General features: G+C 42.8%; 3 protein-coding genes across 10 annotated transcripts in view; 2 read left to right on the forward strand and 1 right to left on the reverse strand.

The window, feature by feature from the left end:
* The first annotated feature begins 1,848 nt into the window (after window positions 1–1,848).
* Window positions 1,849–3,902, forward strand: kcnj1a.1 (potassium inwardly rectifying channel subfamily J member 1a, tandem duplicate 1). The gene has a single exon (XM_022199658.2). The coding sequence runs from the start codon at window positions 1,917–1,919 to the stop codon at window positions 3,036–3,038; it is 1,122 nt and encodes a 373-aa protein (XP_022055350.1). The 5' UTR covers window positions 1,849–1,916; the 3' UTR covers window positions 3,039–3,902.
* Window positions 3,903–5,858: 1,956 nt separating this feature from the next.
* fli1 (Fli-1 proto-oncogene, ETS transcription factor) lies at window positions 5,859–37,451 on the reverse strand. Of its 5 annotated transcripts, none has more exons than XM_022199655.2 (10): window positions 37,293–37,451; window positions 35,448–35,532; window positions 25,894–26,105; window positions 25,403–25,554; window positions 24,193–24,396; window positions 17,717–17,785; window positions 10,465–10,524; window positions 9,978–10,037; window positions 9,295–9,342; window positions 5,859–9,152 (listed from the first exon to the last, which is right to left on the reverse strand). In XM_022199655.2, exons 2-10 carry the CDS (start codon window positions 35,484–35,486, stop codon window positions 8,623–8,625), a joined length of 1,374 nt encoding a protein of 457 aa, XP_022055347.1. In that variant the 5' UTR covers window positions 35,487–35,532; window positions 37,293–37,451; the 3' UTR covers window positions 5,859–8,622. The 5 variants fall into 5 exon arrangements, with proteins under 5 accessions (XP_022055347.1, XP_022055346.1, XP_022055349.1 ...); XM_022199654.2 differs by having other exon boundaries at window positions 25,403–25,557; window positions 37,293–37,448; XM_022199657.2 differs by lacking the exons at window positions 35,448–35,532; window positions 37,293–37,451 and adding an exon at window positions 30,833–30,983.
* A 12,696-nt stretch (window positions 37,452–50,147) lies between these two features.
* The window catches only part of ets1 (v-ets avian erythroblastosis virus E26 oncogene homolog 1), a 39,073-nt gene continuing 17,131 nt past the window's right edge, over window positions 50,148–72,089 (forward strand). For 2 of the 4 annotated variants that reach the window (XM_022199650.2, XM_022199652.2), the window contains exons 1-3: window positions 50,154–50,245; window positions 51,524–51,692; window positions 58,005–58,152. In XM_022199650.2, the coding sequence (XP_022055342.2) occupies window positions 51,624–51,692; window positions 58,005–58,152 (217 nt within the window). In that variant the 5' untranslated portion in view covers window positions 50,154–50,245; window positions 51,524–51,623. Of the gene's footprint in view, window positions 50,246–51,523; window positions 51,693–58,004; window positions 58,153–65,860; window positions 66,228–72,089 lie in introns of those variants that run through there. The other 2 variants (XM_022199651.2, XM_022199653.2) reach the window with 2 other exon arrangements.

The raw sequence follows: 72,089 nt of genomic DNA on the forward strand, positions 1-72,089 counted from the left end.
GCAATTAAAGTGTCTAAATAACTGGAATTACTTCAGCACATACCTTGTTACAGCAGAAAAACACGCTGACCTAATGATTAGGTGTGGAATGACTAGGTCCACTTCCAAAAGGATTAAACCTTGCCAACAAGCAGCACAGTGTGATTATCAGATTTCTTTTGGCTAAATGACTGAATGTGAGCTTCGAGGGTTGCAAACAAAAACATAAACTCTCTGCACTGATTGTTTTGTACAACTTCACACTCGGTAACAAGCGCGCCGTGATCCAAATGGCTATTTGCATGACTTGGCAGGAACAGAGGCCATACTTATTTGGAAACCTCCACACAGCCAATACTGCCAGTTACCATCCATCAAGCAGCAGACTTATGAGAACCCAAAACCTGACTAAAGTCAGAGATTGTTATGTCTGCAAGCTGCTGCTGCCCTCCTGGCCTGGATTCGCTCAAATTATTTTAATGCCACGTTTAGTTTTGCTGCATTGAAACGTAGCAAACAAAGATCATCGTTGGGTTGAGACACTTGCACGAGACCAAAATTCCCAAATTATTTGGCATATTTGGAGCACTTATGTGTGACGCTTCACTGGAAACTTTAGTTTCTCATTAACTTCAAGTTTTTTACTGCAATACTGCATCTTCCCAGGATTATAGGTTTTTCGGTGATGATTAAAACTGCAGTGGGGCAGAGAAGCTTGGAACATGCGAGACTGTTCACACGCAGGCCACAGTGAGACTCAGCTATGTAGTGAAAAGGAGAGGAGTCAAGTATTTGAAGAAGGAACAGCATTTGCAGAAGTAGGACAGGTTCTCACTGGAAACATATTTCCAGTGAGAACCTGTCCTATTTTTTTTTATTATATTCTATAAATACTTATACTTTTATATACTTTTTTATATTCTAAATTGCCACACAAATTCGAATAATAGAGAAATGTTTTGCCATGGTTAAATATTACATATGTAATACATTATACTTAGCACACCATCTTCTTGAATCTTCTTCCTTAGGCTCATTTTTCCTTTTTTAAATAAAATGTTTTCTAATTAGACATTTCTATAAGAGATTCTTTGTTATTATTTTGGAAACCAAAGTGAAGAGGGGCCACAGATGTAATGTCTGTCAGCTTTGAGCAGATTGCTATTGTTTTAGAAGTAGTATAAAGTTTTCATTTGTTTTATTTAAATTTGTTAATTTACGTTATTTTAAGAAAGTAATTTGTCATTACCTTTTTGTTCTGTCATCTGCCTAATTACTGGTTGTCTGTTGGGTAATTGCATACTGTGAATATACAACCCGGTCTCACGGGGATTCGTGAAACTGTCACGTAAATTTTTGTTTCGGTTTCGTGCGCACCAACACGATTTCATCATGTTTTTCGTGCCGCTCACCACGGAATGTTTTTCGTGTTGCTCACAACGAAACCCGCTGTGGTAATCACATCTGAAAGTGGTTTATACCGGCGGATTCATGGCGATCTAAGCTGTCCATCGGCGTATACTGCTTGTGTGATCGCGTTTGCGGCCATCGGACATTCTTTAAATTCCTATGCAAATTGGTAAGTGTACCACCGGGTTATGGTTAGGTTATGGTTAGGGTTATGGTTAGGGTTTTGGTTAGGGACGATGTCATGCAAAATATAGCGTTGGATTCGCCACGGTTTTACATTAAAAATATAATATACCCATTCGTTTGAAATACGTTCTGAGTGGCACGAAAAGTCCGCCGTTTAAAATACATTGGTGCGCATTTCGTGGTGAGCGGCACGAAAAACATGACGAAATCGTGTTGGTGCGCACGAAACCGAAACAAAAATTTACGTGACAGTTTCACGAATCCTCGTGAGATCGGGCTGGAATATACGTAACATATAATTTGCTGTCTTCTTGTCTTATAGGTTGTTGACTTGCAGAAAAATGTTTGGATCCTTGAACAAACGCATCCAGGACTGTATGGCGGAACGAAAAAGTCGCAGGACCAGACTAGTGACCAAAGATGGCCGCTGCAACATTGAATATGGCAACATCAAGTACAGCAAACACTTTGCCTTCCTGGCCGACTTCTGGACCACATTTGTGGAGATCCGGTGGCGGTTTGTCCTCTTCTTTTTCATCGCCTCTTTCACCCTCAGTTGGTTCATCTTTGGCCTGCTGTGGTACTGGATTGCCCGCAGTAATGGAGATCTGACGTGGCAGAATCCCCCTCCAGATCACACTGCATGTATCGACAATGTAGTAGGACTTACCACAGCATTCCTCTACTCCCTGGAAACCCAGACCACTATTGGATATGGTGGGCGAGCACTCACCCCTCTCTGCCCAGGTGCTGTTGCCCTTCTCATCATCCAGTCCCTCGTCGGTGCAATTATCAACTGTTTCATGTGTGGAGTCATCCTATCCAAAATCTCCTTACCCAAGAAAAGGGCAAAAACCATCACATTTAGTGACATGGCTGTTATCAGCCCCAAAAATGGCTCTCTGTGCCTGTCGATCAGAGTGGCCAATTTGCGCAAGACCTTGATGATTGGAAGCCAGATCTATGGTAAGCTGTTGAGAACGACGAACACACCAGATGGGGAGACAATCATCATGGATCAAGTGAACATTGAGTTCATGGTGGACGCTGGAAAGGACAACCTCTTCTTCGTGTGTCCTCTCACTTTGTACCATGTCATTGAAAAGAACAGTCCGTTTTTTGAGATGGCAGTGGACACGCTCCATAAGCAAGAGTTTGAGCTGGTCGTCTTTCTAGACGGCACAGCAGAATCCACGAGCTCCTCCTGCCAAGTGCGGACATCGTTTATTCCTCAGGAGATTATGTGGGGCTACAACTTCTTGCCAATCATCTCCAGAAGCAAGGAGGGCAAGTACAGAGTAGATTTCTCCAATTTCTCTAAAGTGGTGCCAGTGGCCACTGCACACTGTTCCTACTGTTTCCACAACATCAAGGGTCACCACCACCACTCCAGAAATGGAAATGACAACCAGGGATTTGAGGTGATTGATATCAATGATCCTCAGAATGTCACAAAAATGTGAGATGGTGGAGACATTGACTTGCAGAAACTGAGACGGGTGGAGGTTTGTACTTCTCACTGATGAACTCCTCAAGGACAAACAGTTGCCAAAGGCAGGTTGGGAAACATGATGTAATGCAGGGCACTGTGTAGCATTTAAATATGAATTAAAGAAACCTACTTTTTTTGTTATTCTTTTGTGTTTCACACAGATAAGAAATACGTCTGTGGGGTCAGGACAGTCATTGTGAACTATTTGTATGTAAAACCACACCTTCCATTGTCTGCTGACCAAAAACCTGTTTTCAAACGGCAGGCCAGGTCATGCAAAATGATGAAGCTTAAATGCAAGAAGAGAAAGTTTTCTCAATGACTCTCAGTAGGAAGATACATATATGCTCTCGCTTTTAATGAAGATAAGTAGTACTAATTTACCGCTGGCCTTTTATCAGGTTTATACCACATGTAAAGGCAGAAAAACCAAAGCCAATATATTATCCTCTCTACAAATCTTGCCATTACTTGAAGAACTAGTGTTGGGGGGAAAAAGCTAGTTTCATGAGTGACAAAAAGATGAAATGGTTGTTCAATAATTCATGCAACTGTATGCTGTTGTGCACAAGTAAAAACTTGGACTTGAACCATTAAAATGTGCTTAACAATTCAAATACTGACGCATTAGCAAAGGGCTGGGCTCTAGAGCCTGTCATTTAAAACAGTGGTTGATGTAGTTGTGGTTTTCTTCTTGAGTGAAGACACTGTGAGAGAACAAAGCTCTCAGGAAACACTTAAAATATGGCTGCATGCAGCACTGACTATAGAATGATACTCAGTTATGTTTGTAAAGTTGTTTTTGTATCTGATCTCAGGAGGAAATTACATTGTAATAAAGGCTATTTTTGCATTCAAAAAAGATGTCCGTGTCACATTATTATGCTCCGTCTCACCGAACCGAAACGTCACATTAGCACTGTGATCAAAAAGGTCAAAGCAACATAATGACAGGTGCCAACCCCCATTGTGGCTTTTTATCTGTAAACAAAGTGAAGTTGTGACAGCAAACAGGGATCCAAACACAGCAGAGTAGAAGTGTTTGGGAGATGAAAGCTGAAAGCTTACTGCCCATTATTTAGCCCGCAGAATCTGAACATGAAACCGGAATTCTCCATTTGCAGAAATAACAGCACATACTGTATGCTAGCATGAAGCTTTAACAGGTTTCCTTAAGGCGGACCTCCCGCCATGACCTCTCTAATGAACTGCATATGATGAAGTGTTTTGTATGAGTCTGCAGGGATGCTGCTGTAGCAAGTGATAGAATAATGAACAAGGCTAGGGAGTAAAGGATTATCAATATTACTGACAAGTGTGCAAAGTTACTGAAATAACTGTCTCTTGATAGCTGTTTACTGTGTCTGTGATACATATGTTTGTCTACATGCAGGCTAATAGGTCTGTAGCTATCATTTACCGTAGACAGCATGCATACATGCTGACTGTTACATTGCTAACACCTTTCATTTCAGGCTGTATCCAGGAGGAGAATTACAGAACACCAAGGAAAATACTGTACAAACCTATAAACTGATGCATGATATCAAGACACGGTGATTTTACACCTCCTTCTTTAGGTGTCTTTTTCTTCTGAATGAGGCACATCTAATCTGCATGTGCAGGTTTAAGTGACAGTCAGCTGGGATATAACATTTGCATTGCACCATAAGGATGTGAAGGTCAGAGAAGTAGATGGGCGTATAGACAGCACTGAGTTTATGATGTGTTCAACCTGTGCTATTGCACTGACATTTATACCATGTAGAAATGACACAGTGACTCCTCAGATTCATTCAAACTATGGAAATAGCCAAACCATCACACAAAACCATCCAAAATCTGAGTGGAGTGCATGTTGCCAACCTTGTTAAGTCAACATTAAAATGTGATAGAGGTAAAAATGAGTCATTATTTAAAAATCAGGACTGACAGAATGTGCATATCTGTCTCATTACTGTCAGTGTCTACAAACAAGAGCGAACACAGTTCCTTTGCTCACAGCTTGTGGCCTCGCTTGTTGATTTAAAACCCGACAGAACTGAAAAGGGTGTAAACACAGTTTACTGTTGTTTCTGCTGTGACAGAATATAATTTGTGATCTTCAAGGCATCAAGAAAAGAAAGCCAGTTAGCTTTCCTACCATCTAACATAAACTCATTGGCTAATTTCCAAATACAGACACAATTTTACCCTATCTTATAATCTTATATAGGGTAGACAAAAAGCTAGAAACATCTACAAGTATTACACAAGTATTGAGCTGTACAGTTCAACAGCATCATAAATTAAAGCCTCGGAAATGACCATAATGTTGAGTCCAGGCTTTGCTGAAAACAGAACATTATAACCTTCATGAAGATGGGATTTATTGCAGGCCTGTTCTATTACCTTGTATGTTAGGTGAGGGTATATTCTCTTAATGGGACACTACATTTCAGTAGTGTCTGAATTTATCATAGTCATTTATCATCTTCTCAACTAATGCAGAAAACTAGTTATCTTTCTACAGGTGTGAATATTTCCATATGTAATAAACAAATGTAACCCATTACTGCTGTCCTTAAGGAACAACAAATAGTCTAATGATTAACAGCCATAAGAATTTGTACTGAGTTGTCATCAGCTCGAGGCAAATTAATTTTCGACCTTGGCACAACAAAGACAAATGTTGTGCAAATGTACACATCACTATCTCGACTGTCGTACTGTGCTGTTCTGGTGTCTTTGTTCCTTGTTGTCATCTGTCCTGACATCCTAGTGAAGCCAAAAGCAGGCAATAGAGGATCACTTGAGAGGTAAAAACATTTATTTTGTCACATTTTTCTATACAAAAGCCCTTTTTCAAAAGGTATTACTTCATACATTGCAGGAATGACAATAATAATAATACACTGGTTAATTGTAAAATTATACACACACATATATTTATATATATATTTATATATATATATATATTTGATATCCAAAATACATTGCATATATGAAGTAGCACTGATCCCTTTTCTTCGATAACAGTTGTGAAACATGACGGTAAAGGGTACATTAGAATAATTTCTTTATGCTACAAATTAAATGTTCCCTTTTTAATTTGTTCTTTGAAAGCTATAAATCTTCAAGAGAAGCTGGTTGTGGATATTAATACTGTTGGTACTATTTGGCATAAAATACCTGAAAATCATTCATGTACAGAAAAAGCTACCAATGCCAGGGCTATTTGGCATGAAAAATGATGAATGATCCAACACCATCACATGTTGCATATACAGGAAAGGTATCCCTGGCTATTGGATTATGATTCAAGCAGGCATTCGTGACTTTGGGGATACAAGAAAATATCTTTTACACTTAAAAGGCACTTAGGATGTTAAAAACCGAATTCCAGAAATAATAACAATAACAAGAAAACAAAAATGTTAAAATGTATTGCCCAAATGTACAGATATATAAACGCTTAAAATGCTTAACAAACTACTTAGCAGAAATGGACTTAAAAGGTTTGCATTTTTGACCGAGGTCAACTCGTATTAATTCTCTTGACTTTTTATACTGTGTCACATATGAAAATAACTCTGCATAATTTATACAGTAAGTTGCTTTAATGCCTAGTTGACTGATGCTTATAAAATAATAAAAAATAGGTCTGACAAACGCACAGCGTTTGCGAATCTGAGGATTTCTTTGTTTCATCTCGTCATACTTTACTGGTTTTGTTCTTTGATAAACTACTTTGTCCCAAGTAATTTATTTTCAAGTGTTCATTTTCAGTTACACTAAAGGCATACGTTTGATATAAACAGCTTTGAACACCTGAAGATGGATATGTTTTGACACACTGATGATGATGAAATCCTGACTTGAGATTCATGTGCATTTTGCTGGGCTTTAAGATCAGTGAGAAACTAACATTCAAACACACATGCTGCTCTCAAACTAGGATCCAGCCCTGGTAAAAATGCAACTTGACTCAAACATGACTTACTGCTAAGCCACTTCTTTGTGCTGACCTACGCGGTCCTGACTGGCCTACAAAGAGGAAAGAGATGGCACCATGGTAGCCGTTATTGTCAGAGTGCACTTCAAAATCAAAAATTGTCAGATTTTTGGAGTGATCATTTATTCTATGCACTCTTAAGATGTAGTGCTGTCTTGTCTGGAATTTATAGACAAGATGTGGTTTAAATCAGCAGTTAAAGCATGGCACTAACTCTGTGAGGGTTAGAGCTTTGAATCTCATTACAGCACATATTAAAGCTGGATGGACACTCAAAGCACTGTGAGTCACTTTGGACAGAAAAAAAAACATCCACTACATGACAGTAGATTATCTACACGTCTGTAATCCCATCTGCAAAAAGGCACTTTCAACTTTTAGATTCATGAGCCGAAGTGTGAAGGAGTTAATTTCTCCATTAAAAGTTGTCTTTTTGTTACTACTAAATACATACATCTGACAAATTTTGATTTTGCTGAAGGGTATCCCTTTTACGTGGTTTACAAACCAGAAGACATTCACATTAATACTGACATGGTCGAGCAACAACACATCTGGAAATGGCATGGCTGAAAGGCAACAACATGGCAAACATTTAATAGCCTAGTGTGTGGCCCACTGAAAACATCTGACCTGGGTTGAATTATTGTTGCAAATTACTGCAATTATATCCTTACTCAGCTTCCTCAACACAATTGAGCCAACTGTACAACATTGCCCCTCTTGAACTCCACACACGGCACACAGAAAACGATTTAAGCAACTGAGTTCACCCAGGTCAGCAAAACATACAGCGCTTCCTTCTACGGCATTTAACTCTTCTCTAGCCTTCCAGTTTGGAGGATAAATTAAACGGCATATTGAATGGCATATTCCAGTTGCCAGATTTCATTCAGTGCTGAGAAAAGTCCATCTCATTGAGAGCTTCTTCTTGTCCAGCGAATTCCAGAAGACTCTCCACACACACATAAAAAAGATGCAGATGAATAGACAAGCAGACAGATACAGTGGAAACAGAAGGCTAGATGTGGTGGGGATAAGAAACCCCAACAAGGCAGTTGGCGAGTGGAAAAGGCAGATGTTTTAAAGCACAATGCACATAATGTACTGCGAAGGATGTAGATTGAGACCCATAAGTAATAGGCCCATGTCTGGTTTTGTAGCGGGGGGAGGAGACAGACAGACTTGTCTCCTGTTTTCAGGCTTGGGGAGGTTCAAAAAGGGACACCTACTGGCTTGTGGGTGCAGCTTTGAGGGGATTGGAAAAGAAAGGCACAGGAAACTCAGACGCACGTTCATAAAACATAACCACATAGTTGCTAGTCTTGTAAAAGGTAAGTAGTATTCCATTTTGGACCGTAACATCCAGTTGTTTATAGAATTTTACAAAAAGAAAAACTCCTTCAATTTAAACATCCTTCATTCAGGAGCAAAATTTCTTCAGAGGACAAATCGCCTCGATCATTAAGTCTTCATTGGTTTGGCATCATTGGGAGTGCAGGTCAGCATTTGTGGAAAGGGGGGGGTTTCAAGGATGGTGGATGGTAAGAAAGGCTTGTTTTTAATAGTAACTGCCCAAGTGGGATGGCACATGAGTGTTAGGATGGCGAGGAACATTTGGGTTGGGGTAGATACCTGCAGTGGGCGAGCTCCAGTACTGAGCAGTGGGTCCAAAGAAATTGGAGGAGGTGACTGGCATGGATGGAGGGTGCGGAGATACAAAGTTGACCTTCTGCTGGTGGGCGTGGTAGGAAGGCACATAGGCTAGGTCCGAGGGGTACTTATACATAGAGGACTCGGTGGGGTGCGGCTGCAGTGCCTGAGCAATGCCATGGAAGTCGAACTTGTAGGCGTAGCGCTTGCCATGCACCTTGGTCATGATATTTTTGTCATAGTAGTAGCGCAGCGCGCGGCTCAGCTTGTCATAGTTCATGTTGGGCTTGCTCTTCCGCTCGCCCCAGCGCCGCGCCACTTCATCCGGATCTGTCATCTTAAATTCACCATTGGTGCCCTCCCATGTGATGCAGCCAGCGTTGGCGCTGTCAGACAAGAGCTCCAGGAGGAACTGCCACAGCTGGATCTGACCTGAACCTGATGGTGAACACAAATCCAGACCTTGGTCAAGCACAGATACAAAATTCTGTGTTTACTGGAGCTTTTTTTAAAAAAAAAAAAAAAAAAAAACCTTCCACAACCACTGCATGATTCATTATAAAGACTTAGAGAATCCTACCTGGGTTGGCAAGACGACTACTGGTGGGACCCAGAATCTGGTATGGATCTGTGCGAAAAAAGGAGAGCTGTGTTAGTCTACATGTTGCTGATTGCTGTAGTAATATAGAACTTTATTTGGCCCATGAAAGTTAGTGTGGAACACTGTAAACCTGTCAGTGAGCAACAGGTCATTGTCCAATTTAAAACCTAACAATATGACACAGATCTAATTACATTTCCATTTAGGTTAATTAAACTAAATATTCAAAACAGACAATATTATGCAGCGAAGTTGATTTAGAAGTTGGTCCGGATCCCTGCGCTCTTTACAATCTCTAAGGATTGAAGTGACCAGAAAAAAGCAATTACATATGTTCATAGATATGTGGTTGGGAGGCAGTAAACTAAAAAAAAAAACAACTCAAACACTCTTTGGTAAGCATTATCAAAATGTTCTATAAGAATCTTCCCTGAAATCAATCTGGCAACCAAACATAAAGAGAACAAATTTCAGGATCAGGCAGTAGAATACAATTCTCTTATCAATGCAGAGCAATTATGGTGTTGACTATCAACACACAAAGGAAAAAGCCTCTGTCAAGACAGCTGGTACAAAAGGAAGCTGATATTCATGCTAACGAATATCTTTCGATTCTGTGCTTGTATCAAATGCACCAAGAAAGAGACCAAGTAATGTGTTACCTGGCTGAGGTCTGGGCTGCTCAGTGGTCTTGGTCACATTCTGAGTAACCACTGGTGATCCTGCAGAGAGAGAGATGCAATCAGTGGAAGACAAGTTGGAAGGAGAGAGGGACTTAAAAAAAAAAGGTTCAGAGAAAACATCAGTGAGATGACTACAGATAACCAAGCTACACATCTTGAGGGCATGTCAGCAGAAGTCCAAAGTAAACAAGGCAGTAGCTGGTGGCTGGATTGACTTCTTTTGCCTTTGTAATCTTTGGGAGTCCATCCCACATGTCTAGACTGTGGATGTTGGAACTGGAACTGTCCCCAGTTGCGATGCAGACTCAGTTTAAATAGTATTTGCAAATTATTTGGTGGTTTTAACTTCTACAGGGTGCCAAATGAAAAGATTCAGCTGAAATGTAAAATCATACTCCCTTTCAGTAGCTTACATCTGCTCACCCTGGCCAGTTATTACTGAAAATGAGTCATTTTGTGTCCTCACCTTTGCCACTGTGCATGTTGTTAGACCATCCTGTCCGCCGTACAGCATCATAGGAAGGGTCTAACAAAGAGAGAGGAAATACCAAGTTAATTAACAGTTGACAGTTGCTTTTTTTTTACAACAAGGGTAAAAAAAAATGAGGATAGTTGATGCCCTTCAGTTCTGGAGAATTAAAAATGGCTCATAATTTCCTAAAGTACAATCACAGAATTGGCTTGTGTACAGAAAATGTTACATTTCATTGTGTGCTAGCCAATCGCAGGAACGCAACGGTTACAGAACGCCAACAGGAAGACCAGTGCCAAACAGCATTAATAAATCCATCAAAACATGCCAAAAGATATTCTTCACAGGATATCTGGACATGGTAATGTGGTTTTGTTTGGCACCATGAGGTGGTTTAAACGTAGATGGCACAATCTTTGACAGAGCGTACAGTTGGTTGAGCAGCTTGCAACACCCTGACCACAAATAAAAGGAGTGATGCAAATTTACGGACAACGGAGATACAGACATTGGAAGACAATACATGCACATAATACCCCCCCTCATCCCATCTCCCCTCACAAGGGGCTTTCATGAAACCTTGACAGAGAGCCAAACTGGCCCGGTTTGCATGAGTTCTACCTGCTGTGTGTCTGTGGTTCAAACCTGGCTGAGTGTGAAGCTGGACAGCTTCCAGTAACAATCAATCCCTCTGACACAAGCAGATAAAACAGAGGCTGTATCGTTCCCTTGGCAATGTCTCAAAAACGCCCCGATATTCTCACCGCGCACCTGGCCAGCACCCTTGATGGTTTGTATTATTAAAGGCTAAAACAGTTCAAACAGTTGCAAGCACACAGGGAAATATGATGCGCATTGTGACCAGAGATTCTTCACACTGTGTTGTGCCCAACATGCTATTCACAGCGTTATCATCATCTGCAAATCTTTTTGTCAGCAGCGTTTTGCCCAGAGGGCAGCAGATAGAGACAGTGTAATGGTGATGACAGAGGTTATTGATGGGATCAGCAAGCTGTTAGAAGGTCAAGAGGCAATTCCCTTTCCCATCAGTGCAGCTGAACTTTTGAGAAGCAAGCTAATTGACAGTCAAAGTTGGAGGTTACAATTCCTTGTTTTATGAATCAGGGACTGTATTCTTAATTCCTATTCTGCAAAAAGGGACGTAATAAAGCCCCTTGTTATATCACAGATGGATTGTTTCATCAACTTATTTACTATGACTACAGCAAATGGTAAACAGTTAACCATCCATACAAGTGAATTCATGTCCAACAATACACATAACCTAAGATAGGTACACACCTAATACATTAATTAAGGGTAATTCCACATACGGCACCAGTTTTACCAGAAAATTCATAACTGAGACATCTGCAGAGTAGTTTGCCTAACCTGAAGCATAATTATGAGAATGCTGACAACTGATAATGGCCATTTAATTAACTGATAGCATTCACAGCCGGTGACCTAAGAATCCTCTAGACTACATCTATCTTCTCTCAGATATGGGAGCCACTTTTAGTGCTATAATACTTTGTGAAGCAGGACACAAACTAAAGTCCTGAAGTGACACACTCCTTATTTTTAGGAGTTTCTCCTGTCTCAGTCAGTTGGAAGCTACTTTCAACCTTAGGATGTTTTGTGAAGACAGACCCCAGGCAACTTGGCAGTCAAGGTGAAGGGTACTTTGGTTAATAAAGACAAACAGGTCCTCGTCTCAAAGACATGTTGTTTTTACACAGGATGCAATTTTGTCAATTTGTGTTTAATGGTCATGAGAATGGCAAGTTTTGACACTTCATAGGTGAATGAACATGCTGATTCCAGACACTCCTGTTCTGTTTTATGTGAAAACTTATTTCCATCTATTCATTTTATGTTACTGCATTAGAGTAGTTAAGATCCTGTGGAGATATTCTACAAATCAGCTATTCAGTTTTCTTTCACGTAATTCCACTTATTCATCTAAACTTTATAAATCTTTCTGTTCATGCATGTGAGAGTAGAGCTTTATACAAGGCACACATTGTTACTTTTTGTAAATGTGCCATTTTTTAATTTTTAACTTGTGTGGGGAAAAAAAACTTCACTTCAAAACTACGTTTAGTCTTTGGGTGTAACCTTGACCCATAGGACCTGATATGGACACACCAGGGGAACATCCAGTGACAACAAACTCGTCACCAGCTTTCACTGCATGTTCAGATGTTTCGAAACACCGTACAACACTGCCCTCCTGTGGATTAGAGCCTGCTGACATCTTGGTTTCCTTAAAATAAATGACAAATATTAAAATATTCTAAATCTAACTCCTTATTTCTCCCTATAACATTTAACTCTAGAGTCAAACCCCAGTGCAACCAGGAAAACAGCATTATTCTGGTAAACGGCCACACAAGTATTTTTTTTTACTCATTTATAATACACCATTGAAAATGCAATAATTAACTCACTTCAAATTCAATTATGCGTCTTGTGCTACTTTCAAAGGATGTTTTGTTGTCTGATTTTCCCTTTCCTCACTAGCAGAATATCCTCACATGGGAACATTTCCTGTTGCTCAGGGACCTTTTGGTCTCCTCGCTAATTTCTACCTTTTCAACTTTTAACCCTCCCTCCACGCTTCATCAAGGGAGTCATTCCTATCTGCAGAGAATAAATGTCTTTGTGACTCAATAAAATGTATCAAGTGAAAGAAAAAGAAGCGGGGAACGGTGCAAGTGGCACCACGAGTACAGAATAAAATGAAGGATAGGCGCTTGCAACGAAAACGGATTGAATTAGAATATGATCAAATGACTGAAAGAAAGGCGAGGGTAATAGAAATAAAGACAAAAAGAGGGAGAGGAGGGACAAACAACAAGCGGGCTGCCGTGGCTCAGTGGGGCTGTCAGGTTCAATCTGGTGTGGGCCGGCAGGATAGCCAAGGAGCAGTGACTGGGGGAGAGTCCTGGGAGACTTGCGTTTCCTGCCTGGTTTGCCTGCAGACAACCTCTCTTTGTTTTACTGGCCCTTTTTTCCCCTCTGCTCACCGCCAGTCTCCCCCCCCACTCTTTACCTCCACACCCCTCACCCCCATCCACTCTCAACCACCCCGAAAAAAAACACAACGGGGCTACCTCCACCTACGTGCATGGAGGGTTTAGATTAGACGATGGGAGAGAAGCGGAGACGAATGAAGGGGAGATGAGAGAGAAGGTGAAGGAATCGAAAAAAAGACTGAAAAGCAGACGGATGAAGATATGCAGACAGTGAGTAAGTGCATGAAAAGGCATGAAGGAGAAAAGAAGAGAAGAGAGTAAAGAGAGAAAAATAATGAAAAAAGAAAAGCACTGAGTCAGACAAAACACAACTTTGGAATTCGAAAGGAAAACAATGGCAGCAAACCCGGCTACTGTCTGGTATGGGTGGGTGGGGGGTGGGGGGTGTTTAGTGATAATAAGAAACCCTGAGTGGTTGGCAGCATTTAACCTCCAAAATCGATTTTTACCTTCATCCATTTGCAAGCAAGAATGAAGCCCTAAGAACGCCAAAAATCTCACTTTGCACGCAGCAGTTCAACCTTTTCTCTGGATAATCGGGCTTAGTGGAAGGTAGGGGGAAGTAGAAGTGAAAGCGCAGAAGAAGGAAGAAGCAGCACAGATGTACAATGTACAAAAGCCCAAGTGGTTGGGGGTACGCGGCACAAGCCAACCACGCAAACACAAAACCGAGTATGCACACACAGGGCCTCCTCATCCCCAACCTCTCCTCCTCCTCCTCCCCCCCAGCCCCACCACCCCGCCCTCCCGCCTTCATTTTTCCAGGCCTCGCTCTGACTGCGACTTGAGCCAGTTTCCACTCTGGTCTGGGGTGTGGTGCACGCTCCTGGGAGACTTCAACTGCAGGACCAGTTAGTCAAAACAAGGCCCGAGTGCTAGACAGAGAGGGAGAGAGAGAGAGACGGCAGAGAGACGTAGAGGGTGAGGAAGAAAAGACAGAGGGAGACAGAGTGGGAGAGAGAGGGAGAGAAAAGACAAATCGACTGACAGAGAAAGAGAGACAGACAGACAGAAAAAGAGTGGAGAAGGAGAGACTCGAGCCGTGGACTGCTTTTAACCCAGAGTCTGAGCCAAAGAGAGAGACCCAGACAGGGTAAACTTTTTTTTTAATACCCATAATACAGGTGCTTTAAAAGCCATCTGTGTGAGGAAGGAGCCATAAGAGGAGGAGAATGATGGCAGAGTACAGGAGTTAGACACAGCGGGGAGACAGTAGGTGCACCAGAACAGAAAGAAAATTTACAACTACTATAAAGCTATGTTAGCTGACCGTTTGAAGTATGGATTTCATTTTTGCACTTATTTTTGCGACTAAAAATTAAACGGTAAGACAGGTTGTTCACATAATAGCACATCTCAAGCTGTTTTGGCCATGACTTGACAGGAAATAAATACATTCACAGAGGTGAATCATCATCTTTACTCATTCACTGAGAAACGGCAGAGAATGTCGAGTGTTTTTGCTGCAAATTACAGCATTACAAAATTCCATACCAGCAAGACGAGAAGGAAAAGGTGCAGAAAAGAAGCAAGAAATCTACCCTGAACATATACACTATATATGATATACATGTACTTCCCTACATACTGTCGAGGAAATCTGCCTATAAGCCTTAAACTCATGAATAACACAATACACACTCAAGAGAAATGTAAATGCATACTGTAATACATGCTGCACGAAGACATGCAGAAACCCACACACACACACACACACACACACACACACGCCTATCCACAGGCAAATAGCAGACAGACTTTAGATACACACAGAGAGCCACACACACACACATCCGCACGCACACCCTTTCATAGCGGCTGCATTCCGTGTTTTATATGCTCTCTTTTATTCATAACATTGCATTTTACACCACAGAGTCTGGAGGAGATTAAGGGTTGTCTCCTGCTGTATGCTCGTGCTTACTCTACCCCAAAGAGCCTGTATGGTATTTGACTGTTCTCAAAAGGCAATATGAACTTGAACATCTGGCAGCGCTGATCTGAGCATGTGCTGATAAAGGCTTCTCCAGAAGCAAGACACCTTTTATTGTCGAGTCACAAAGCCCCAGCTCCGATTTTGATGTTTTTCTTTCATCTTGCCTCACCTTTTCACTCAATTTTGCTTGAAAGTGACATTTTGTAATATTCAAAAGTGATTGAAAATGTAAGTTTTTCTGGTTGTATTGCCTCAATCTGGAAAAGTGAGGATTTTGGTGATAAAAGACTCTCATTTAGCTACAGAGGCAAAACTGACGCTGGGATCTTGGGACACAACTATAGAGAGGCAGAGTCAGTGTTACAGAAGCCCATAATAGAGATCACCTCTTGTGAAAGGGAAATGCTGTTGAAGGGAGTGACCCTCTATCCCTGCCAGTCCAAATACCTGGTGCTGAGAACCAGGAAGGCCGGGGTCGGGGGTGACTGAGCAGAATCTTATCTGGCCTGCCCATTGGTCTATTAGTATGGAGCTGGGCGAGAACAAGTACATGGCCTGGTAGCTCTCACCATTGGAGCAGATAGAGAGAAGCCGAGGGCATTCTCTGACACTTATCAGAGCTAGTATTTCCTTTGCCGCTGCCTTGATAGGGCCCCTCATCCTGTGAGCAAGGCTATCACTGTTATTGCAGTCCTTTCTCCCGTCTCTGGTGGTGACACCGTATGGCCGATGTAAAGGATGTGTATCTTTCTTTTACAGATACACAGCCTTCGCCTATTCAAGTCGTGTCAGCACAAAACCGTGTTTGCGGAGTGAAAAGGCATCGAGGGGAATTGAACAGTCATCTTGAGCTGCCGTGGGCATTTTTCTTAGACACTAAGCAAACTTTTTTGCAAGGGTTTTCAAAAGTGAAACATTAAAAGCTACTACAACAGGTCACATCTGATGTCCTCTTTTTCTAAATTATGGAGATTTATTGTTAATGTAAGCTAGTTTAAACTTAATGTAAGTGTGTGTAAGTTTCAGTGAATCGTTTGGATCTTGTAAGTATTGCTCGGCCGAGATGCTTGTTAAAACAATTACAAAACAGTTCACATGATAACAAGTCATGGAAAAAGCTCATCTTAATAGTTTTTTAATTCATTATTTACCAATAAACAGACCTACGGCAAGTATCACAGCAAGATGAGCTGATATCTATTGTTTGTATTGGTTCCAGGCTATGTACATTTTAAGATACTTGAAAATGAAGAATTAATCAAACTAAATGACTTCTAAATAACTAAAAGCTGAGTTCAGATGATCTGTATCCAAAAAAGAGAAACGGCCTCAAACAACAATCAGATTTGTCTTCTGGTTTTATAAGCAATAGTACAACTGGCACATGAAATTGGACATTATAAAAGATATTTCACTGTGCCCCATGTTTGACTGTTTGACTGGCACACATAGTGACAGTATGGTGGCACTAGTAACATAGTGACTAACAGCTCAACAACAAGAGGTGGAATTTTGCTGTCCAAAATGACAACCAGTGGCACTGCCAGTCTCTACGGCACATATTTTACGGTTAGTCCCCCTTCAGCTGCCTGGCATCCTCTGTGCCATGAATTCACTCAGACTCACACACATACACTCCTTTCCGCTCCTGTCTGGTCTGACGCGGCCAATCAGCCTCTTCTGCCATGTTTACCGTACACATTGTTGCTTCAGCACCTGTCTGTGATGCCTGCCTTTCCAGTAAACAGCCTCATTCACATATCATCTTTCCTTGAATCATCGCATTTGCAGTCTGTTCATGCCCTCGCTGCTATGGAAAGAACTCATCAACACTCTGCTTTTGTCCTGCTGTTAATATGCCTCTGGTCTGTTACCGCATGCACCTCTGAGCCACTACACGTCACAGCGTTCAGATAAGCAGTTCTGAATAGCGCAGTCTGCAGTTGCGGCTTGGCTCATACTGTTTTAACAACACAAAAGGTGCACCTGCCCAGAGCTTTGTCACTGGCAATCAGTGACTGCATATGCTTTGGTTTTGTGAGTGGGCTGTATTCTCAAGTGAGTGCAGGCTTTGTGTGTATGCATAGCAGGTATAGTGATCCTAGGTTTCAACAAGGACTACCTATATCTCTTTCATTCTATGCTTTTGTCTTCCATGTTTTTCTTTATCCTTAGAAGCAACCCTGTCATCTTACTCTCTTGGTATACAGACGCCAAACAGATATTAGAATAAAAGACAGAGAATTTGACAAAAAAAAGGTGTTCCTACCCTCTTTGGCAGCCAGGCGTGGGGATGGATCCGTGTGAGATGGTGTATTGTAGGATAATGATGAACTACCTGCAAAAAAGAGCATAGAAAGATTTAATGAATACAATCCAATGAGTGACTTTTAGTGTATGCAGTCTTTCAGAATATTTACAGGTGTGAATTTGTGTGTTAGGCATGATAAAATTGCTTTTAAGGTATCTGCAATTTAGAGCAACTCAAGTAAAAACTCGCTAAGGTTTGTGTGACAAACAGATCAAATAGTTTAACGATAGCCAGCAGGTGGCAGTAGAAAGTTCAGCTCAATTATACTGTCAAACAGCAGCAGATAGACCTTTCTATGTCTTGACTTAAGCTCCTGTTTTGTCTTTAAAAAGTAGTCTCAAGTGGGAAATAGTTTATGACAAATAAATCTAGTTCCAAATACAGCAAATTCAGCACATAAGCAGTTCTTTAAATGTAGGAAAACCCCTGCAGCTTGTCAGCACTTTAAGTGCAACTGCTACTCCTGAATAAGTCGAGACAGGGAGGTGAGAGTCCTCATATGGCTGCCTATTCATTTCACCTTATGGAGCAGAACTCTGCACTGCATTCCTCCACTTACACAGGCACCCTGGGCGGCACCAAAATGCTCTCTTAATTTTAGCTGCCCCCAGGCATAAATCAGCGAGTGGAAAAACAGACCCAAAAATGCACAGAGAAAACACAAGAGCAGTTACTACAAGGAGAGTGTGGAGAAGATTTAGCACTGGGACGGCTACGGGGAGTTACTGTGCAGGGAGGATACCTTTTCTGAATGGAGCAGTCTGAGAGACAGCCTAAAATACAAGTGGAAAGGAAAAAAATCCAGCAAGTTTGTGATGCTTTCTTGGGAGTCGATGCAGAATCGTTAGCTAACATGCTGCGCTTCTGACTAGGGGCCTGTTTTTTTAGGGGCTGGCTTGGGGTGGGGGGGAGTGTGGAGTGCCGCACAAATGTATTCTAACCTCCCAACACCCCACCCCTCCTACTACTACCTACTCTGTGGCACCCCCAAGGCTCTGGGTCTAGTTTAGAAAGCTGGGGGCCTCAGAACAGGGGAGCCATTGTATGAGGAAGGGTCCCTGCACAGCAATCAAATGCAGCTCCCCGTACAAAAATAATTCCACACGCGGAGTGTAAGCGCAGAGGGGCAAACGAGCCACCAAAGCACCATCTCTGGAATGAGGGAGAAAGCGTAAGAGAAATATGAACAGACATGGAACCAAGTGAGGAGGAGGAGGAGGAAGGATGAAGGAGGAAAGGGCTGTTAACCCTTTTCCTACTGTGTGCCACATATGTGGGCTGACCCAGACAGGCAAACAGGCAGCATTGCTGAGAAAACCTCAAACCATCCCACAGAGAAATTCAGGGCTGCTGTATAGGGAGAGAGTGAGAGTGAGTGAGAGCGTAGGGGTGAGTAAGTGAGAGAGAGGGAGTGGGGAGAGAGACGCCACAGCTGACAGTTTGGTGGAGTGAGTCGTGGCTGTGCTGCCTATTTATTTGGACGGCCTCTTCCTCTCTCAGAAAACAAACACGTCCCGGTAATCTGACAGCACAGTGGGCCGACTGGCCAGTGTTCCGCCTTTAAGACCCTCACTCTCTCCCTCCCAACCCACATCTGCTCAGAGTCTGATAGATTACATAACTTCCACAAACAATTTTCTTTTCTCTCCTTCCTCTGACTGATGGCTGTTTCAAAAGCCCCGTCCTCCAGTTTGACCTGTCCATAATATTGATGGATATTTTTGGGGTCTTGTGCAGCATTGTCACAGACCTCCAGCGGGCCCCTTGCTGTTTATTCTATGAAGCTATATGATACCAATGCCTCAACCATGTGGTCTGAGCTTTGTCAACAAACTGAGGGTCCCAGTCACCCAGTTATGGGCATCTTGCCACCTAAAGGGGGGTAAATGCACTCCAGGCATCCTTTTAGCTCTCTACGATAAAGCTGCACTGAGGAGTCTCACTGTCTCTCTTTATAACAGGTTTATAGTACAAGTGACAAATTCTCTAAAATGCTCTAAAATGACAGAGCTAAGGCACAACTGATACAGATCCTCCATTAAACCTCTGGCAAGACGGTGAAAATTCCTACCTGCCAAACAAAGGCTAGTAGTTGAATAGACTCACTGAATTTCTTTTTTCCTTACAGCTGCAATATTGCGTATTTTTTCACCTGCAATGCATTATTGAGTGAACATAAAAATCCTGGTTCAGTTGTAAAAAAAGAAAGAAAAAGCTAAATTGCTGAACTGTGACTGGGCACAAACCTGCACATGAAATTTTAATGTACTTCACACGTCCTTCACCACGACCTCCACTCCAGTTTTCGCTTTTGCCCATAAAGTACACACTACTTCATTCCAAATTCTGTGTTGCAAAATTGTCCAATATGAGAGTAATTCCAAAGTACACTGGGCTGGGACCTGGGTATTCGAGAGCTGCCTCCACTGCACACAGAAAGTGTGTGTTTAAGGCCTACACTGACAGAGGTTGAGTGATGCTGTTATAGCTCAACAAAAGCTCTCGTATGGAGGCTGTGGCGGATGGATGGATTGACAAAGTGTGTGAACTTGACACAGAGATTACAACCCATCTCCAACCGACAGTCAGCATTGTTTTCGAAGAGCTTCGATAGACCACAACTGAGACCTTCCCCGACCTTGACCATAAAGACTGGAAGTGTTGTGGACGACGTGCCGTCACAAAAGTGTTTATTGCATAACTGTGCACAAGTTAGCTGTAAAAAAAAAAAAAAAGTGCCGGGAATAGTTACAATGAATCAAAGAACCCTGCTTCCTTTCTCACCTTCACACATCTGGCCAATCGCTGCATGAAGTGAGGTGTGAATTTCTAATTGTCCGTTTTCGGAAAGTTGCAGATTTGGATGCAGCACCTCAAAATCCACTTGGAAACATGTTCTCAGAGTTGGTCTTGGAGACGCTCAATAACCCAACAAGGACTTCTGTTGGAATATCCTGGCACCCAAACAATACGCTAACCATAGTTCAGTTCCCATGACCACAAGATTCCCGTAACTTTAACCATGCAGTTGCCATGCACAGGTACTGCAGGAAGAAATGCCAGTGTTGAAAAGTGACCCCAGTTGTACAGAATCCTCTCATACCAGCTTTCCTAACCGGGAATTGGACTGTAAGCGCAATTATTATGTATTTCTAAGCATCCAGCTTCAATTACAGCTGAACTCATCTCAGTGTTTACATGAATAGCAACTGCTTATTATCCATGTCCATTTATGCTAATGTGATATGTACAGAAATTCCTGCAGAGCTAAGTGTCTGACTCCCAGCAGTCAAGTGAGCAGCCGCAGACTTCTCCGTAATGGTGGCTAGCAGCAGACAGCTAACAGTAAAGGGCTCCGAGCCAGGCTGTTGAGCCCCTCTGCACCAGTGATAATCTGCCAATAGAAAGAACTAATGCAAGGGGAGCTCAATAAAAATGTTGTGAGGGGGAGAAATAGGAGAGAGAGAGAGAGAGAGAGAGACTGAGTGAGGGAGAGAGAGAGAGAGAGAGAGAGAGAGAGAGAGTGCTCTCCAGACCTCCTTTTTCCCTACTCAGCCTGCGAGCCCAGATGTTTATGGTCTGTATAAACTATTGAGGTGCTCGAGAATGTCCCCCTTACTCTGGAGCGAGCAGCAGCATTGCAGAAGCCCAGACTTATCTCCCTCTCTCCCTGTCTCTCTCTTTCTCTCTGTCTTAACTCCCTCACTGTAAATCCATCCAGACACACAAGCAATGGCGACAGCTGGGAAACAGAACTATTGCTATTCTCCAACGGCACTCAATCATGACCATCTCGGACCGTTTCCATGCACTTCTAAAAAATACTCCAGCCCCAAGTTTTCTTTCTTTTTTTTTTTTTCCAATTTCACACTCCCTTTCTATAACTGCTTCTCTTGCTCACACCCTCCCTCACTTGTCCTCAGATAACTACTGCAAAATATATCTGTCAGCGATATATATTGTCTCATTCAGTTTCTGCTATTTTGCTTCTTCAGATCATTTCAGCGGATTTGTTCTCAGGTTCTGTCGCGGTCTGTTCCCTGCTCGCTGCCTTCTTAGTTCATTTCTGCCCTCTCTCTCTCTCTCTCATATTGCATCTCTTTGTGTCAGAAGATACAGTCTCTCGTTGTCTGTGGTTTGTTGCTCTGCTCGCTTTCCAGCACATGTGGTATCAAACCGACCTACATGGGTGCGATAAAGCAAACAGTCCGTGGTCCCTCCCTGACAGACTAATTTGAACAAATTCTCAAATTGCACCCCAAATTGAAAGCACATTGGGGTGTGGGCGGCCATCACTTATAAAATCTGGATAAGTGACCAACAATGAGGCCAAAATAATGCACGGGCAACTACCCTTGTTACTGCAAGCAGCTGGCTCGCCAGACAGATGTTCAGTTTGTGCCCACGGTCGCACCAGTGTGGACGTCTGAACGATATTTGTGCGCGTGACGTGGCAGGAATGTTTTGTTATGGTATGGCTGTAGGGTGGGGAAGTGTGTCCCTGCCCTGTGCCAAGTGTACATACAAGGCTTAATGACTCTGAGGAATGTTAATCAGAGGTTCAATAAACAAAACCAAACGCACACATGGCGCACACAGATGTGTATGAAATGATTGCAGTGCCCTCTTGGATCATTCATCTTTGGGGGAGGATGGGGGGTAATCTAGGAATGAGTCGTGAGGTTGGAGGAAGACACCACGTGACCTGTAATCACTAATACTTCCAGGGCTTGGCTCAGCCTTTCCCCCTTCTCTCTCCGTTTCTGCATTCTGGAAGCTCGCCCCAGCTCTCATGAGTAAAGCCAGAGGTCTGTTTTCTGGACGGGCTTACTCCCCGTCTATGATTGTGTTTGTTTGTGCTGTGGAGGTAGAAGAGAGAATGGCTTTAGATTCCAGATCATCAACCCTGCAGGCTCTGCATAAAGTCTCAACCCTTCACCTCCTGCTCCTTCCTTCTCATCCTCCGTTTCAGTCTTCCTTAGACGTTCATTTACTAACATGGTTCTTCTTGCCCTGAGGCTCCCAGCGTCAATAACACATGCTGCCTGCATCTCCGAGAGCTTCCCCAAAAACAGGTCACTCAGCTCAGGCATGGAGCATTTTTTTTTTCTTTTGATTGTTGGGAATGGATCCAAGGCAATTTCAACTGGCAAGTGGAGAGGATTCTCAAGACATCTCTTCTGTCTCCAAAACACACAAGGTCTAAATCAAAAAAAGGGCAGCACTGGGCAGAGTCGCGATGCAGCACGCCTAAGCCGTGGCTAAGTCCCGCAGCCAGTGGCCATAATGAAAACTGCTCGGCGGAGTGTGCCCAGTGGCGGTCAGACAGATCCACCCGCTGCAGCGCTGCACAATGAGGCTGTTATACTCATGACAAGCATCTCTCTCTGCCCAGACGCAGTGCACAGAGAAAACTGTTGACACCCACAAAATACAGTTCCCATTACATCACATCGAGGCCCATCGCAATTTTTTGAGTAATGTTAAATTTAGTTGAGCCATCAGTCACTCCACCCAACGTGCTGTCATGATATTCTGTAGCCGCAGCACAAGCGACTCTCACTACTCTCAAGTACAGAACACCATCACAACACCAGATGTTACATCTTAGACATTAAAATGTCATTTGCATATCGCCTCAGAAAATTGGCTTTGTTTCCCCACGGAAACATATGAAGCCGGATTACGCCAAAGTATTCTTCAAAGGTAAGAGGCTCAAATTTAGTTGCCTCCATTGCGAATTGCAGATCAACTTTCTTTGCTGTGCTGAGCATACAGGCCTAGCGTGATTCCTGAGGCAATGCACCTGGGCTTCATCTTTCCGTGAACCATGTGGAATAAAGCACTGCAAAGTGTAGTGGGGGATGTAGTTGATGGTTATCTCGAGAGGGGAAAGAAACCCTCTTGGTTTCCATAGCTCTGCTTAAGACGGGGTACCCATTATGGAGAAATGAGTTTCCAGGAAAAGCAATTTCTTTGTTTATTGTCGGTAATATGAATATAGTGTGGTGACAAAAAAAGTGTCATGTTGTTTTCCCAGGTCTAGCAAATACGATCCTTTTTGCTCTCACTTCTCATCCAAAAGTAGAGAAAAATATATGAAAAGAGTTTTGTGCTTGACTGTATATTGGTTTTGATTTCCAATCTTTGGCAAAGAGAGAAGCTGCTGCAGACTCAACGTAGGCACAAACAGCAGCATGTACAGCAGGAAGAACACAGTGCAGCAGCATTTCTGTCTTTTCACTGTGCCTCAAATAATCTTCACATCCTGTGTATCCTCGGACAATTTTCTTACATTATCTGTTCTGTTTTATAGCAATTGTTGGACAATTTTTGTTGCAGCCCGATATTTGTTCCAGAGACCGTTCAGCTGATTACCATCTATTGTTCAACTTGATTTGCCCTTCCTTTAATCTTGCACAAAGTGTACTTACTTTCCCTGAGGTAATTGAGATGAGAGAGAAGCACGTCTGCGTTGTACAGGGTGGTGAGCCGGAGGAAGTCGTCCTTGCTCATCTTGCAGAGCTCTTTGCCGTCTGTGTTTTGAAACATCGCCGTGTCGATCTCTAACAGGCCGTACTCCTTGATGGCCCACTCTAGCCACTGGCGCACATGGTCCTGGGACCACAGCGACGGGTCTGCAGGTATACAGATGAAGAGAGTGGAAGTTTATGGACTGAAAAATGCATAGTTGTGGACAGAACTCAGGAAGGACAGCTGGGAAAGTCTTGTATCTCGCTCAGGTAAAAGGATGAAGAGAAAAGAACAAATTGAAAACATGTCAGATAGTAGGCAGAGCGAATACTGTTTTTAACCACATGAACCTCACGTTAATGTTCAGATAAGTCATCTATCGTACAGTAGTGTTCATTTTCAAGCCCTGTCCTGTGATTGTTAAACTCTGTGGTGCTGTGTACATCGCCCCATATGGCAACAATATGAGCTAAAACAAACACAGTATTTTCACCAAGTGCTTGACCCAAGTCTGATACGCTGCACAGCCAGTTTTAAAACCCAACCTTACCACTTGTGGTTAAGGAGTGGCATCCATGTGGAGCTCCTATTAGGTTAGTAAATGAGTGGCCTTTTGCATCAGTTTAGCACTAACACTTGAATAGCCTTTAAAATGGAAAAGTCACCACAGCCCCATTCAATTTCAATTAAATGAATTACATGTGCTCATTTTTGGGAAAATACAGTCATTCTCTCTGGCTTTCTGGTCCTTTCAAAAAGCTTTGACCTGAAACTGCACTTGTTCCTCCCTGAACAGTATTATTTCACATATTGCAAGATTGAATTTGTGAAACCAGCGAAGAAATAAATAGGTCTGGCAGACAAACAATCAATTCTACCTGCATGCTTTCAGTCATGCCCCCGTGGGTGACGTAAAATACTGGAACAATGCTTTACCCCATGAATCAGCTAAGTAAAAATGGGACTCATAAACATTTATAGCATTGGAGAAATTGCACCAAAACAGGGGAGTGACTCGGCCTTTAATCACAGTATAATAAGGCAGTGAGTATACTGTATCGATAGACTACTTTATGGGTTCAGACATAACCAATATTATGCAAACAGTGTCAGACTTCATTTATTTTTTCTTTAATTATACTCAACTTTACACGAGCTGTTAAAACTTACCCGCAGGTACGATGACTCTCCGCTCATTGGTGGTCATGTTGGGGGGAGGAGCGTTCTTCTCATCCATGTAGTTTCCATAGGTCATCTGAGATGTGTCATTACCCCCCACCAGCTTATTACATTTACCCACACTGCAGTCCACTGGAGACTCCCTGCTACACACACACACACACACACACACACACACACACACACACACACACACACACACACACACACAGACCGTAAGTTGTAAAAATATTATCAGCAGATAAATTGGGTGTTGTTGGTTTTCCTCTCTAGCCATTGACTTTGGCATGAGATATTTAGGCGCTACGCTGGCCTGGGCCAAGCATATCAGAGATTAAAAGCAAAAGTGAAGGTTAGTTGCGGTGAAGAAATGACCTGTTGAATGACAAATGACAACAGCAACAACTCTCCAATATATCTGATTTTAAAAACTCATCACTTGGACCATTTAGGAGACACAGGAAGTGGCTGTCATGTCATACCTGGATCCGTTCATGTGCTCATATTCTCTCTTGACATTGACCCGCACTGGCTGGTTGATCCACTCCTGCTGTGGGGGTAAGGGGTTGATTTTGTGGGTCTGGCCGTAGTCCTGTGCACCAGATGCAGTCATGTCTGTTTTGGGGAGAGGGGCAGCAGCAGCGTACGGAGGCTCAAATAGGGACTGGTCTTCACTCACCACTGATAGCGCCTCCTGGAGGTGGAAGGAACACATATTTGGTATGTCTTTCTTGAGTCACATTTAAAAATGTCACACATCGCCATTTATAACAGGATACAGTTTAAATGGTTTTTAAGATCAGTATCACTCTAATGTAGCGGCAGTATATATAAACATATAGGAAGTAGTACACTTTGGATAAGTATTGAACAAAACTATCCTATCTTTCTATGAACAAAACAAACAAAAAATGCAGGCAGGCACATTTAAAGCTCATCAAATAGTAGCTTTAAAGGTGTTGTAGGCAGTTTTTTTTAGGCGTTTTTCTTTCTTTCTTAATGACAACCTACGCTAACCATCTTCAGGCTGTAACTTCATTTTTAACTAAATGACACTGATCTTATCATCTAACTCTCACAAGCGTGAGCGAACACAACTCATTTGACACTACCCCAGAAACCTGTGATGTCAAATTTTCAATCTCTTGTGTATTTTTGTTTACAGCAATTATGAGCAGTTATGGGTCATATCGCAGTCTGGCATCCTCAGTAGTTTGTGTTTACAGTCCACGTAGCAACTGCAGCTTCCTGTTGATGTTAGGATGACTTCAATCGTGCCCGCAGTGAAGTGAAACTGAGTAAGATTGGGTGCTACAGGCATCCCAAATTGCCACCATTATGATCCAATACTGACTCATCGGTTCACAAGTAAACTGAGAAAAATTATCAGCTTCTATCTGACAACTAACAACATCGTCATGTAAATTCTCCTAATTCCTGAGGTGGAATCATTTTCTCTCGTGATCAGTATCTTCGTATTTACACTGGACCCCAAAATCCCCCGACAGGCCCTGGTGTGTCTGTCTTGTCTGAGCGTCGGGCTTCCCTCCACAGCGGAAGACTCAACAGAAGCAGGGGGGGTCACGGCTACACTGACCCCTCTGCTGTGGCTCAGCTGGAGCAATGTAAGTTTATTAAAGAAAACAAACGCAGAAACTCGTGGCTGGCCAAGATATTGCGTGGTTTCAACATGCTCCTTGTGTAATTTGTTGGAAGTATAGCATGAATTTTATAGTTGATGGGTCACATTTTAACATGCAGATGTCACTGCTCTGTGTTTAAAATTGAACAGAGTCAGACTATGCCACCAACTCAGATCTGTGTCCGCCATAAACATACATCAGGCACAGAATGTGTATATACTGCTGAACAATGACTTGATGAGTCAGCCTTTGTCTTAATCACTGCATCCGTCATTGTTATACACAATACAACGGACACACACACACACACACACACACACACACACACAAAAGCAGTAAATCAAAATATTAAATGAAATCATTACCATCATATGGCTCTGAGGATTAGTACTGGGTCTGATGCACATCTGGATCTGATATGATCTGATGGCACAGCTTAGACCGAGACGTGTCTAATCCCTGAGGACTGAATTATTTCATTCCAACATGCCACATATCTGCTTCAGGGGGAAAATGCTACTTGATATTCACTGATCAATATTTCCAACATGCAGCCGTTGCATTCTTTAAAATGTTACTTTTATGAAAGTGAAATCCTCATGATCTCACATAACTTCAGTGCGATTCCACTCTGAGACATGTCATGCGAGTGGAAAGTTTGAACTTATTCCTATTTCAATGATAAGGAGCTGCCATTTTCACTGGGACAACTGAAAATTGATCATAATAGGCCTAAGATGCACTTACACAAAAATGTGACAGTGATGGCAGGGACACTGTCTCTTTAGCTCATTTTGACACCAAAGTTTTCTTTAACATCAGTAATCATAAACTACATGTATTTAATGTCAGTTGTAGCTGCTGTTTAAACTTTGAAATAATAAATTGAGAGGGAAAAATATAGGCCGTATGTTTGAAGTAAATCTATCAAAAAAGAACAGTGAGACTTAAATTATTTTACTCATTCCTGGGAATGTGAGTAATAAATTTTCCACACTGAATGCCATCCTGTAAATGTATGCTTTTTTAAATAGTAAAAGTCATATTTTAAAACACTTTACATACAGCTGACAGGTAAAGTCTTTCTCTGGAATGTATCTGTAGCAATCACTTAAGTGGTAAAAAACGTTAAAAGTTCTTTGTGCACAATTGCGTATCTTTATTATGATGCCAAACTACGAGCATGTAAAGATAAAATATGGATACAAAGATTTACAGCGAGTAGTTTTCACAAAAGTTGAAGTCATCTTTTATAGACACTCTGGATTAAAATGTGCATGTTTTGTTTTACCAATATGGAGAACTGAATTCTCAAGAAAAACTCCTTCTTCAGGGATTTTTCTACGTCATGACAGAATGTCAGTTCTGTGGAATAAGACAAAAACGAAACAAACCATAGGGATTTCAACGTACTACTCTTCAGGTTAATGGTTGGATAAAAAAAAAGCTGAACCTCTCCAGAGCATTTAACCATCTGCCAGAATTAGATTTTCCAGTGATTTCATCAGTGGATCCATCATAGTCTGAACACTGGCAGCGAGGCGCACTATCTGAGCAGAGCACAGCAGCTAGTCTGTGGATGATAAAGTGTAAAAGAGTGAGGGAATGTCTCATTACAGCCTGATAAGGGCTTTGTGAACTATTTCGACTGTTGCACGTTATATTTACAGTGACATATCTGCCTGCGCAATTGGAGCTATGATTGGCAAGTGGTATGTGCCTATCAAGATTGCAGTGGGGTTTTTTGGAGGGGGGTAAAAATAGGAGCACACTAGTCCTGGAGAAGAAGCTGAGAGGGTGACAGAAGAGTGCCAATTTTCTGTGTTTTCTTTCCACTATCTGCAAGGAACACACACACACGCTACCAGGCAGAGTTACAGGCGGTTACACGCAGTTTTCTGTCTGCCTCAGAATGTCAAAAGACAACTTTGAGGCAGATCTGATGTAAAATTGGAATCACAAAAACCCATAAGAATCCTTCTGGAAAAAAAAAAAAAGAAAAGTGTAAAAAGAAATAAACTCTTACATTTTCCCCAAAAAATGATCTGGACTGTGTTTCTGCAGTGTATCTTTCTTCAGCGCCCCAGACAAAAGGGAAATAACAGCAAATAAATCTTGCTCAGCGGTGAAGCTGCAGGCCCCATTATAAGCATTGTGTGAGTGTGACACCTGCTGGGAGCCACCTCTGTTCTGTTTACATCAGCCAAGTCTTTCTCTCCAAATGCGTCACGATGCGTCTGGAGCAAACTGGATGTGTGCACTAGTTCCACATCCAGACTACACGTGTATCTGTTTGGCGTTCACACACAGCCATCTAGCAGGAGCCACCCAGGGGGGGCATTCCTGTCTTTTGTTTAAGGAGGAAGAGGAAACCTGTCAGGAAAAGATTGTGTAGAGCAGGAAGCTCTCATGGCTAGAGAGTCCTTCCTTTCTTTTAGCGAGCATGAATGCAGCTAGCAGCCAGTCATCTATACCCAAGGATTCAATTATGATTGCATTAATTGTCACAACTCCTTGCTTTGTTGGGGAAAAAAATCCAGGCCGAGAAATTCATGTCCTCCTGCAGCATGGCATTTACTTTCAATGCGCAACAAAACAATGCACACAGCCCTGTGAGCGATAAACGACGGGGTATAGACTATATGTAGCCTGACATTTTTGTCTGGCCAACGTTTACACTCTTCCAAAACTCACACCACACCCAGCAGCCGCAAACCAGCAACTTTAAATTTCCACAAAAAAAAAGAAAAAGAAAACAAGTCGCATCACTTTTTAGCAACAATAAGAGCAAATAGAGACGCTGCATTCTTCCGAACTTACACTTGTTAACCGGAGGACACAGACTGAACGCGTCGCAGGGAGAACTAATAAGGACTTGCCATTCAACATCTGGTGGCTGCAGCCATAATGCATCTGGAATTTGACTGTCGGGGGCCAGTAGCCAATGTTAATGTAGACCAGCGCTCTACCACCACCACCACCAGCATACCATTTCAAAATAGTTGTGTAACTAAATAAGGGAGCGAGCCAAGGTATCATTGTGAAGCTTTGTGGTTTGAAGTGTTGCAAACTGTGCAGTTACCGCATGAAGTTACCAAATGACAGCTTTCCTTACGCTTTGACAAAACCCTTCAGCGGAGCGACAGCAGTTACAACAATCAGGAGAAACACAGACAGAACGATGATTTCATTTGTAAACGCCAAACCAGCACACTTTTTGACCCCGCAACAGGATCCTCGGACTGAGCCGGGCGATGTGCCACACCGCTGTTGCGCAGCTCGACACATCGTATCCAGCGGTACATCCAGCCATGGCTATTGCTCAATCCCCCGCTGCCCAGACTAAACCAAATCGTTGAACTCGCGGAGCACTTATAGTTAAAGGAGAGTGCAGTCTACAGGGTTTTGTCTGAAACCGTTATTCACTCCTTTGTGCCTCTCCAGACGTGCGTAATTGTGCGCTTGGTCCCCAAAATCCAACGCGTGATTCTGATTTTAGTCTTCATTCCACACACCATAGCGTATCCTCACAACCGGGCAGCTTATTGTAAAAAAAAAAAAAAGGGAAGATGGATACTTTGAAAGAAAGAGACAAAGAAGGAAATCTGGTTACCGCTTTCAGAACGAGAGAAAAAAGCCGCTCATAGTCGCCAGATTGGAGGTCCCAGCTCACAGACCGACACAGAGGGGCATTTCAACCCACTGCTTGAAAAAAAGGAGGCGCAACTCCGAAAAAGCAGTCTCCCACAAACTCATACACCCCGTTCTCCACCCTTACCTTAATAGTTCCGTCCATTTTGCGCAATTTTCAGCGGACCCCGACAATATCCCGAACATGACACGCTCCTGAATTAATTCCAGTCCCCGGTATGTGGCGGAGAGAAAGAGACACTTTTACCGGATTGAGTTTTTCTTTCCTCTAAATTGGGAAGTGAAGTCACCACTGTTGAGAAGGTTGAGAAGGAAGCTGTGTGTCACCGAAAGCCCTGCCTTCAAAAAAGCAGGATACTGTCCCAGAGAGATAAGCAGGGAAAACAATTGAGTGTTCGCTCCGCTGTTATGTTTTTCTGCTCGGAAATATTTACAGGATGGCTGCCTGCGTTGTGCACTGCCATTGCTGTGTAGCCTGCTGTAGAATAGTGTTGTGTTTGTTTTTTTTTTTGCTTTTTTTTTTTTTTTTTTGCTTTCGCAGTAATGTCACAGATGGCGTGGAATGCTTTACTATTTACCCTCCTTATGAATTCTTTCTGCGCACATTTAACTGAGGCTTTCTGGACTGAGCTTGGACTCTCCAAGCCTTGTGATCGCATGTTTTAGAGCGCTTTTTTTGGGGTTCACGCCTACACTTCAAGACTTACATCTGGCCATGCCTCCATCCCTTTGTGAATAAGCCTACTCGCAGTTTTTTTATTCTACATTTCACGGCGAAAGTGATACATTAAATAAACTTTATCTTTTGGACGCAGACAGATGTTTCTGTCAAGCTGCTGATGGAAGTCTAAATCAGAACAGCAGAGAAACCTGAACACCTATGGCAGGAGCTGCTGCAACCCCCCCCCCCCCCCCCCCTCGTCTTTTTGTTACAGCTCTCTATGAAGCCTCTGTGAAGTTTTCCTGAGACACCATTAATAAAATCCAAGCATTCAGCTCCTAACCGCGCCATAATCTGAGGGTCTGCGCTACACGTGTGCGTCTGCAGCTCAGCAACACGACTGAACTAGTTTGAAATCCAGCGTGCACCAACAAAAGCGCACAAGACAGGGCGCACAGATATTTGATTCTTATTCATTTTTGGATTTGACAGTGCAACAGTCAAAGGTTTCTCTCTGCACTCCCTATACTCATTTGAGCAGAGAAAGAAATCCCCCTAATCCCCACCCCCACAAAGGTTTTTTTTTTTCCTCTCTTCTCTTCGTCTGCCCTATGAAATTGCCCTCATCAATTCAGGCACAATTTTAGTGCAGATGCGAGACACGGAGCCTGACCAGACCAAAAACACTGCAAGAAAAGTCCATGATCACAGATTTGTTGCTATTCAGCATTTCTAAAGGCAGAAATAAGCACATATGGTCTATGTGGAAACATAAACATCCATTTTAACCCATTTTGTAGCATTTTAACTGATTCTAAAATGTGAACAAGTTCGAGCAGCACATTAGAAAAAAGCATATCAGATTTTTCCACTGGTATCCAGAAAATCATATTTGAAAAGGTAAAAAAACACCTTCCTCAGAGCAAAACTAGATGCATGTCAATACACTTGTTAAAGTTTAGCAAAATTATTGGATGTTGATAGTGATGAGGAGTGTTTTTTTTTTTTTGCAGTGTTGGGCTCCTGCCTCAGATTGGCCAAACAGAGACTGTGCCGCTGCAAGGACTGACAGCAGGGCCGGCCTGTCTGCTCTCGACTTGGGGGTCTGCTGGAGCAGTGGGCCCCCACCCTTGGGACCACCACATCTGGATCCTGCTAAGGGTCAAGGCTTCTCCTGCCCGAGGCCAGTTCAGACTCGTGTAATTAAGGGAGACACCTTGTTTAACTCTTCAGTGACTGGCTCGGTTTTCATTTGTTTTGTTTTTCTATGCATTCCAGCGTCTGGAGATTTAATATTCTATTTATTGTAGGGAGGCTGGTGATGAAGGGGCAACACTAAACAAAGGCCTTTGATGTGACCTTCAGTTGGGGATTTACTATGGAGGACTTTATCGATTTATGGATGCTGAATTATAATCAGTCACAGAAGCGCATATTTTCGAGCATCCCATCCTGCCAATATGATGTGAGGTGTCTCTTTGGATTTATGTCACCAGTTTCCATTAATAAAAAGCCACATTTACTCTGCATTCCAGTCTAGAGGCCAACATCAGGCTGTGTGTGTAATTTAAATAGGCCTAAGTGCTAAAAGCTGCAATTTTACAAGATGATTTTCGAATGACACAAACCGTTGCATTTAAAAAAAACTTGTAATATTTAAATTCAACAGCTTTTCACCAAAAAATAACAGCAAAAACTCGACTCACTCAGCATTCCTCCCCTTCTGCATTAAAATACCTGCCATGCCAGGCATAAAGCTTATCAGAGACACTTGGTGGGAGGGAGGGGGCTCAGGATCCCCCGAGATCATAATGAATACAGTGGTAACAAACATTTTGGAAGGCCAATAAACAGATGCAAGTTGGTTTACACAAGGAACCACAGAACATCTGGCTTGACGCTGGAACTAGACAGCCAGACATTTCTTCTTACACCACGAGCCAGTAGCTCCTCTGTCTCTCCGCTGGGGCAACAAGCCAGAGGTGGGCGGACACTATGGTTTGGAGTTTATGTTCAGCTGCCTTTCAATTGTTAGGCCCATCCTTTCTTCTTTAGCTTATATGAAGCTCTGCTGAGATGTAATGGAGAACGGGATTTACAGGTTTTACGTGAGTTCAAGTGAGCAGCCCATTAAGCTTTTTATTTGTCACAAGTGAAAGTAATCTGTCATGAGGGGGATATAAAGTGGAAGTAAACTTAAAGAGTTTTTTTTTTCATTCTCTAACTGATTAGCTTCGATAATGGTTGTTTCTCAAAAAAAATTACAAGACAATTTTCAAACCAAAGTATCATATTTATTATTTCATTCTTTAATAGCAGTTTTCAAATTTCAGTCTGTAAATTTATGTAGTTTTGCATTTTAAAAAAAACATTATTGGGTCACTCTTTGCCTAATACTATGCATATGGAAATCTCATTTGGCCATTCCTGAAATGGGAGATTGCATATCTGGGAGCTGTGAGAAGCTTTTGTTATTCCAACAAAGACATACACCCAGTCCATGTGAGTCTGCGAAGGTTTTGCTGTTTATTAGACTGCAGACTTGTATTCTGATCATTCCTTCTCTCGGGCTAAGAGACAGCCCGAGTCAAAATACTGAGGGCAAAAAGTGGAGTCTGCAGCACATATAAGCACGAACTGTCTGGCCCCTCGCTCTAGGCCATAATTAATTTGAGATTTATTTTTATTGGAGAGTTCCAGTCTCGCCTGGCCTTAACCAAACAAAACCAAATGCTGGGCCGTGGATTCGCTTGAATGAGGAATATTTCTTTTAAATTTTGTATCGAGGCGTGCCACATTCTGACCAACATCTCCCCGAAAGTGAGCGAGCCAGTGACTGCAGGACTTGCACGCACAGAATACACGCTAACCCAGAAGAATCGTTTTAAAAAGAGACAGAAAGATAGAGGCACATTAGGCCTTCCTGGAATCACAACAAACGGGTGTCATCTAGATTGCATTTCCACAACAAATCAAGGCAGAAGCAAGCACTGTAAAATCGAAAGATAACTTCAGAAATCTTCTTTTCTCTTTTTTTTTTGCCTCCTGTCCCACTTTTAATGGAGCAGAAAGACTCATTTTAACTCGTATTTTCTCCTTAAACATTCCCCGCTATTCAACTCCCTCGCAACAAATCAGGAATTGTTCTGCGCCCTGAAACGCACAGTCTCTCAGCAGTGGCACAAAAACGCTGCGCCTGGATGAAAGGAGCCCTTATTCAAAGGGGGAATAAGTCTTCAAAACATTAACAAGTCGCCCTTGGAAAAATACCTTGATTATGAAGATATTACCGTAGCGCGCCTCTGCACAATGGCTCATTTTAATGAGGCACAATCCGAGCAGTCAGCCTCCCAGGATTATTATGATGGACGTGAACAAACGTCATGCAGCCACCCAGATTCACTGACACTTGTTGACTGTATATATTCGTGGATGTACTTTAAATATATATATATATTAAAAGAAAAAGTTAATGGCTTTGGTGTCTCAGACATGAAGCAGTATGCGAGTATTCACGCTGCGCCATATGTGACGCGATGCAGGTTTTATGCGAAAACCAGATGTGCGCTGTTTGCTTTATTTACATTCTCGGGACCGTGGCCGAGAGAGAGAGAGAGATACATGACGTCAAACATGATAATGAGCCATAACAGCAACATTTTTTTTTTGTATGAAAGACAAAAATCGATCTTGGCACATCAGACAGACCACAACAGAGCCACATTTCAACAGTGACTTTACAGAGTAAACATGTGGGCATTTTCAACGAGGAGGGGAAAATAAAGTGGCCATCAGAGGCAACAAGCCAGCAGTAAAGCTACAGGTGTTAAGGCGTATTGTAATGCTGCAAAAATAAAGAACAATTTTACGCACGGTAAATCAGCAGAAAGCGCACTGAGCATGGGGGCTGTTCTGCTTGTTCCAAATGCAAATATTGGTCTGGTGATTGCTTTAGCAGTCAGGTTCAGAGGGGCATAGCTTAAATATTTTGGGCTGAACATCACAGCCTAAAGAAAAAAAATGAAAGGACCCCAGTTTGTCCCTCCAACATTACCTGTTCCAAGAGACGGTGGTGTCTTACCTTGACGTAAGACGACGTGTCAGGGACAGTTTGAAACATGTCTACTTGACAGACAGGCCCAAGGGTGCTCGGTGTCCAATGGGCCCTGAGAAAGGGAAAGAAAATATGATGAATTACATCTTATTATTATTAATATTATTACTATTTTAACCTTCCATTTTTCTTGTCATCAAGACGTCAGTTACGCTTGACCTGACAGCTCCGCGCAAACATCCAAAGCACCGCAGGTTTTGTGAACTCCCACTCAGGGCACTCATGGGTTACCACTTCCACCAAAGAAAGGGGAAAGTCAAATTTGCTTAATGTCCCCCCCTGCACGTCAAACTCCACGCATAATGCCTACATTCATTCATAAACCCTCTCGTGTTTTTTTTCAGCAGTGGTCAGCGGTAGTAGATAGGGGTAGGGTTTAACGTTCATTTAACAACACCAATACATGGAAATTACACCACTGACCTCCTGCTGGATGAATGAGTCCAAGTCGCCCAATAGGAGCTGGGCAGCGAGGAGCAGCAGCAAGAGAAGAAGAAGAAGAAGAGGGCCCCATCCCAACCCCCATCACGTTTTCCCCTAAAGCTTACCACATATTGAAACACTTTTCGCTTTAATAAGTGCAGCTTACAAAGTCTAGGGTGAAAGGGCACTTAGAGGACGGTGTTTTCAGTCCTTCCCTCCCTCTGCAATTATTAGGAAGGCAGTGGCATACGGCATCACAAATAGCTGTTATATAGGCTGTGTGATGAAGCAAATGAACGCATATGGGCTCTGTATTGGCAATTCAGGACGCACCATTAAAGTTCAACATGTCTTACAAGGCCTGGGGGACACCTTTTTTTGTCCTGTTCAGTAGCAATGCACGCTCTGACTGTGCAGGATTACAAATATTGCACAGTATGTTTTTCAAGTGTGCACTAAGTAAAATAAAGTATTAGGCATTGAAACTTAGTGATCTTAACCCATCACCTGACAGGGAAATTTAAAAAAAATAGAAATAAAGGAATAAAGAGTTATACCTCCTTACACATGATCAGGGGTTTAACAGCACCACAATTTCTCTCTTTTACTGCAGCGCTTTTTTTTCTTCTTTTCTTTACGCATTGAATTCCTGCCCCATGATAAATTAGCCAAGGAAGGGGGGATTATATATGAACGTGGCACGGTTTAAATACTTGTAGGGGACCACTGTGTTTTTTTTTTCGTCCTCTCGGTTCCTTCAGGCAAAACGCAGGGCTCGCCTCATAAAGTTCCCCAAATGCATCCAATTTCTGCGCGGTAAAAAGCGCATAGGATACCGCATCTGCAGCCAATTAGGCAGAGGAGGACTGGTGAATAACGGCGTGAACCTTCCTCCGAGACAGCCCCGTGGGCCGGGACCCCTCTAGTGTTACATTTTAAGCATCTTACCTCGCTGTTATCCATCATAAACGAGAGGCAACTGATTTTCAGCGAATACGCATTGTACCTTTTTCCCCCCCTGCTACCCTAAAAAGTGAGACTGCAAAGAAGTGAGCCGATAAAAGTTCAGTGGCGTATTTTTTCGATTGCAAAACTCACTTTTACCTCAGAATAAATCAGTTAAACATTTGAATAACAAGTCTGACGCGGTGAGACAGAAACAAATTACGCAAAAACTGAGCTCCGAGTTGAAGTCATTCCCGATACTTCCACGCTGTTTTGATCGATCGTGGCGCAATCTTTGGCTTTTTTTTAACAACATGACCGAGCATCAATTAAAGCAATAAAACAAGTGGAAATGATTTATTATCCTCATGCATGCACACCTCACGCTGCAGAGTTTGCAGCGCTTCGACAAACGCAGATACTGTTTTTGTTTTTCTCACTCACCTGTCGTTATTGTGCCGCTCGTCTGATCTTGTTTTTTTTTTTTTTTCGATTTTTGACTAATCACTCCTCCTCCAATTTTAAATAATTAGTCCCGTCCAGGCCAAGCCGTTTTCCAAAGATGATGACAATGAGTTATTTTGAAAGGGGCGAAAAGGAGCGCCGGGTGTATGAATGGAAATGTAAGTGAGATGGGAAAGCCACGACCAATGAGCAGCGAGAGAAAACCTCCCCTTGCCTGCAGTGTGAGGCCACTGAACCATGAAATAAGGGAAAAGCAGGGAGGGAGAGAGAGAGAAAGAGCGTCATAAATGTGATTTATAAACTCTTTTGGTTGAAGAAAAGTATCCATATAAATGCACGAGATATTTTCACGCTGGTTTATTATTTATTAGAATTAATGCATAGCTCTGGAAGTGTCCGGGCGGCTGTGGCGCAAGTGCGTAAACGTCGACGCACACCAACGCGCAAACATTTTCCCTTCGAAGAAACGGTCACTGTGTGTTTCCTCACCTGTAAACTTTCCAAAATCGACAAGTTCACAGGTGCATCGAAGCGACACACCCAAAGCATTTGCTGTGAATTCACCAAATTCGTACAGTTTCATTCACAACAATCCAAACATGTGTGAAATACTTTGGGAAAATCGACCCATTTCTACATAATAAACCATTGTTCCACTCAGTCAGTCTGCAGATGCATACACATTCAGGATGAGGTCATTTTTAAATCACATCAGTCATCTAGGTGTTTCTCTCTGTGCAGATATTCATTCATGTTTTCTGTCTGTCCTCATGGTGACAGTTCCCGCAGGAATACAACAGCAGCCACACGAGTTCCTCTGCAGCTCGTTCCTGCTCCGGTGACCCCGCTCACTTCGCTAACTTCATTTCCTTCACATTGCTGCCCTCATCTTCGAAACCAAGAGTCCCCCCCCCCCCCCCCCCCCCAAAAAAAAAAAAGGGATGTAGGGCAATTCACGGTGAGGAGAGTCGTCCAACCGTGGCGTTTTATAGCCTCATCAAGGTCGCTATTTCACGCAGCGCTACCTGAGTGACGCAGGGCAGTGGCCTGTAACTTGTAGCATTGCAAAGTCTAAAAGAAACACCAAGGATGACAGAGAAATGTCGGCTCAGATGCTGCGTTTTGTGTATTTTATATCCGCAATGCAAGGGCAGTCTATTAAAAGTACTTTTTGTCACATTCATGATTGCTTTTCAATAGATTTCTGCCAAAAAACGAGGGACTGAATGGCACATTTAATTTCTTGCCAGGCGAAATTCAGAAAAAAAAGTTCCATATTTTCAGAAAAAACTCAACACAACACATTATTATTCTACAATTCCACAGTTTCATTTAGCAGACGCTTTTGTCCAAAGCGACGTACAACACAAGCAAGAATCCAGAAATACATTATTATGTAAAACAATCACTTGCAAAAACAGCACAGTCCTGAGAATCTCACAGATTTTTCTCGCAGTGTTGTGGTCATCTGGTAAAGAGGTCGTCTTTCATCACAGGCTGGACCTTCTGTTTGTTGCACGGTTTCCTAATGCAGTGATTAAGAACAACAACACTGATAATAGTGTTCCCAGCACGAAACAATGGACGGAAATCCCAACATCCGTTTCACTGAAAAATGGCATTCATGCGCGTGCTGTGTTGCCTTCCTGAGGATACAGTGGAAGAAGTTTTCTAACACATTTGAGCAGCAACTATTAAATTCTCAAAGAAGGAGAAAGAGAATCGCGAGAAAAAGTATGGTGTGACATTCGAGCTCCTGTTAATACCAATATGATTAAAGGCAGAAGCATCCCACTGCCTTATTGGAGCACCAAAGACAACTTCTGAAGCTAGATCAAAAATCCTGAGCTTTACTTCATTAGAATTCCCTTTTACATGTGTGATCAGCACATATGTAACCAGATCCAATTTCAGTCAATCAAGCTCATATTGAAAGAAACCTCACTCATAGAAAAGAGTCAGACTCTTCTCTTAACAGGCCATCATCCACCTTAGCCCGCTTAATTAATATTTCCAGGACATTAATAGCATTTGTTTAACCTTAGCCTGATAGCAGCAGGCGTATTGACAATCCAAACAGTATCCTGCCAGTTATTACAGGTTGTTGAATTGACCTGTTGTGACTGTTAAAACCTTCTGACACTGATTGCTTTGTCCTATTTGGCACCGCTCTCTCTTGTGTTTAAAAAAACAAAAACAAAACTTGAATATATTCCCAAACGATTGAGATCATCTGTCTGGCTGTTTCATGAAATCTTCAACCATCCAGCTCTTGTTGTTTTTGTCTTGGCAGTGATATTAAATGTGGAATGTGGCCTTGAGATGATTATGCCTCTTGCTGATGGCTCACACAGGCGTCCTGACAGTTCTGTGGGTCTGGATGAATTTTTTTTAAACATTATTTAGCATGCATGCATTCATATTGTTGCGAGCAGAATGTCCTTGTGTGCTTTAATACACGGATGAATTTCCACTCAGCGGCAACGCCAAACAATCTGCCTTCAGCAGCTTGCCATACGCAGTCGACTGCCAGTCTCTCCTCGCTGTGAACATTTCAGAGCGCTCTTCTCTTGGGACTCCACCAAAAACACTTGTATTCGAGATGATGTGGGCAACCTACGGACATCTGTGATTACATCGCCCAGAGTAAATGAAGCTCCTTACTCTGAACTGTAATGAGTTATTTATTTAGTTGAAGGGGGCTACCGAGAGATGATCTGGAGATGGAGATTGGTCTCATTCCAAGTCTCTTTTTTTCTTGGCTCCTCTGGGAGAGAGAAAATGGCAGTGTGGCACCAGTGAAGGCAGGGCAGAATATCAAATCTTTTCACGCAAGCTCACAGGCAGTTATAAGCCAGACATGGAACAGCTTACAAGCACGGGGCTGATATTCAAAAGAGAGGGAGTCATCTCACCTTACTAGTTGTATCATTTTTTACGTACTGAATTACATTTTGAATGATTTAAAGGGTTGCCCGTGGCTCTTGACCTTTGCACCCTCTCTTATTATAATGTTAAAGCTTCTTTTTTATGCAAGGAAATGGCTTTACAGTGTTTACAGATCAAGATGCTAAACCCACACTTGAGAATAGAACAACAGAGTTCAGCTTATCAAAAATTGCACTCTGTAGGTCCCTTAGAAGCAGCTCAGTGCAGACAGCAGCCCACTTGTGTGTGCAGTGATAATTAGCAAGGGGAAGTATTAAATTAAAGCAAGGCAGTCCTTTTATGAGGCAAGCATTTATGAAGGTAATAGCATCCCTATAAATTAACGACCTCCCAATGCCTCCCGATGTGTTGCCACTCATCAGGTCCAGAGCTGATACATCCACTACATGACCTCATCTGCTCAGTCGTGGTATTTTTACCCCCGGGGATAATGCTGAGATGAGAGCTTGGGAGGACATGTGGTGTCGAGACAAAATGCTCGCTGCCATTACATACAATATGTTCTGGTACGCATTTAATCAAAAGGAAGAAGTGTGTTTGGGTCAGCGTCTGAGTCTGCGTGTGTGATTTATGTATCTACTGTGTGTATCCACATAATTACTTCTCACAACACCACAAATTACTGTGAGTTTCTGTCGGTATGTAACCGGGTCTTCCAGACCACCTATCTTATGTCAATTCAGCCGTAAATGTGGACACACCCTGCCTCTAGTCCAGACTGGTCATGGGAAACCAAGGTGCTCACTTTACTTTTTGAATCAGCCTCGCTTGCCAAAGGGGGAGTCATCCCAACGCGAACAACCTGAGGCTGAAATAAAGCCCCCCGAAAACGGCTGCTCCTGTGGAAAAAAGCACGGCGAGCAAGAACAGGAGGAGAGCAGTGCCATTTAGAAAGCCTAAATCATCCCCTGAACTATAAATCCACTGACCGCTCATCATTCAGCAGCATTTTTAAAAGCCCTTAAAGAAAAACACTGAGTGAAATGAATATGCTGTCACCTCTCATTTGGGTCTGGCCCTCTGGCTCAATAAGAAAAGTGTTGTTCCCTGGAAGGCTGCTCGCCCGAGCTGAGCTCTCAGGTTTAGGGTTTACCCCTGTCCCGCATTCTCAAGGCTTTTACTTTGAGGCCCGAGTCTCTCTTTCCTCCCCCACGTCCCCCCAGACATGTCTGACAGGCTGAACTCGATGTGGGCTGCTCACCAGACTACAAAAATCATTCATCTGTGCCTTCAGACGGTCAAATCTGGATCTAATAAAGGGAGCCTGCCTATTGATCCTATTCATAGGGAAAGGTACTGCCAACTCTCACCACTTGAGGGCTCTCTGGCTCAAGCTAGTGGTGGCTTACTGAGGACTTTTGGTATACTTCTGTTGATAATGGGGGACGTTATGTCCAAGAAAAGACACACGTTTTAAATAAATTTCCTCAGGTGATTCATTAATAAGTGGTGTGTTTCTTTTTTTTTCCCCTATAGATATTTGCATTACTTGCATCTGTGATTTTCCAGAGATAAAATATTGTACAGCAACGTCTAAGATACTGGCACTTGCAAGATAAGATGTTCATTTCCTATTCTGAACAACAGGCCTCGCAGGGTTATCGAGGCCAAACATAACAATGGCACACTCCCATTTTCACCTGTGGCACAAACAAACATGTGGAACAAGACACAATGCACATGCTGTGCACTGACACCGTGCCAACCAGCTGAAGGCAGGAGACTGTTTGGTTTTGCATACAAGACTGAAGCAAAAAGAAGGCCTGGGCCGCAAAACAACATGAGAAACATCCCAGCACAGGCGGGCAAGGCTAGGGAAGCATCTAAGGATGAAAAAAAAAAAGGAGAAAGAGCGAGAATGAGTCAGAGTCACTTTTAGGGTTGTGTTTATGTGTGGGTGAGGGCACTACCCCAAACGCCTCGGCAAACCACAGCATTCCACGCCGGGCCTTAAAGAGACAGAGCGACGCTGTCATCGTGGGTATCTGGGGAGTAAAGTGTTAACATATGGCCAGGCCTATTTGAGACAGCTGGTGAGACGCACAGAAGCCAGTAGGTGGCCATGCCAGTCCTCTGATGGCATCCTGAAAACAGGGTGTACCCGCTCTAACTATGTGTCAGGTAGTCTTTAAGGAAAAGCACATTTAGAGATTTTTGTCTTACCTTGGCAACGTGATAGAAATTGACAAAATGTACAAAACAGACCGAGAAATTACTTTTTTTTGTTGTTAGTTTTATTAAAAGCCAAACCGACATGCACTTCTGTTTGTGTCATGCTACTGCTGAAAATGACAGTTTAGTGTGTGCATTTCAGAGATCTAATGATAGAGGGCACAGTTGAGCTGTGAAACAAGTGACAACAGCAGGGTGTCATGTTAGGCTCTTGTTTGAAACTTCTCTATGTGAAATACAAAGCTGTGTGTTTAGCAATGCTGAAAACTAACTTCCAGTTAGCTTAGAATTTCCACATTATCACCTATACTGTATTACCTCGTGGTTTTGAAATAATTGTTTCCAAAAGTTTCCTATGAAGTCAGCTGACGTAGATTCTGGTATCAGGTTTATGTTCTTCGTTAAAGTTCTTTACAACTAAAGTTGGCACCTACAACTACCCAGTGTTTGAAATGGCATACTAAAAGCATCTTCCATCCACAGACAGACAGCAGAGTGGTTGTGCAGCCTCAAAGATGACAGGCCCAGATTGCATGTGGAAAAAAAAAAAAAGCTCACTGCTAGGAAGAGCACAAACGAAGACGAGAAAGAGAGAATGAGAAAACGAGAGAACTGAGTAGGTGTGAGGAGGCATGTGAGAGCATGATGGTGGTGGTGTTGTGTTGACAATTCGTTGGTTAGAGACGAAGGGGGGGGTAGGCAGAAAGAGAAAGTGTGGTTGTAAGGGGGTGCTATGAAGAGAGGGTTTCTGTGAAGGAAAGAGAGGATGCAGAGAAGGAAATGAATGGAAGCGAGGGGGCAAAAAGAGAAACAGCCTGTTTCCTCCCAGAAAATCCAGGGCACAATATGGAACTTCACATCCTTAAACCATCATCGGAGTTTCTAAAAATAACCCCCTTTTCTGCACAGTAAGACTTGGGAGTGGGAGTAGGGGTTAGTGAGGTGTGGGCGAGGAAGGAGTAGGGGCGGCTGGCAGTTAGAAATGGAACTCAGAGCATGAAACTATTAGCGTGAAGCTGGAAAGAGACAAAGAAACTCCCGCTTGCCCAGACAGCGGTGAAGAGAGATGGATCAGAGGCTGCGTGGCTGCGTTTACGTGGAGGAGACCGAGACGGAGAGAGATTGAGATTGTAGGAGTAAAAGGGTGAAAGTGGGAGAGAGAGAGAGAGACAGAGAACCCCAGTCAGGACCCCACAAACTCAGTCATCAACACTGTCCTCTCATGTTAAAGCCTCTTTTGTCATAGTTGAAGTCCATTTACTGTACATTTGTACGGCACCTAAAGTTACTATTTCCATTGCAGTTTTAGATTTCTCAAACAAAGCATATGACCAGCTTACAAAACATGTTATTTAGACTATCCCACTGCAAATAAAGCAGTTGGAATTCAACTTAAAAAGCTGCTTGTTTATCAGTGCACCAGTGTGCTTAATGCGGATTTGCAACTTGATGTGATTGAGCTCTACCAGATACTGCTGAAACTGGCAAGTTAAACAATCCCTTGAATCTGTGTTTTGTTGTGTTGGTTGGAAGAGTGATGGATGGGAAACATATGTCTAGTTCTGTGCTGCTGCTTATTGTCTTTATAAGAACCTATGTGTATGTGTTGGTCAGCTGTACAGTCAGATCGCCATGGTTTGTCTCAGACAAATCAGTTTTGAGGCATATCTTTCATAAACCCATGCTGTGTCAAAATGAAAGCAAACATAATAACATGAAAATAGGACTCTGGATAGGAACCAAAGATACATCTATATATATATTTATATACTGGTTAGTCATGCTGTTAACTCTACACAGTCGCCTCAAAGCCACTTTAAAAGATCAGCAAGTTATTTTAGTGTAGCTGCACTTTAGTTTCTATATGCCAAGAGTACATTGTGACAGTGATGCTTCATAGCAACATTTCAAAAAGTCACAATATTAGCACGCTAATACAGATGATATGACATGAATTTGTAAGCATTCGTACGAAGCCAAACAGTGATCTGTAATTTCTGAGCAACCGTTATCACAATATGTGCATGAATACTTGCATACATTTCATTTAGCTGTTTAGAAAGTCATTATGGGTGCCTCAGGTTGGTCCACAATAATAAGTCCCAACTTAAATATGCATTCCGTTTCTTTTACTTTAAGTTTATTTAGGCTCATTGCCAGCCACCTGCCACCTGAGTGGGTAAAAAAGCCAAGAACAAAATGAGTTGTATGGACTATTTTTTGATCCAGATCTGGTTGGCTCTCTATATCAAACAGGGAAGGACACCAGAGTAGAGACACAACACAGACTCCAGCGAAAACCAGCCACTGACAAGCGGCTCCTTCTTCCCTCTCATCACTCCGATAAGCCCTCCTCTGCAGCCCGAACCCCACCTCATCTCAGGCTGAATGAACTGAACGAAGCCGACAGGTCCACCAGTGGCACTGATGTTGTTATCAGCGTGAACACAACAGGGATGTAGTGGAGCTAATGACTCCCCTGTCTCGTAAAAAGCGAGCGGAGAAAAAAACTCGGAGACTCGGGCCCTTAATTACCTCCCATGTAGGATGGAAGCAGCTCAGGAAAAGCCTAGTGATGCCAGGTTTTGTGTGTGAAAAGGTGCATTGACACTGTGAAAGGTGATAAAGGGGGATGATCTGTGAGTCTTCAGAGGAGCCACATTTAGGGAGCTGCAAATCAGCAGCATTAGTCTTCACGTATACATATTTACTTCATCTGTCTAACTACCACTCTTCGTTTTAGTCATCAGCCCTCACATTTTAATCTGATGACTGTGCGAGAAAACTAATAAAAGCGTGGCTTAAACGCTTTATGCAGAGTTTTATGAATATCAACGAGAATACCACTTGAGTGAAGTAAGTCATTATAGTTTTGTCCAGACCGAGAAATTGTCACTCACGTCTCTAGCTAAAGTCAGAAATCTCGCCCCTTGACATGTGACTGTCTGTTTTTCTTGCTGCTCTAAACACTTTTTTCTCCCTCCCGTGTTCTCCCTGTCCCTCGGTCTCTCTCCCCCATCTGTCTCCCCTCATCGCTCTCCCCTCTCCGTGCCTCCCAGGCCTCCCTCTCCAGCTCTCCTCTCTCGCTGCAGCCTTCTCTCACTCCTCTAATGAGAGTGTGTGTTACACAGGCATTCAGCAAACCTCCTCTGCTAATTACATGACAAGCATCTCGTTCTGGGACACTAATGAAGAGGAATAGCGAGCTGGAGACGCCACTGGAGTGTTGGGTGTGTGTGGTGGTGTGTATGCGTGTGTGTGGGGGGGAGGGGGGGTCAAGCTCACAACTGGGTGGGGTGTTTGTGTAAATGTGTGTGTTTTTTCTTAGTTGGGGGGTGGGGGGGGGAGTAAACTGGCGCCAGTCCAGTAGCTTATCAACCGGGGGAAAGTCGGACTCAGCATCTAGTTCTCTCCCAGACTGCTTTCTCCTTTCATCTCGCTGCCCTCTCACGCTTTATTTTCTCTTTTAGCGTAAAACATCGGTGTGTTTTTCCAAGTAATGCTCCATGTTCCGACAAAGACGGGAGAAGCTTTGAAGTATGATGTAAAATACATGCAAATCCATGATCTGTCACTTCTCACTGTGTGAGGCTTTTTGCAGAAAACGCTAAACGTGTACGTGTTAGTTTCAACAGTAGAATCACTTGGTCATGGGCGTGTTATGAACTAAACACACTATTGACCGAAGCGAAGCAAAGGCTACAGTCCGTGCACACACACGGCCTTCAGATAAACCCACACACAGAGGAGACGGAACACAAAAAGGGAGAAGAGAGAGCGAGCGACCTAGGCAGAAATCCAACAGCTCAGCATGTGATTTGGAGGAACTCGCTCTGTCAAGAGGCACACTCGAACAGAAGATCGCTGTCCCGTACCATCCCTCGTGAAACGCTTGAGAAACGCAAACCATCTGGAGGCTATAGTGCACACTCTCAGCCCATCAAATATTGAGGATGTTTGTCTGATTTACAGGGCCTATTTAGAGCTGTTTGGACAACTTGGCTGAGGGATTGGTGCTTTAATTAAAAATAATATCGAGAGCTAATATTGCCCCCAAGACCTTTGCCTCACAGTCAACAGTGTAACAAAGTCACGGTTCTGTGGTTGAGGGTGAGAGGCTGAACCACAAACACTTCTAAATGAATTTAGTGAGGCCCGATACAAAGGCCTCTCCATGTTCTTGATTTCACTGAAGTTGCTCCCCCATATTTCCCCCTTTTTCTCTCTGCTCATGCCAATAGCAACGCAGAATGTTTTAAGCCCAAGCCTACCGCGGTGATGGCATATTGATACTGTCATAAAATATTACATCCTCACTTTATTCATTAGAAGTGGGCTTTAATCTAAAAATATCATGGGCAGAGAATAAAACAGAGTTTTCAGCAGCAGAAAGATTAGGCCTGTGCTCCTCTCGCTGAGCGCCACATCTCGGAAACACTGAGGCCCAAAATAGATGTTCTTCTCATAAAGGGCTCCTTCTTTGTAGTCGGCATATAGCAACAACATCTGCAGGGCAGTTTCTATGGGGGGAACAGATTCGGGCAGGCTATCAAAGAGAGAGGCGATCTCCTGTGAGAAGCGGTGGGTGGAGGACTTCCATATTCTCTCTCTCTTTTTCTTTTTTTCCCCCTCCTCTCTTGCTCTTTCCCTCTATCTCATGCTTCCAAAAAATCTGCAGCAATCAGGACGATGCTAATAAAAGACCATTAATATCACCTGTCAGCGCTATCTTTGGAAGATCCAAAATGAGAAAATGAGACAAAAGGATTCACAGTCTGGAGCTGTTCAACGAGACGTAGGGCACCAGAGGAGGACAGGCAGTGGTACGGTTTGGTCTGTGGATTTCAATGAAGCAGTGGGGTGACAGAAATCCATCAAGAAAACCAAAGTGTAGAAGAACAGCTCCATATATGGTAACTTCATAAAAAGAAAAAAAAAGAAATGAAATATTAGGTGTGAGGAATTTGCTCAGAGTTGTAAAAATGCAACTTCAAAGCATCAATGTAATTATTTAAGATGTAAAATTTACTGTTTAGAATTGAATTCAGCAGCATTCAATGGAAATCTGACTCCTGAACAGATAGTGTAAGAATATGACCCCAACATGACCCCGTCACAAATAGTTCATTGAGGGTTAAGTTATGTGGTTAAGACTTTAACCTGATTTTAGCTGAGGAATGTGGCTGTCAACCAAGGGCAAAACTGAAGACGGAATCACTTATTTAGGCATTATTTTAGAGATCCAAACTTAGAAGGACACACACAAGTTTGATTCCGAGTTGATGTAGATGCAAGAGCACTTTTTTACTAAGACAGTGGCAGTGAAGGCCATAAACCCCGCAGGTTGTTTGACGGATGGCTTTTACTGGCTGTGATGGCGAGGCGTTCACTATCTGTTTAATGTAAAACATGAGCGCGGCGAGCAGACAGACGGAGGCTCTGAACGGAAAAAGATGGCACCATAATGGCGAGGTGAAAGGCAAAGGCGCAACGTGATGATAGTGGCTTCATGCGGAGCAGAAGTGCATCGAGGGCCTCGCCTTTGAACTGGTGAGCCACCTAATTGAAACAGCATTGCTGGGGCATCGGCTGAAGATCTGGATCGCATTCATCCCCCCACTTTTATTCAATTTGGTCTCATCACAGGGGCGCGTCCCGTGCTTTTCTCTCCACATGGCAATAAGTCATACCCTCGCCTTTTGCCCTCGACGTGTTGCCCATCTGTGTCCCCCGGGGGCCCGAGGTGCTGAGGCCCACAAGAGCACAGAGGGATTCAGACGAGGGCTTGAGAAAATGCAGGCCGCCTGCCACTGAGCCCCTTATGGTACTTCTTCACGCCTCTCACCTTGGACTTGACCCCCCCTCCCAACCCTCTCCCATCTCCACAGCTCTTCACTCACTCACACACACGCACTCTCACACACACCTCCTCACCCCCAGACTCAAGATTTACTGGTAAGAGCAGTGGCTGTCAGGAGGTTTGAACCGTGCACTTTCTAATTCAAACAAATGCTGCACTGCGGTCACGGAATTATCATGGAGCCACAAGGTGTTTCAGATGACTCGCAAGTGTTGAGTGTTAAGCTGATAGAGAGGGAGAGAGAAGGGGGAGAGAGGAGGAGATGGTGCTTCATGCTGGTGGGCAGCAGTGCAGCATGGAAATAAATAAACAAATACTGCGATAAATAAGCAAATACACAGATAAACCTCCACGTTCTTAGCTGCTTATCGCTAAACTACATCTGAGCAGGTGGATGTAGATCCCGAGCTGTGCCAGGGGGAACTTCTCATTTCGCAGAAGAGTGGTCAACGTTTCTGTCACAGCTTTAATCAGTGTCCCACATGCACCGACTGCTGCTTACCGTTTAAAGGTAGGTGGAGGTGCAGGATGATATGATAGTCAGCGATGTACAGTAAATAAATATGCAAGAAGCAGATGCTTCTCGGGCGTATTCTGGTACAAGAGCTGAGACAAATTGATTTGACAGCTACAGTTCCTTTAAAGGTGATGCCAGATTTTAGAAGTCTGCCATTCAGTGCAATGCAAGTGAGAGCCAGGAGATGTTTGCCAGTAAATCTCTGTTAGGATTTTGCTCGACACACGTGTTCAAAAATGTCAAATTGGCTTTTTGGCGAACATCTAATTTATTTGACGTGTGTGTTTTTGAAATGACAACGTCACAGGAAGATCAGCTATTGTCATTATAAGCACACCCTTCTCCGTGTGATGTTTTCCTGCCTCTTTCCGGCTGTTTTTCCCAGTCAGCCTCAGGCTATCTGTCAGAGGGAAACAAACAATTACATAATTCAAACTCAGTTTGCATTTGTTTTTAGTAGTATTGTTCATTAAACATATAGAGAATGAACTCTTACCAGTAATATCTGGGCTAAATAAAACATCTTTTTGATTCATGATAACTTCTCATGAAGTTATGTTCAACCAACAAACTACGTTGAGTTAGTGGAATTAGCATTTCCCTTACAATCAGATGTATTTTTGGTTGCCTGTTTGACCCATCTCAGATTGTCCAGACATGTTGAGGTAAGACAGGGGGTTTGAAATCTTCAGCTGTACTTGGATTATTCGAAATTTGAGGGGCGGAATGACCCTGCTACTAAAATCCTGGAAAATGCTGTATTAACGAACAGCTTTAGCAAACTGCATAATGTGGGCAAGGCGAAGAAAACTTATCAAGTTATCAAGCCCATTTAATCAAGTTGCCTCAATTTGAATTTAGCTTTCAATCAACCAATGCAGAAATCTGAGTTGAAATTACTACAAACATTAAATTGATGCAATTATAAACATTGTTCTGTCATTTTTTGCTGTTAAAACTGTAAATACATGCATTTAATTAAGCTGTGGGAATAGCTTACTGGAGTCTAAAATTTCAAATCAGCCTTTTCTTTATTGTTAAGTTTACCTATAAAACCCTAAAGAAGCCAATTTGACATTAAATAAATGCTCTTTATCTGCAGGATTTTGGAATGTTACAGCAAAATGAATATTGGAGGGATGAGGGAAAACTTATTGCCTGACAAAGACTCTCTTCCTACGAGCTCACACCTGTACTGTGGCTTCATGTGAACCGCAACTGCATGTGAAATCCAAACACTACATGCGGAGGAAAAATAGGATTTGGAGAGGATCACCGTGCGATTGAGGGGAGGGAGGGAGGGACTAGGAGTGTGCATAATATTCCTTCCTCTGTGGGACTCGCTGCGAGCAGGTACAGCATCTGTGCAGTCCACCGCTCAGCTGTCACACTCAGCTGTCCAGCGCTCACAGGAAACTTCTCACCCCGCAGTCGGTAAGTGCAAAGTTTCTTATTGTTACCTAAAGTAGCTGTAAGTCAGCGATAAAATGACAAGATGCTGTTATCTGCGCTGCTTTGATGCTCCGAGGGTGAACGTGTTGCCTTTAAAGTTTCTGTTTTTTCCCGTCAGGAATTCTCATGAAGCGCGAAGCGCTTTTTTTTTTTTTTTTTTTAAATTGAGATGCGTTGCTTTCGACCTTTTTCATCTTTCCTTTAGTTGTGCCTACAGAAGAAGAAGGGGGAAAAAGTTGCATGCACATATTTATCTCCTTTTAAAATGAACTTTTTTTCAATGGGATTGTCAATTTCCTTCCATTTATGGGCTTTAAACTGCCTTCAAATAGAAGCCTTCAAAAATATAGCCTAATACATTAGGGTCTATTTATATCAAGAAATGCATAATTAGGGCTATATGAATGCTTTACTCCTTTATTTCCTTTCACTGAATCAGCTACATTTAAGGAAAAGGCTAAAGGTAGTGCATGCATTTGAATGACAGAGCTGATTTGAGCATTATTCACATGGTGTATGGGTACTTTTTCCCCTGAAACAAGAACATCTGAGTCTTTTTGAGCTGCTGAACATCTGCAAGCATTGAGCACTGGCACATCTCCCCGCAGTCTGTCAGCAGCTGCCACAAACTAGATATGCCAAATTGCTTAACATATGAATGTGAGGAGGATGGGACCTGTATGCAGCATGCCACTGCCCATATACGCCATTCCCCCCCTAATGCAATCCTTCAGCTCAGTTTCCAGTCTCTTTTGTTGATGCGGCTTCAAGTAAACAATGTTAAGTGATAAGCAAAGGTGGGTGGGTGAGGGTGAGGAGGAGGGGGTGAGGAGGAAGAAGGGAGGCAGACGAAGGAGAGGAGGCGGTTTTAGCGTAATGGGAAGGGAGGGAGACAGTGGTAGAAGTGATGGAAATGTTAGGTTGACAAGCCTCTGGATGGATGGATTTGCTTCAGCTGGAATCATTTTCTCTATCCAAACCACGATTATGTCATTTAAATTTGACCAAAAAAGTAAATAAAATTAACTTGCCTAAACCCGAAATCATAAATCAGACAAATGCCACATGTGCCGACAACCGTAGTTTTCACCCTTTCAAACTCAGGATGTTGCAGGTATTTGAAACGCTGCTCAAAATTCTCACTCACTCTCTTTTTGACCCCCATCCCTTCTCCCTCTTTTTCTTCCCTCACCCACCTACATATACATACCAAAACACACACACACATTATATACGACACACTTGCATTCACACACAAAGTGTAAACAGTGGTTGATAGATAGGTCGCTCCACCCTGCCTCGGCTGTTTGCGTGTTGATCCCCTCAGCAGGCCTCGCTTCTCCTGTCCACAGTGTCCGTGATGAGTTACTACATGGATCCAGTTTCTTCCTACCCAGCCCTTCACCCCTGTGACCGTCTGGGCGCAATGGTAAGACCTCCCTCGTAAATTATCCCTGTGTTCAGTCTGCCTCTGCTACCTACCACACAGTCAGCCAGGAGTGTGTGTGGGGGAATGAGCATTTATATGTGTGTGTGTGTATGCAGGAATGTGTGCAGGAGCATTGGAGTGGTGTTCCTGTATGTGTATTCGCAAACTCTGGATTCCATCACCTGGCAGGCGCACACTTGATCTGAACGTTTTCCTGTTGAGTTTAGTCTACCGGAGTTGCACTAATACTGCCTGTATCTGCACAAGCTGTTCCTCATGATTTCGTCAAAAGTTAGGAAACAGAGCTGTTGAACAAGACAATTTTGTCCAAGGCTGTGAAACGGCGTTGCACAACCACCCATCGCCATGCACTTCTCTTTAGCAAGTGATATCATAAATAATGAGACCTGTGAGCCTCCCACCGTGGCTCTAACCAATCAAACTGGAGTCAGACAATCCCTGCCGACTAGCACTTTTCTCTTCTGAGCCACCTGCGTAGCGCTTTGCTGCGGTCTGTTTGCAAGAACACCGAGGCTCTTAACGCTCTCCAAATGAGAGAGCTGAATACAGAGTCAGAGACACTGGTAGCTGGGAACATTGGGATTCCTGTCAGGTGAGCATTTGAAGGGTGAAGGCCAAGGAGCAGCAAAATAAATACCGCCATTTGTATGCAGAGCACCAGCACATTAGGATAATAGACTGAGGTTACATGCAAATGGCAACCCCACCCTGGCCCGACAGAAACATGGAAGAATAGAGCTCCCTGGGTCCTAATTGGCTCAGGTGGTGGGGCTTGCCTTCGAAATTGAGACTACTGTATACCGGGGCAGCCTGGTCAAAAGGTGCACCCGTGTCGCCTCGGTAGCTCTATTGTCTTGAATTTACATGAACCATCAACGAAAAGCAGAGGGTCTGATGTGTTTTCTTTTTTATGTTTGCAATTAAGACTCTGTCTGTGTCTTATATGCTTCACAAAGATGATGTTAGAGAGAATGCTGGTTAAAAAATCTGAACTTTAAGCAACTTGTAGCAATTGAGAACGTCACCTCACGGCAACGAAAACTAGTTTCATTTTAAAGCTACTTTAAGGTGAGACTTGCCTACTGCAGAAATAAGCAACATATTTCTTGCATAGCACTGTTTTTCATACAGCATTAATGTGAAATTGCATGCAATCAAACTTTTGATTTCAGTTTCTTTTCTTTGACACAAATTATTCAAATAATTCACACAAGAAACATCAAAGAACTATATATATTCAGTGTTGCAAAGATCATGACCCTCTACAATATGTAAAAAAGATGCTCAGTAGTTCATTTAAAAGTGAGGTACAAACTAAGATTGTGTACTTTTATGAATCATTTTGTGTTGTTCCACATTTGTCATGACAGCATTTTTTGCATCTACAAACATGTGACACATGTTGGACTGATTGAATTTTTTTGTGTGATGTTTAGAGTGTGCTGTGCATTGCTTACGTTTCAAACTCCAATATAATGGAGCCGGGTAAATATAGAGCACTCGCCGATGAATAGAAAGTGATTTCAGACACAGCTTTGAATTTGCTTTGGCAGATCTTTACATTTTGTCAATGCACAGAAGCACAGGTGTGACAAATTACACTGACACCAGTTCATTTCTGTTCAGTGTCCACGTCATCATTCACTATACTAGCGCTCTTTCAACTATCACAAACGTACATGTGATTCCACGTGCCTGCTAGCTTTAGACAGCGCAGTTCCTATTAGCACCACTAGAGGGCAGATGAATGAAACACGTGGCAGTGAATAGACAAATTATTGTCTGAGGGAACATATTCCATTTTTAGCGTGTCATATACATAGATGACACGCTAAAAAGTGAGAAAAATGAGTCACTACTGTTGCAGAATCAGAAAGTGATTCTCGTAACATTGGGAATTTCTGTTTTCCTTACATGTGCACTGCAAGTTATGTGTTTCCATATTGCAAAATATGCTGCTCAATTTCAAGTTATGTCATGAGGAACTTTTCACTGTGAGTTTTTAAAGTAGTAGTGAATTAGTTAGTAGTTAGAGCTACTTTGTGGGTAACTGGTAAAAGACAAAACCAATCCATCTATTGTGACAATCTGAACAAGTTTTAGACAGGAGGCACACTATCTTACAATAAATACACAAACATTATGCTTCATATATACTTGACATAAGAGTATTACAGGGGCTCCTTTCTAAACTAGATCAATCAAAATGTCTGAATTTGCACTGGAGACCCGAGCACACTGAGAAAAGCTGTGTAATCAAAGTGTTACTCACTACCGAGTGTCTAGTCATTTCCTATTCCAGTGCTATCTTACCGATGAAACATCAGTGACAAAAAAGAAGAACCAAACACACAAACAAAAAAATGCAATGTAATAAATGACACTGTTTGGTCAAGTCAGGACAGATGGAGGATTTTAATGTTGATTTTAATATTTCACATACTGCAGATTTTAAAATGCTTCTCCAGTCACTATTTTAACCCGTCTCTGTGCATCAAAGTTACATATTCTTGACCTGTTTCTTTGAAAAGAACCCATTCATACCCTAAAATAGCTTAGATATAACTCTACCTTGTTGCTTTATCTAGACTGTGCAGATGTATGATGTCTCTTTTCCACCCACCCTTCCCCATTCATGGCAGCTCGAGCACACCAGCTCACCTACACCTCTGCCCAAACCCTGTGAAACGCTATGCTACAAAATGCCAAGTTGTAGTTTTACAGTAAAGCGCCCATACATGTTCAAATTGGAAGCTTATTCTTACGAGTAATGATACAGAGAGCCCTACCCTGCAAGTTAACACAGTTGGTTTTGTAGATTGAGTCTGAATTCATATATTAAAGACAGTCATTGGAACACTACAGCTTTGAGGTTGAAATACAAACATGGCACAGACTGCTTATATATGCTCACATTCCCCTTAAAAAAAACATTTTAGGTTAGTTTTTATTTTTTGTGGATTAGGTATGTTTATAAATATGGACCATACAGAAAATATAAACTGCATTTACTGTGAACTATTTCTTCAAATTAAAAAAGGCATGCAAGGATCCTCCAGATTGTAGTAAAATCACTGCACACTTGCGCTAATCAAACAATATCATGGTGTCGATGTTATCTCCACTGCTATCTGTGACAGTCTATCTGCCTAATCCATAAATCATCCATGTGGCTCCTTTTCTGCCTATCTAACTTTCCCCTCTTGCTGACTGACTTGTGATAGGAGATGGCAGCACCTCATGCAAACCTCTGAAGAACCTTGTAAACTGGCCTCCCTGATCCTGCGGTCACGTTAGCCATCCATAAAGCTGGACGACTACTGATAAATGCTGCTGTGCCTAAACAGGGGCTGCTTATCAGATCGGCAGTCACTCTGTCTGCCAGGCTGTCAGTTACACATGACATACACACGTGGACAAAATTGTTGGTACCCCTCAGTTAAAGAAGGAAAAACTCACAATTCTCACTGAAATCACTTGAAACTCACAAAAGTAACAATAAATAAAAATTTATTGAAAATTAAATAATCAAAAACAGCCATTACTTTTGAATTGTTGATTAACATAATTATTTAAAGAAACAAACTAATGAAACCGGCCTGGACAAAAATGATGGTACCTCTATAAAAGATTGAAAACTATTTGACCAGAGTGACATGATTAACTCAGGTGTGTCATTTAATTGACATCACAGGTGTTTCCAAACTCATAATCAGTCAGTCTGCCTATTTAAAGGGAGACAAGTAGTCACCCTGCTGTTTGGTGAAAAGGTGTGTACCACACTGAACATGGACAACAGAAAGCGAAGGAGAGAATTGTCCCAGGACATCCGAAAAAAAATTATAGACAAACATCTTAAAGGTAAAGGCTATAAGACCATCTCTAAACAGCTTGAAGTTCCTGTGACAACAGTGGCTCATATTATTCAGAAGTTCAAGACCCACGGGACAGTAGCCAACCTCCCTGGACGTGGCCGCAAGAGGAAAATTGATGACAAATTGAAGAGACGGATCGTTGGAATTGTATCCAAAGAGCCCAGAGCAACCTCCAAAGAAATTAAAGGTGAACTCCAAGGCCAAGGTACATCAGTGTCAGATCGCACCATTCGTCGTTGTTTGAGCCAAAGTGGACTTCATGGGAGACGACCAAGGAGGACACCACTGCTGAAAAAAACTCATAAAAAAGCCAGACTGGAATTTGCAAAAATGCATGTTGACAAGCCACAAAGCTTCTGGGAGAATGTCCTTTGGACAGATGAGACCAAACTGGAGCTTTTTGGTAAGGCACATCAACTCTATGTTCATAGACTCAAAAACCAAGCATACGAAGAAAAGAACACTGTCCCTACGGTGAAACATGGAGGAGGCTCAGTAATGTTTTGGGGCTGCTTTGCTGCATCTGGCACAGGGTGTCTTGAAAGTGTGCAAGGTACGATGAAATCTGAAGACTATCAAGGCATTCTGGAGAGAAATGTGCTGCCTAGTGTCAGAAAGCTTGGTCTCAGTCGCAGGTCATGGGTCTTCCAACAGGACAACGATCCAAAACACACAGCCAAAACACCCAAGAATGGCTGAGAGAAAAGCGTTGGACTATTCTAAAGTGGCCTTCTATGAGCCCAGATCTGAATCCCATTGAACATATGTGGAAGGAGCTGAAACATGCCACTTGGAGAAGACACCCATCAAACCTGAGACAACTGGAGCTGTTTGCTCATGAGGAGTGGGCCAAAATACCTGTTGACAGCTGCAGAACGCTCATTGACAAATACAGAAATCGTTTAATTGCAGTGATTGCCTCAAAAGGTTGTGCAACAAAATATTAAGTTATGGGTACCATCATTTTTGTCCAGCCCTATTTCATTAGTTTGTTTTTTTTAAATAATTATGTTAATCAACAATTCAAAAGTGATGGCTGATTTTGATTATTTAATTTTCAATAAATTTTATTTATTGTTACTTTTGTGAGTTTCAAGTGATTTCAGTGAGAATTGTGGGTTTTTCCTTCTTTAACTGAGGGGTACCAACAATTTTGTCCACGTGTGTATAACACAGAGAAGTCTAGCGTTGCTCTTGGTGCCTTTTACATGTTACAAATGCAAAATGAAAAAAAAAGTAGCTCATTGAATAACACTGTACGAGAAACTCTTATGCAATGAGCATAAATTCCAAAAGCAAATTGCGTGTTGTAGCATGACTGTAGACACTGTTGCTCCAGAGGCAGCTGACAAAACACTTTCTATCAGAATACAAAACTTTGTGATAAAAGCTGCTGCATTCAAATGGTAAAAAGAACACAGTGTAACTGCTCGCTTGTGAGAAAATTACCAGTTTCAGTCCAAAACCCTACCTACTGACATTTTTGTTTGTTGTCAAATGAAGGTTCTGATTCACTAAAAATGGCCAGGCGGCTATCTTGCTCCCTGCTCTCGCTTGTTTCCACACAGAATTTCATATCTCTTTTGGCTCCACTGTCAACTGCTGACTTTAGACTTCCCCTTTTAGTGCAACCTCTTACGTGAACATTTCTGTGATAAGCAGGATAAAACAACACAGCAAAGATAAACTGAATGAGTCAAATTTAACTGCAGGGGTTATCTGTGCATGGAAACAATGAAAAAAAAATGTTTTCAGATTCTAAGGTTACGCTGTTGGGCCGATGCCATCACACAGTTTGATAAGTTGTTGTTTTTTTTTCTAGCTTTAATACTTTTCCAGGCTCATAAATAACACTTTTTTCAGTTGTAAGCAGAGTAAGCTAAGCCTGAATCTATTTGGCACAGGAAAATACCCTGATTTGTTTTTGAAAAAGTCAAATTTGCACTGCTTCTAGAGTAGGTCAAATTTGTTTTTTGTTTTTTAGAGATCAAGCTGATAGGACTATTGAAGTGACTTCCAAATGTTTTATTCGTACACCCACATAATTCAGTTAGATTTTAGTTGGAGCCATTTTTATAATATTTCCATCCATAAAGGCTAGTTAAAGTGGATTGTAAAGATGCCCAAAATTACAGACAACCACATTCGTTATTGATCCCACAGCTCATTGGCTTGGCCTTATTCAACTGATTTACATAATTCTGTAAAACAACCTATCCAATTAAACATCTCCAGTCATAGCTTAATTGTTTCTTGTTTTCTTAAAGTCCCCTTCGACAGTCCTCCTGAGCAAATGAAACGTACAGCAGTAAAGAAGCACAGAATAAATTAGCTGTGTTCATGTACAGTATCCATCTATTCCATGCTTTTCATTTCATGTTGACTAAACCTTACACTGTGTGCTGTTTGTCTCCAGAGGCAGAGTGGAAGAGTGGCGGTGGGTCCTCAGAACCAGCTCCCAGGTGTGGTTCACCCTCAGCAGCAGTACTACCCTTCACAGCCCCTTTACCCTCATGATATACCCCTGCAGGAGGTACCTGATGGGCACGATGTTTGTCCTACAGGTAAGAAAACGGACACAGATGGTTTGATGTCAAACATGGAACGAGATACTGTAAAAAGAGGTAAAATCTATACTTAGTCGTGGCTTTTATTTTGAAATCCATTTAAAAATAAATAAAGTTAATGTTCCTAAGAGACATAGTTGCTGGTTAGAAACTTTAATGAAACCAAAATGCACCTATGTGATAATCTGCAAAAAATAAAACCACACACACAGCTTGCCTTTCCTTTTTTAACTCATACTGTCCATGCTTCAGTAGTCAACTGTTTATTGTGACAAAACAACTCAGAGCAAACAAAAGAATTTGTGTTAAACGGAATGCTAAACGCTTAATCAGACACACGCTGACATTCATGTTTTGACACACGTCTCAACTCCATAATTCAGTTTTAAACAGACACACACACATTTAGTTTGTTTCCATCACTTCAGAGGACATCACACTGACTGTAGTTCATTTTCTTGGAGATCCATACTAGTCTTAACCTTCATCCTAACCTTAAACCAAGTCTTCAAACTATAATGTAATGATTTACACTATAGATGTGCTTTTGTTCTAAAAAGATGAGATGAGTCCGTGCAACAGAACAGATTTATGTCCTCATAACATTAGTAACACACACATAAGTACACACACACTCAGCCTCAACTTGGCCTGCATCTGCTGCACAAGGGATGCTGGTGATGCTGACCCCGAGGGCAATGCCTTTACCAGATACCCCCTCTGCCCCCACCACCCCCATCTCTTCCTTTCTGTGTCTCTCTCTACTTCTGGTTGTGACCAAATGCCCCGCATTTTTACTGCTTCCAGTCCTTTCTTTCGGGTTTTTTTTTCTTTCACTGTTTTTTGTACTTTTGAATTACTTTTTTATTTTAAGCTGGAACATTCCTTCCCGTGCGTTTGCCTGCGTTTGACTCTGGCCTCTTCGAGTCCTCAAAAGTGATTGATGCTGGTGGACTGGGACGCACGCCACGGGAGTAGGGTAGGGGTGCTGGGGGGGCACAGGCTTTCTTCCGTCACCTCCCTGAGCTGAATGCAGGGGGCAAGATAGGGGGCCAAAGGGTGGCCATCTTTTTCCCAAGCCTCTAGTTTGGTCTCTGGAGAGGTGGAGGGGGACAGAGTGTGCATGTGTGTGTGTATGAGGGAGTCGGGATTTGATGGGATTTGCTGATGTTTGTTGCCAGAGACACACTCCTTTGCAGCCCTCACTTCATTCCTCCCAGCGCTAAACCGTTGACATAAACATTGCTGAGTGGAAAAAAATGACCGAGCGTTGACCTTTTTTTTTTTTTTTTCTTTTTCTCTTTCTCATCCGTCTCCTAAACGCATGCAGATCACAGGTCTGTGAGCGTTTGAGAGCCACCTGGAGATGCTGTTAGAGTCATTCTGTTCTTGATGATAGCGTCACATAGAGCCGCTGAGGTCTCCGTGCTTCTAGCATGCGCCGGTATGAGTTGCTGCTAACCTCAAAAAGCAGTTAAGCAGTAACCTCTGTCACAGTCTTCACGCCCTGAGCCGTTGCTTTGACTCATTTCTGTCAAACTCGAAGCGCAGTCCCATTTTAATAATTTGCGATTTCAGAAATACTCATATTTAATTTGTACATAATTAAAAACGGAGGTGCAGACATTTTCAAGCTGTGTAAGTGATTGGCACTTTGGGGTTTTCTGCATTGAAATCACAAATGACTACATACTGTTATAGTTTTAACTTATGTTTTTGTTCATTAAGAGATTATATGTTTAATTTCCCAGCAGGAAACATCTTAGATCCCCCTCAATCAAATCAACTAAAGATTTAGTGGAATATGAATATTTCCGAAAGCCTATTCATCAGATACACTAGAATAAAACTGAAAGTCCATCATCTGAATCAGTCATTTCTAAACATTTTACTGGTGCAGTAGTTCGAAGATGATAAATAAAAATAATATCAGTTACATTTTGAAGCAGGTAAGTCCTGAGTTGTCAACATTCCTATCTACCTCACGAACAAAACACACTGTCTTCGATATATGGGGTGATGTATGGTGTTTATCTTTAGAAGTGGGGAAGTTAGGATTTTACAGTGGAAGTCCTTGTTTTATTGTGAATGGATTGGGTGTTTTAAAATGAGATGTTGCTGTGTGAGAAAGACAGAGTACAGAGCAGATGTGAGGCGGGGATGCTGGACGTTAAAGAACTATCGCATGTTTGGCCCAGAGCCCAATGTCACACACACCGCTTCCTGACAACAGCCATGCCATGGTGATGTTTACACTAACCCAGCTCTACTCTTAACCATCCAACACTCACACACCACAGGACCTGTTGTCAACTCCCATTGTGGAAATTCACTGTATTTGTGTGTGTGTGGGAGGAAAAAAGAAATCGGATGGCTTGAGTGTGTATTTCTGTGCGATATCATTGAAATCCAGGCGCAGATATCACGCACATATGCCTGCACACTCCACCAACATCCTGCAGTGATGCACACTCCGAATATTCATTCATTAAATTCACACCCTGCACTCTGGTGTGTATTGTATTACAGCATCCTTCCATTCAATAAAGCAGACACACACACACACACACACATATACACACCGATCCACTCCCAGGCACTCATGAGTTCACTGTACATTTAAACATGCACTCCCATTTAGTACAGGCAGACACAGCTGTGATCTGGCACTCAGGGACCATTGGCCTGTTTTATTTGATGTGATTTGACAGCTGGACAGTAGGAAGAGGAGGGGAATGGGGTGAGAAGCAAAAGAGAGTGGGTGGAATACAGTTTTTAAAGAGAGAGGACGGATAAGGAAAGGGATAAGTCACAGGACTGGGACTGCGATGGTGGGAGGAGAGGAGACGAGGGGAGGAGGATCTGAGATGTGGAGCCTTGGGTGGGTGGAAGGGGGGGCTTCGCCTCTGATGAGGGGCACGTCCTCACGGGCGCAGGCCCATTTTTTATTTCTAAAAGTAAACAGGCAGCCTGCGGGGGTCTGGGGGGTTATGGGAAAGGAGGAAACAGTGATGCTAATCAGGCCGGCGCACACTTCCCCCTCCAACAATAAAACAAAACAAGAGGGGAAACACGGAAAAGCGACAGACAACTGTGGAGGAATGGGCTACACAACCGCCGTGCTCCTATATTTGAACTGCGTGCTGTGATGATAGAGCTGAGGCAAGAGGTGTTAGTCAATAAACAGAGGAAAGAGGTAATCTGTTACTACAACACTGTACATTTATGGATTTTATTTTTAGAAGTCTGAACTCTGTAAGTTTCCACATGAGCCTTCAAAGAAGATGCTTTAATGTGTGCTTAAATCAATTTACCCCACAGTGACTGGAATTTCATAGCTTCAAGTACTGCTTTGTTGAACTAAAATCTCAAAGATTGTGTTGTACTGCTTCTCCTTTGATAAGCTATCTATTTGAGTGTTTCTCTAAATCAGTACTCTTTACCTTAAGAAATGTATTTTTTTCCCTCAATAACAGCTGCCAGCTGTGTACACCCTTCTTGAAGAACGACTCCGTCTTTTAAAATTTGGAATTCTCTGCCTTAAAGCATCAGCCACATACCCAATTTTTAAACTTCCCCTTCCCGGAGTACTACAAGCTTTATTTCTAGGAAGTGTTAGCGTGGTAAGTTCCTCTTGATAGCGCAGTGACTAATTACAAACCGCTTCAGTTGGAGAACATGCAGTTCTCAAATACATGCAATCACTGACGGGTGATGATGCAACAGATGCCAGCTCATCAGGAAAGGTGGCGCTTTAATGAATCCCGAGTGAGACCCCCTATTGTTTTAATGTTTATATCGTGAGCTTAGCAATATCCACAGACTGTTAACTACAATGAGTGTACAGCAGTGATGGTAAGAGTGAATACCTCTTACCTCATAATTTGCGATCATACTTGATTCAAGTCCATGTTATAGTACTTAAGGTCAATTGTTGGGTGTATCTCTATGTGATGAGCATTTATACAGCAGTTAAAAAAAAAAACAGCAGCATCATACAACTGAATGTTTATGGATCGATAATTTTCTTTTCTGAGTCCACCATTCCTTTGAGTGTTGCTACTTACTATAGTACACAACCTTCGTTGATTCAATAAGAAATAAATTAAAACCACAGAGCAGTGTATTTTCCCTTTAGCTGCGAGGAGCAGAGCTTTTTCTGAGACCTTGATGCTAACAGAGAGGAGGGAGGGAAAGAGGGAGGGCAAGACGACGAGAGGGAGGTCTGGGAGGCAAAGAGACTCGGAGGGGGGTGGGGATAATTGAATTATCTGCACAATGGAGTGATGGGGGGCACGTGGTGCCGCTAATGGAGGAAGAGATGTCCTTTTTAGCGAAGCTAATTGTTCAGAAAAGAGCTGAGCCTTTGTTCAGGGAGGCCCTGCTACTTTCAGTGCACTTACACGCACACAATTTAGTAAAGCGCACACGCACACACACACACACACACACACACACACACGCTCTCTGAAGAGACTTTGGAATGTAAGGCACAAGACAGAGATGTACACAGTACACACACACACACACACACACATACAGGGATACACCACTCCTGGTCCAACTAACCCTCTGATCTCAGCAGGAGTGCATCCAGCCTGTGGCACCTTCAGACAGCATCCACCACAGATAGAGCTGAGACTGAGCCTCTAGACAGAAGCCACAAGGACCCCACTGTTTTACTGTTTGACTGTCTGCTCCCTCTCTCTCTCTCTCTCTCTCTCTCTCTCTCTCTCTCTCTCTCTCTCTCTCTCTCTCTCTCTCTCTCTCTGTGTGTGTGCGTGTCCATCACCCATTTCACTGTGTGCTCCAGTGACTGATTGATTGCATGCTAAATGCTGTCTATTCACACAGCTAACCATTCCCATCAGGTCATATTTATTGACTAAGATGCATTACTCTTTGGCTTTCCCCAGCTAAGGCATCATTTGAGATGTATTGTTTGCAAATGTGAAAGAAAGTATAATGCTGAACTCTAGATACTTAGAGCAACTCAAACTCTTTTGACTCGCTGCGAGGGCGCCGACATCAAAGACAAATATCACTTGACAGCTGTATGGATTGCTCTAAATCAAATAACCTTTCAGTTAACTCTGTGAAAAGTAGCAGGTGCAACGGTTACATCTAAGGATTATAGGCAGGCAGACAGCACAGATGTGCCAGTGAAAGACAGACAGCAAGCAGCAGAGAGCGGCGAGGAGAGAGAAAGCTGTTTTAGCTGGGGGAGCCACGCTGCAGCACAAATGAGTGAAACCTGCTAACTGTCAAAACCATGGAAACAGCATTTGCCAGGTGAAGTAAAGAGACACTGAAACCAAAACTTGTTTGATCTGGGACACGTGTCCTTATGTTACATGTACTAGCTGGTTGCTTTATGAGTGTAAGACAATTAACAATCCCTCTGTCTCAAAAGGAAATGGCACAGTTTGTTTCAACAATACTTGTTTTCTTCTTTTGGTTCATATTGTGAAAAACTGACATAAACAGTTCCTACAGTTGATATAGAGATTTCTACAAAGATAAACTTAGTGTTTAGTAGTTCACCACTGTGATTTCCATGCACACTATTTTCCCCATGTCAGTGTGCTGTTCATAGAAATGAATTTGTCTTCAGGGTCATTGTACACTAGAATGTCTCAGGACAATAGACTCATGGAGTATTAGGAAGAGAAAGAAATTCAGATGTATCATAGCAACAGGACTTTAGTAAGATCAACAATCTTCTAGTTTACTTACATATTTAAGACGGCAGGTTAATAATACAGCGTTTGTATATTTATTTTAAGATGCATTCTGAAAAGTAAAAGAGGAAACTACAAGCAAAATGCTTTGGTTGTATGAAAAATGTAAAAAAAAAAAAAAAAAAAAAGTAAAAATGACCAGAGGAAGCCTCAAACTGAATAGCACTGCAGTGACACCAGCCCAGATATTAGTCAGCAACACCATTAAACCCTAAATGGCTGCCCTTAGGCACAAAAGGACCCAGGCTGTCCTTTTAAGAACAGATACGCGGGAGTTCATTAGCAGAAAACAAAGAGGTTCAGTCAGAGAGAGTGAGAGACTGACTGGCTGAGATGAAGTGAGGGCTACTGTTCCCCCTTTCCATTCTTCTCCTCCATCACCCCTCTATACTTTGCCCCTTGTGAGGCAGCTCCTCTCACCACAGAACCCACCAGCACTCCTCCCAGATGAGGCTTCTATCAGGCCAATGAAACCTGATCCAGGGCTGCTAATGGAGCCGGTGAAGTACCACCGGTTTAAAAATCCATGTGTGATCAATATCCCTGTCTCCCAAGCCTCCTTCTAGTCGATTATCCCATTTAGGCATACATGCGTACAGTACGTACAGAACTATCATACTGATGTGCATCATATGACTCACTCTAATTTGGAAATATGGAAAAATCTGACCAGTGCCTTCAAGAAAACCATTTACATTGTCTCATTAATGCACAAAAGGAGGGAAACATTTGCATTAACCTGGTTCCACACTATCCATTCAGTGTCCTGCCTTTCGTTAAAAGCAATGGTATTGCAATCTGTTATTACTGTTTCTGTTGCTATGGGAGATGTTCCTTTTAATGGCAACGGCTTGTGGCTAAAAAGCCCAATGTTTCTACTGTTTTTTGTTCTTTTTCAGCGGGAGAACAAATTTGTGATTCAATTTCCAGTAAGGCATGGTCATTGTTCCTGATTACTGGCGATAAGAAAGCACAAAACTCTTAATAAAAAGAAGGAACAGACAGTCAATGCTAACCGAGAATTAAAACAGGCAGCTCGCCTTGTTCGAACTTGGTTTTCATTGATGATCTTAGAGACAGAAGACCCAGTTAAATTGATTTTGGGCTAATAGCCTGTCAGTAACCTACAATTAAACTATTTTTAAATCTTGCGCCATTTATACACCCCATTTACATGTAAGTTAGGCCTAGTACTGCACCTATTTGCAACGACGTACCATGTTACTCCCTGATGCCGCAGTGTAACAAAAATAGACATGCTTGGATTTTATTGATCAGTACAAGGTGAACAGGAAATACTCTGAGGTGTTTATGAGGGTGAGTTACAAGTTATGAGGGAGCCTGGACCTGCAGGATTCAAGGACAGAGACAGTCCAGACTCCCCTTTTAGCTCATAGTCGCCGTTTTTTAAACGACACCTGAACTGTTTAGATTTGCTGGTATGTGAGTATTTGAAATTCTAAAGCTGCGTCCACACTCAGAAAGCATTAGATGGCAACCGAATTGAGCTAATTTCTGTGTCTTATCCACTCTAGCGTTCCTGAAACACTCATTTAGGAGTGGTGAAATTTGATATTTGACACGGAAAGGTGGAAAGATGGAGCCGTGGCATGAACAGTTTCCGTCATATTTGATGGTATCCATCTGAAATAGCGTTAAAGTTCAAATTTGAGGCAGATCAGCAGCTCTCACATCTTTGGAGTGTTTCCTCACTCCTGTAAAACACAAGTAATTTTCGGGAACATGGGGGACTATACTAACTGATGACGTGCATGGGGGTGCAAGTAGGAGACACGTGGGAGGTGGTGGGCTATTGTGTGATCCCGTGTGTGTGTGTGTGTGTGGACGGGTGGGGTGGGGTTGGGGTGGGGGGGACGCATTGTAATTGAATTGTGAATCAACTGGCGAGTCAGCTCCCTAAACACCGCCCCCTTCGGCTGTCGTCGCGCTGCAATGCAACGCCCATAAAGGCAGAGATAGAGAGGAAGGAGTGAGTGAGTGTGTGAGTGAGTAAGAAAGAACGAGGAAAAGAGGGAGTGTGTGTGTGTGTGTGTATGTTCCGGAGAGAGGAGAGCATAGAAGTTGGGAGTCAAAAGCTTTTTAGTGTGAGAGAGAAAGATTTTGATTTTGGACAGTTGATTTGATCGAAACGCGCCAAAAGGAAGAGATTTTTTCCCCCTCTTCCTTATATTGTGTTTTTTTGGGAGCTGTTAGAATAAAAAAGAAAAAGAGGGACGCGGCGTTTGTTAAATCACGCTGATCTGATGATCATGACGGCAGTTGTCGATATGAAACCGACGTTAACGATCATAAAGGCTGAGAAGATGGACGGTGAGTAACAACAACTCTTCTGACAGTTAACACGAGATTAACGTTACTCATGATTGTTGTAACGCAACCGGCAGCTGGCACAGATCACGTTAACGATCGCTGTGTCAATCCGCGCCAATTAGATGCGCTCAGAGGGACACAGCGTCCTGAACGCTTTTCCAAGACGATGTTGTTGCTCAATAGTGGACAAACACTTGAGGAAAATGCCGGAGGCTCTACAGTCATGCAACAGTAGCTGTACTGTACATGTTCTTATTATCACTGAATGAATCACTCTGTGAGCGCTCATCATTTAACATGTGCTGTTGTGTTTGGGATGAGGTGCCAGTGTGTTCAAAAGTTCACTTCAGATTTCATGTTGTTATTAAGTATGATGTCTTCAGTTGAAACTGTCACACAGTTCCAGTTTTGTTATTCTCTCTTGCAGCTGTCACACTTTGAGAAACTGCATGTTTAGTGGTTAGATGAGTAGTATGTTTACAGATGTTCATTTTTGACTGTCCATACATGCTTTGTAGGTTTGTTCAACTCTCTCCTTCATCCATGCTTTGATCTCGCTGGAGATCTGTTGCCCCCCACCCCCACCCCCCTGCAAGCTCCCATCTCTGACCCATATATTCCATGCCATGGCGGGCAGAGCCAAGGCGTCCTTCCCAGCCGGCATGGGAGACGGGCAGTGGTGCTTAATAACTCCCCACCACCTCCACTGTCTCCTCTCCTCTCCCTCCCTCTCCTTTCTTCTCTGCCTCCCCCACCACCTCCTCCTTCTCCTCGGCGGCTGAAGCTGACTTTCCAGAGGGAAGGAGAGGCAGGCTGAGGTGATGAATCTGCAGTGCTGAGGCTTGCCTTCTCCAGCTCTTGGCTTGCTCCAGGGGTAGTCTGGTTCAGGGCGGGGGGGTGGGGGTGGGGGTGGGGGGGGTGCAGACGAGGCAAGGCCGCAACTGTGAGCTGTTTTTGTATTGGGAGGTTTAAACCTTTGCGCGGTTTCACTTCTCATTTTCATGCACAGCGATGCTACACATGGTGGCATGTTTGGGCGATTTGCATTCTGCAGCTTTTAACATTAACCAAGTCCCTTGTGATTTTTGCAGCTCAGGTGGCACTGAGCCTGTTAGAGGAGCAGCACTGATGCATCGTGGAAATCTGATACTAATTGCTAGTGTTGACTCACTAAGGAGCTGGGACTCACCACATTAACCACCCCTCTCTCTGCTGTCAATACCTGCAGAGCATAGATTCGTACGTACACATCTCACACACGCACAAAATGTGCTGACGGCTGCAGTTAAGTTGCCAAAGCGTAGCACTATCTTGCAAAACCATTTCGCAACGCTCGCTCCTACTTATGCTCACTTGGGTGCGCTCGGGTCAAGCTGAGGCTGCCAAGGAGCAGTTCACAACTTCACACAAACACGTCTTTTTTTCCCCACTCTCTCCTACACACACACAAACACACACGCTGCTCTGTTTACTCCTTGGTATTACCATGCTTACAAGATAAATGTTCTACCAATGTCCAAGGCTGCTCCTAATCCTAAAAAGACATAACAGAGTTGCAGGCATGTGAAGTGCAATGAAAGGCTCTTTGCTTACAACTTACTGAGAGAGATAAGCTCTCCATTCAAAAGCCAGCGTGCATTTGGTTGATTTGTTGGACAAGCGCTAGCTGGGCTGCTACTGGGGGAAGCAGCTCTCCCATTGGACATAGCTGCTCAACTTTTCACAAGCAGTCACAGAGCTGTGGCACTGTGAGAAGTACAGCTGTCTTTTCTCTCTCTTTTTTTCTTTTTTCTTTCCCCCCCCAAACACCTGCAACCACATACTGTACATACATGCATGCCCCACTAACAGGCTTAAGCGGTTTCCAGCCCACCTTACTATATTGTTTGTTTTCTTTTGCGACGGAAGTGTAGCCAGTGTCAGCTCACCCAAGGTCTGTCCTCGCCCTCCAGCAGAGGTAATTCCTTTAAAAGTGCTCACACTGCCAGGGTCAGAGGTACACTCAAACAAAGTTTCTAATGTTCCACCAAGCTGTTATTCCTCTGTTCGGCCTTACAGTAGTCAATTCCTGGCACAGCACTTCATTGTAACCCAGACTGTGGTAGCTTATTATTGAAAGCATTATGTAGCCATAACAACACTCAGCTCTACAGAGACTGGTTTTAAAGATATGGAGAACACTGCTTTCCAGGGAGCGTTACAGCATATTCAAGCAACATTTACTGTAATGTGGATGTCCAATTATAGCTTTAATGCTCAACAGAGTTGTCAATTATTTACAACAAAAGTCTGTTTCAGACTTGAGTCAGTTGACCCTCTTAACTTCTCTGTTTCGTCAGGCCCGAAGGTCGGGGTTCAGTGACTGACAGGAATGCTTGTGAGCATGCCCTGCTGGGTGGCATGCATAGAGGCATAGAAAGAGCTTGAGGGGAGGCTCACTTTTATCTGATTAAAACGCTGCAGTTTGTTGTAACTGGCAGTGCTGATGTTTCTGCCGAGAGGCCTTATATGGCATCTCGTTCCACGCCTGCCTGCCTGCATGCCATATACAGTACACACACACACTCACACACACAAGTATGTACAGGTCATGCCAGATGAATGACTCTGAGGAGGACTTCACTGACTTTCTTATTCACGGTTCCTCCCATGTTGGTACAGAGCACACCGAGTTACATAAGCTTCAGGTTTATGCTTTGGTGTGTTTGTGTCAGCACAGTTTCAGTAGCACAGTGTAATATATGCCAATGTTTTAGTGTGAATGGCTGGTTGGCAGCTGTGCAAACACTGTCTGGGTGATCTGGGCTCCTCTTGATGTGGTCTGTCAATGAATCAGGCCAAACGTAGCAAACGGGTCAGTTTTTCATCTAATGTGTGCCGTGTCAAACTAAAGGCGATCTGGCCTGCCAGATCAAAACTTGATTAGTCAGTCCAGTGTTCAGTGCATCACCCCTATGACATGCAGTGTTTGACCAGGCCATGTCTGTGCCTAGAGGGCAACAGATACCAGCTTGCTCAATGGACCTCCCTGTGCGGGTCAGAACTGTCTTCAGACTGGGTGGATACCAATGAAGTGAGTGTTTGTGAATTTCCACAATGACCCCGTCTTTTCTTTCTTTCTTTCCCGCGCTGCTCACTGATGCCACTGTGTTGCATCAAATGGGTTATTCCCCCCCATTCAGTCGGTGTTTCATTCATTGCTCTTTTATTCAGCCTATCATCTGCTATATTGCCCATATAAAACCATTATAGTGCGTGGGTCCATTCTTGACGCTTCCCTGGTGACTACACGCCTTAATCTTTGCTTATAAAGCTTAGTCATAAAGTAAGGCGTGTTAGCACCAGATACGGCAGCCTGCTAAATAATAAGCATATGGTGAGAGAGGGGTTGGAGGGAGGCGGGGGGAGGTTGAGGACCTGCCAAGGTGTGGCCAATATGATGGCAGTAAATAGTCGATCACAACGGTTAGATAGCCTGTCTTAGCAACTGGTCCTCTAGAGCTTTTTGTATAATTCACATTCCACACAAAATCAACAATCAAAACAAAGAAAAACATGTTCATTGGCTGGGAGAATAGAGGATTAACAAGCTTTTTTTTTTTTCATAACAGGCAACTCTTTTCAATCAGTCACTGCCCACTCACACAATTCCTCCTCCAGTGTTTCTCACCCCCCTCCTTTCCCTTTCTTCTTCTGTTTCCATGTCTTTCTGTTGGCCACATGAGTTTCTCTCATGACACCTTGATGTGGTCTATAGTGAGTTCCTGGTGAGTGCACTCGTCCCATCCCCAGTCATTCCTAGCTTGTAATCCCTGAGTCATGGTGCTAGACGCCTGCTGTACCACACGCCACTGGCTGTCCGACTGTGCGTCTCTTTGACTGGCTTACTGGTTGCTACTACCACAGGCCCTCCCTACATTACCAGTCTAACTGTGAACCCCAAACTGGCTTGACGCTGCCCTAAAATGGCTCCGCAACTGCCCACGCATCTCAACATCGCCTCGAGTGCTTTGTAACTTTTTTGTCCTCTGTTTCTGTTTTATGGTCCCACATTTAGGAGCTGTGTTTCCTATAATGAAATGGAAACTGGGCTGGTTTAGAAACACTGCTGCTTTGGGAATCAGTTCAGTGTCCTGTTCAGCTGTTCATAGGGAGGCCGTGCCACTCATTTTGTTCAGTGTATGTTGCAGATTTTCTTCCCTTATTTTCTCTTTTGTCTGCGTTGACTGCACGCCACCTGTTTTTGGAGTAAGCATATGTTGCGTGCTGCTTTTGTAATCAGGTGAACAAATGGGGCACAGCTACAGACTGTATGCGTATCAGACCTACAGCATCAGAGCTGTATTGATTGACTGACTTGCTAAAGAATGATAAAGAAGGGTGTGTTTGTGTGGGTGGCAGGTTCAGTTGTGTAGGTGTGACAGGATGAGCTCGGAGGTATACGTGCCAAAGAGGAATAGGAATCAGTGTAACTTTAGGCTGTCATTTAAGCCACTAAAGTAAAATAGCTGACTGAACTCTGCAGTTTTGTTTAACACATTAAAACACGGTGATCTTTCTCACTACATCTGCTGAATGCCCACTTTCTCTATTTGGAAAATACTGAAAACTTTACTTTGACAAAATTCTGCTATAGAAATGCCAGTGTTAGAGGGAAATTATCATTTTGCTTCAAATAAATGTTAACAGACATACTATTTTTGTCTGACTCTGAACTTGTATTTGTTTTATGCATGGTAACAAGGTAACAGAGGACATATGTTGAGTCACTGAACTGGAATTTTACAAGATATGGTCATTGCTTTCATCATGACCAGTCATATTTTTAAATGAAGCAGCACGATATCCCCTGAAGTCCAGTCATTCTTTGATGGAATGAGTCACAGCCTGTCTGTGCGTGGTAAAGTGGGTGTGTGTGTGTGTGTGTGTGTGTGTGTGTGTGTGTGTGTGTGTGTGTCTGTCTGTCTCTCTCTCTCTCTGTCTAAGACAGAGAACTAAAGAGAGGGAGATAAAGACGACATGTTTGCATGAGTTTACACAACGGCAGTTTTACTCTCATGGCTCGGAAATCACTTGATCTTTTATTGCAAAACACTGAGGTGTAACTTTCCAGTTATCAAATCATGGTTTATATCTTTTAATCAGCACAGCCAGTCAAACCTGAGGTGTTTCTCGTCATCATGAAAAACACCTCATATCTTAATAAGATAAAAGATGCATCCAGATGTTTGATGTTTTCTACTCTTATTAGCCGCGGAGCCTAGCTTAAAATAGAAGTGTAATTCATCATCCTGAGCTGAAACCATTTTGCCACTTAGACCACAAGTCATTTTTGGTCACATTAGAGGAAAACAAGAAAGCTGTGAGAAGCACATTAGCGATTGTAAAACTGAGGTGGAATGTGAGGCACGCAACATGAAAACACTGCGGTCTAGGGAGAATTTATTTATCAAGTATCCATCTGTCGCCCATATCTTGCCTTCAAACAAGCAACAATCTCTTCTATATGTATGAGGTATAATTAGAGCCAGCCATTACAAGGCTTACATGCGTACATGTTGCTCCAAAGAACGGCTGTGTGGCAAACGGTCCTGTCGATGTGTGCGAATGTGTGGCTGTACACTGTCCCGCATAATTCACACATATATCAGGAACCTGATAGTGGAATGTATCAGTTTGGACTGAAAATGGGGCAGGCACTGTGTTTTGTGGAAAAAATGCAACGCAGAGAGTAAACTGTTTGTCAGATATGTCGTGTGTTTGGTTTAACGCCTAAACAGTTCCCCCAGAGCATCCCATGTCTGTTTATAACAGGGATGGAGCCTGGGAGGGCAGCTAGCCTGGATACGGCTACAACCACCT

The sequence above is a fragment of the Acanthochromis polyacanthus genome, chromosome 13 (genome assembly GCF_021347895.1).
Source record: "Acanthochromis polyacanthus isolate Apoly-LR-REF ecotype Palm Island chromosome 13, KAUST_Apoly_ChrSc, whole genome shotgun sequence".
In the NCBI taxonomy this organism is placed as follows: domain Eukaryota; kingdom Metazoa; phylum Chordata; class Actinopteri; family Pomacentridae; genus Acanthochromis; species Acanthochromis polyacanthus.

Excerpts from the sequence above, each read along its gene's own strand:
- fli1 (XM_022199654.2), bottom strand. The coding sequence starts at position 35,486 with ATGTTTCAAACTGTCCCTGACACGTCGTCTTACGTCAAG. Across the intron at positions 25,558-25,893 it reads GAGCACATGAACGGATCCAG|CAGGGAGTCTCCAGTGGACT; the intron begins GTATGACATGAC and ends GTGTGTGTGTAG. Across the intron at positions 24,397-25,402 it reads GAGAGTCATCGTACCTGCGG|ACCCGTCGCTGTGGTCCCAG; the intron begins GTAAGTTTTAAC and ends GTATACCTGCAG.
- kcnj1a.1 (XM_022199658.2), top strand. The coding sequence starts at position 1,917 with ATGTTTGGATCCTTGAACAAACGCATCCAGGACTGTATGGCGGAACGA.